The sequence below is a fragment of the Staurois parvus genome, unplaced genomic scaffold (assembly GCF_062004578.1).
Source record: "Staurois parvus isolate SC_StPar_1 unplaced genomic scaffold, SC_StPar_1.0 ptg000115l, whole genome shotgun sequence".
Classification (NCBI taxonomy): Eukaryota; Metazoa; Chordata; class Amphibia; order Anura; family Ranidae; genus Staurois; species Staurois parvus.
In genome coordinates, this window is record NW_028317911.1 from 108,618 (window position 1) to 180,706 (window position 72,089).

The 72,089-nt window shown below is 41.0% G+C and overlaps 1 long non-coding RNA gene and 1 pseudogene across 1 annotated transcript; both read right to left on the reverse strand.

Moving 5' to 3' along the window:
* Positions 1 to 27,720: 27,720 nt before the first annotated feature.
* Positions 27,721 to 33,574, reverse strand: LOC149467318 (uncharacterized). Its single transcript, XR_016311947.1, has 2 exons — positions 33,309 to 33,574; positions 27,721 to 28,006 (listed from the first exon to the last, which is right to left on the reverse strand). It is a non-coding gene; the product is annotated as an uncharacterized LOC149467318 (long non-coding RNA).
* LOC149467319 (uncharacterized) lies at positions 28,147 to 32,253 on the reverse strand (annotated as a pseudogene).
* Positions 33,575 to 72,089: the final 38,515 nt, after the last annotated feature.

Here is a 72,089-nt window from a genome sequence, read left to right on the forward strand (position 1 = left end):
AAACATTACAGGCTGGATCTGATCGGCAGCAAGGACCAGGCATTTGGCAGGAAGGTCCTACAAGCAGGGTGCCCGCCCTAATGTACGTATTTCTATTCTACTCCTCTCAAGTGAGCTGTCCTAGAAGATGACTCGGGAAAACGCAGTTATTTACCTGTTAACTGTATTTCCAGGAATCTTCTAGGACAGCGTAACTCCCCCCCGATTACTGTTTGATCACACGATTATGTGCAGGTATGTTGCGAACCTATGGGGGATATCTTTATTACTGGTTTTCTTCTTTGTTTTTCTCCTAGGCCTTCGGTCATATTCTTATACTGGGGGCCAATGGGAGAGAGGACGCCTATAAAGGGAAAAAAAAAAGGTGGAGCGGGTGTTTCCTGGGAGGAGCCCTATCTCTCAAGTGAGCTGTCCTAGAAGATTCCTGGAAATACAGTTAACAGGTAAATAACTGCGTTTTCTCATGTTTTTGCTTAGTAAAATCATTCTAAGTATTTTGCTTTTATATAATAAACCAGGCAGATATAAAAAAGTATGCTTTAGGTTTGTAAACCTTGAACAGCAGGACTGGGGTAAATAGGGCCAGATGTAAGCCCTAACAATCCATTTCTCTTATTTCTACCTTTCAGTCTGTTAAACTTACCAATAAAAGTGTTATATCTGTTTGATACGTGTAAAAACCAACCTGTTGATGTTGTTAGAAATTTACAGCTGACCTGAGTCCTGTGCACACTTCCTGTGTTATCCCAATGAGGGCCTTCTTGGACCACAAAACTATTAGTCCTCTTTTAGTAAATTCAACACATAGACTAAATGTTCTGTGGTCCAAGATAGTCTTCCTTTAGTAAATTCACCCCATAGACTAAATGTTCTGCGGTCCAAGATAGTCCTCCTTTAGTAAATTCACTCCATAGACGAAATGTTCTGAGGTCATTTAGTCTATGGAGTGAATTTACTAAAGGAGGACTATCTTGGACCTCAGAACATTTAGTCTATGCGTTGAATTTACTAAAGGAGGACTATCTTGGACCGCAGAACATTTAGTCTATGGGATGAATTTACTAAAGGAGGACTATCTTGGACCGCAGAACATTTAGTCTATGGGTTGAATTTACTAAAGGAGGACTATCTTGGACCGCAGAACATTTAGTCTATGGGTTGAATTTACTAAAAGAGGACTATCTTGGACCACCGAACATTTAGTCTATGGGGTGAATTTACTAAAGGATGACTATCTTGGACCGCAGAACATTTAGTCTATGGGGTGAATTTACTTAAGGATGACTATCTTGGACCGCAGAACATTTAGTCTATGGGGTGAATTTACTAAAGGAGGACTATCTTGGACCGCAGAACATTTAGTCAATGGGATGAATTTACTAAAGGAGGACTATCTTGGACCGCAGAACATTTAGTCTATGGGGTGTATTTACTAAAGGAGGACTATCTTGGACCAGAGAACATTTAGTCTATGGGTTGAATTTACTAAAGGAGGACTATCTTGGACCGCAGAACATTTAGTCTATGGGTTGAATTTACTAAAGGAGGACTATCTTGGACCGCAGAACATTTAGTCTATGGGTTGAATTTACTAAAGGAGGACTATCTTGGACCGCAGAACATTTAGTCTATGGGTTGAATTTACTAAAGGAGGACTATCTTGGACCGCAGAACATTTAGTCTATGGGGTGAAATTTCACTTTGTGAAGAATACCCAATCAGGTGCAAGGAAAATAATAATAAAAAATATGTTTGCATATATTTGGATAATAGAGATCAGCAAAGTTTTACCACATGTATTAAGCTCTGGGGGAAATGAGTGTAACTGCTCTTGCAAAGTGCACAGTCTAATTGCTTTTAGTAAATCACTCCCTATATATTGAAGACAATAGAGTAGAGTAGGATAGCAAAAGACAACTGGGTAACGATGACACATTTCTGGCAGATCAACTGATATTTTTCTCTACTTGTAGAGTTTTTGATGGGTAACATCTGGGGATAATTGTATACGTTGCAGTGATGTACAGTATTTTTTTTTATTTTGCCCTGACGTACACTTTAATAAAATTAGAGCATACGGCAGCTGTCTGCCTGTAGAATCTTTACTTCTCAAAACTCTGACCTGTTTAGCTGTTCAGCTTGACTTAATCTTATTAAATACCTCAGGAGCATTTTAGCAAAAATAAACGTCCAGCTTCTTATCTTTGAAGCTGTCAGCTAACAATCTTGGGGCACAATAAAATAGAATAGTAGCCCCTGAGCAATAAAAAAAGAAATAGCAAAAGTGTAATTATGGCCTAGTAAGGTTAACATATAATACTGGAATTACGTTTTTTTAAATTTTTTTTATTTTAACATATCACCTGTTTGGTTGCGTGAGCTTCCTTGATTAAACAAAATGTTTACTTTATATTTGTATTTAATACAATGCTAAATAATTAAAAAAAGATTAATAATGATAAACCAATCTGAAAACTATTCATGCACACATCAACTTGTGGCAGAGATATTATTTTTCTGGGACCCCAAACATCAATTTAGAATTTCAAAACATCTGGTTCCCAATAGAGTCTTGTGGAATTAATGTGATATCTGTGAATCTAGGGACTTGGGAAGCTTATTGTCTGATGTGGTGTGTGAAGTGTGAAATTTAGTTGTTCATTTATGCATATTAGGACGCACACACTTATTTACAATCATCCTTGCATATACACAAGTACATACATTCATACTTGAATTCATAGCCATGTTATGTACATACATGTATTCTGGGCATTTCTTTCTCAGAGAATAGGTGCAGGAACTCACCCCTTTCTCCACCCCCTACAAGCACCATCCTTTGGTTCCACTGCCTACCCACCTACCAGTAGCGCCCCTTTTAGTGAATACAGAACCAAGTATCATTTTGTGGTGTTACGTAATTGGATGGAATTTGCAAATGTTAACATAAAAAGCAGTAAAATAGATCTCCTGCTGCCAACAACAAAAGCACCCTCAGCAATAAAATACCCCCCAGCAACAATAGACCCACTCAAGCAACAATGAACCCCTGCCAGCAACAATAGCTCTCCCAGCACTTAGCAACAACAGACCCCTCCCTCATCAAGAGATTCCCCCTCCCCAGTAACAAAAGATCCCTAAATGCCAGCATCAATAGACACTCCATCACACCTTAGCACCCCTTTCCATTACATACATTTAGTGCTGGAGGTGCTGGAACTTCATTCCCCCGAGTTCTAGCTGAAAAAAAGCCCTGCATGTATTCTATACTTGTATGTAAATACAGTACATTCATACATGAATTCATAAATCTCACACATTAAATGTCCATAGACCGCTTCGCCCATGACCATATAAAACTCAAATGCATAAGCTCACACATTAGGTGACCCGATTTTTAAAATGAAATTGAGGGACACCCTATTGACTATGTCCACTTTTAGGCACACTCACAAAATCGCATCCCTATTTTTAGCCACACCTCAAATCATGCCCCCGTGTGTAACCACACACAAAAAAATTATGCCCCAATCAATGAATAATTAAACAGTAAAAACATTGACAACCCCTGGGATAGAAAACAGAGCAGGTTCTGGAGCATGCATGGCGTGCCGTCTCAAGTGATGGGTATAGGGTATATAGCACACATAATAGTGAGAGGGGGACGATTAAACATAATCTGTGCCTATTCTTTGTATACACTGCAATCATATGCCACCAGGGGCGGACTGATCATTTGGAAACTCAGGCACTGCCCCATGAGATGCCCCTGGTACCTTTTTCATAGGCTTCAGTGGTCCAACAGTGGTGGAAGAAGAAATGCCCCAGCATCAGCGTGCATTGGTGGTGTCACTGGAAGGAAAGAATGCCCCTGTGTCAGTAATGTCAAACAAACAAGTGTCCCTACATATATGTCTATGGGTAAAAACATAAGCAATACAAAGGGTGGGGGCAGCTATTGGCTAGGGACAGGCAGTGCAGAGGGGGTAGTTGGTGGTAGGGACAGAGTACAGATGAAGGTAGTTGATAATGGGGACAGGCAGTACAGAGGAGGCTAGCTGTTGATGGGGACAGGCAGTACAAAGGGGCAGTTGAAGGTGGGGACATACAGTACAGAGGGAGATAGTTGATGTAGTTGATTGTGGGGGGCAGGGAGTGCATAAAAGGCAGTTGAAGGTAGGGACAGGCAGTACAGAAAGGGGCAGTAGATGATGGGAACAGGCAGTACAGACGGATGCAGTTGATGATGACAACAGACAGTACCCTAATATAGTGACTTATATGGGTATATGTTTAAAAATACATGTTCTCTTTAAGGGAGAAAAAGGCTGTCACTTTCTCCTTCACCAATGTGGGCAGTATATAAATAGTAATCCTGTGCACATATATACAAAAAAAGCTGCAAGCAAAAACTGGGAAAAACCACTCTCAAATAATGTAAAAATAAATGGGGGAAGTATGACAATAGACTTAAACAGAAAAGAATCACTCCATTGTGCAGTAGTAACAACAAAAAAGGGAAACATAATATCTATAAGTGTGGACAGGATCGATAAGCTTACAGGTGGGTCACCAACTCAAAAGTAAACAAAAAATAAGAAAAGATAGTGGGTGGTCAAGGGTGACTCACCGGCAGGGGCGGACTGACAACTCATGGGGCCCCCGGGCAAAAGGGGATCATGGGGCCCCTGTGTCCTCGCCCAAACTCAAACCACACCCAAAAAAACCTATGAAAAAGGTACCAGGGGCATCTCATGGGGCCCCCTACTGACCCCGGGCCCTTGTGCAGTGCCCGAGTTTCTAAATGGTCAGTCCGCCCCTGCTCACTGGTGATAAAAATGAACTACAAATGTATAAAACAAAAATATTTATTTACAAAAAAATTGCTCACCTGGCCCTTTCTGTGGTCTGAGCTGGATATGGACAATTATAACTGGAGCTGTTATTTACTTGAGGGTACCTTTTCTCTTACTCTTGTTTTGTTTTTGAAATTATTATTATGTGCTTGGATGTAATTGCATACTTACTCCTGATGTGACATTCTTCTCCTGTCTGGTTCCAAACTGCCTCCCCACATTCTGAACAAGTTGGACAACCTTCTATCCTTGCCTGCCTTCTTTTATATGTTTTGTTTTTGTAAGTATATGCTTACTTCTTTTCCCTCACTCCTTTTTTTTATCTTAAACTCATTCTCCCCCTCCTGTTGGCAAGAATACCTTTTGTTTATGAAGAATTGTGTTTGTATATTTAATCATGCTTGTTTGTAATATTTATCTTTTGAGCTTTTAGAAAAACAAAAACTATCTGTATATACAGTAAGGTCCATATATATTTGGCCGCAGGCACAGTTTTCATTCTTTTGGCTCTGTATGCCACCAGAATAAATGAAATTGAAACAATCCAAATGAATTGGAAGTGCAGACTTTCAGCTTTAATTCAAGGGGTTGAACATAAATATCAAGTACAAATTTTAGGAACTGCAACCATTTTTATATTTTGTTGAGAATCCTTTAGTGGCAATGGCTGCCTGAAGTCTGGAACCCATGGACATTACCAAAGACTGGGTGTCCTCCTTTCTGATGCTTTGCCAGGCTCTAACTGCAGCTGTCTTCAGTTGTTCTTTGTTTATGGGTCTTTCTGCCTTTAGTTTTGCCTTCAGCAAGTGAAATGCATGCTTAATTGGGTTGAGATCAGGTGACTGACTCGGCCATTGCAGAATATTCCACTTCTTTTCCTGCAAAAGCTCCTGGGTTGCTTTTGCAGTGTGTTTTGGATCATTGTCCATCTGTACTGTGAAACACCGTCCAATCAACTCTGCTGCATTTGGCTGAATATGGGCTGATAGAAGATCTCTAAACATTGCAGAATTCATCCGGCTGCTTCTGTCTTCTGTCACTTCATCAATAAACACCAATGACCCAGTGCCATTGGAAGCCATGCATGCCCATGCCATCACACTGCCTCCACCATGTTTTACAGATGACGTTGTGTGCTTTAGATCATGAGCTGTTCCATGCCTTCTCCACACTTTTTTCTTCCGGTCATTCTGGTACAGATTAATCTTAGCTTCATTCGTCCATAGAATGCTTTTCCAGAACTGGTCTGGCTTTTTTAGATGTTTTTTGGCAAAGTCTAACCTGGCTTTTCTACTCTTCAAGCTTTTGAATGGTTTGCACGTTGTGGTGAACCCTCTGTATTTGCTCTCGTGAAGTCTTCTCTTGATTGTAGACTTTGACAGTGATACGCCCACCTCCTGGAGAGTGGCTTTCACTTGTCTGGATGTTGTGAATGGGTTTTTCTTTACCATAGACAGGATCCTGCGATCATCCACCACTGTTGTCTTCCATGGATGTCCATGCCTTTTTATGTTGCTGAGCTCACCAGTACATTTTTCTTTCCTCAGAAAGTACCACACTGTTGATTTGGCCACTCCTAATGTTGCTACTATCTGGATTAGTTTTGTTTCTGAAGGCTTACAACGGCCTGTTTCAGTTGCATGGACAGCTCCTTTGAACACATGATGTAGGTTCACAGCAATAGATTGCAAATGCAAATACCACACTTAGAATCAACTCCAGACCTTTTACCTGCTTAATTGATGAAGAAATAATGAAGGAATAGCCCACACCTGGCAATGAAACAGCTTTTGATTCAATTGTCCAATTACTTTTGGTCTCTTGAAAAAGAGGGGATGGCTACTCTTAAGAGCTGTAATTCCTAAACCCTTCCTCCAATTTGGATGAACATACCCTCAAATTAAACCTGAGAGTGTTCACTTTCAGCCCATATCTATTATATAACCATAGCTTGAATATGTTTTGGTAAATACCTGAAACAATATAAAATTGTGCCTGTGTCCAAATATATATGGACCTAACTGTATACTTTGTTATAGGGGAATATGAGGTCCTAAAGAAGCTGTTCTTTCATTTATATGGACTGTAAACCCACATAGATGGATGTTTTACTAGTTTTTTGTACATAAATATTTTTGTTTTATACATTTGTAGTTCCTTTCATTACCAGTGAGTCACCCTCAATCACCCGCTATCTTTTCTTATTTTTTGTTGTAGTAACAACAACCAACCAATTTATTAAAGATTGAAACCGCTCACATGTCATTATGTACTTAGCTGTGCACTGCAGAGTATCACTTATGCAAAATCCTTGTGAGACTGTTGTAATCTGCATTACTCCAGTGCTGTCAGCAGTCGCTTCTCAGCTCTGCCCAACGCATTGTGTCATGGTATCACAAGACTTCTTAAGGGGATCAGTTTATTAGGTGAGAGCATTGTATGCACAATGGTGGAGCACACAAGTGACACTTGTGGAATGTGCAATGAAACAAAGAAGAGTTTTGATCACTTGTGGATATTTAGCAATTGTGAAATCCTATTAATTAGGACATTTTGAAAGCTTATTTACTATATGGACTTTCATTTTTTTTAAGTGATGGTTTGATTACACTGGCTATTACACATGGTGATTTTAGCACACTGGGTTTTATGTTCTCTGGTTGATTATGCACATAAAGAGTATATGCTATTAATGATATATATCTCTTTGTTTTGTTTTTTTTTTTTACACTTTTTGTTCCTTGTATTATGTATAAAAGATAATAATTTTAATACACTGAGTGTGGGAACACATTATAGTGCCAGAAAGCAGCTTGGCACAGCTATAAATAAGTAGAGGTAGCATGGGAGTATTATTTTTTTAAAAATTCAGGACTATTATTTTGGTCTATTTTTTTTTATTTGGGACTAATCACTATCAATCGCTGAGTGAACTATTGGCGCTTTATAAATACTATATAATAATAATATAATAATATTTAGCAGCTGGGACAGATACACCTGTAAATGTAAGGGTCTCTTTGGGAGAATAGCATTGCACGATCAACCGATAAAACTATATCACATGGGAGACAAACAACAAACACTGCTGTGTTAATGCTAATGTCAGCATGAACCATATGTAATTTGTTTATATCGCTTTAGGCTCCGTTCATACCAATGATTTTTTAGTGCTTTTTTCAGAAATGCACTACAGTCCATTTAACATGTGTTTCCTATGGAACATGTTCATATCTATGCTTTTTTGAGCTGCTACATTTTTGGAAAGGATCAGGGACTTTTTTAAAGGAAAAAGCAGCATTTTTGCTGCAATAGAGTTCATTGGAGAATCTGCTGAAATGCATGGTAGTGAGTGTTTGCAAAATGCAGCAAAAACACATGTAGAAAAACACGAAACAAACTTTGAAAAGCACTGCAAAAGGGGCAAAAAGTAAACTGCATAGGTGTGATCGGAGCCTTAACTTTATTTACACTTTAACCTCCCTGGCGGTATTCCCAAGTGTAGCTCGGGGTAAAGTTTCAATACCACAAGCGATAACCCTGAGCTACACTGGGACTTACCATGTGGCTCTGCTCCACGATCCCTCGATCACTTACCTTGTCCTGCGCTCCCGCGATGTCCCTCCTGCAGTGTCCCCGGCAATGTAATCCGGCGGATGCCGGCATCTGTCATCTGGGTTCTATCCCCTGTGAGCGTCAGGACGTACAGGGGGACGGAACGGCGGGAAATTCAAAAATGACAAAAAGTGACATTTACTAAAATCACTAAAATCACACAGTATAACATTACTGTATCAAACCATTTCACATACATTTTGTCCCGAGTGCTTTGTCCTGTGCCCTGCCTGCATTTTTACTGTTCTTTCTGCCTGGAAACTGAGAAATGTCCATGGCGTCCAAAAAGCATCCCTTTAGGTCAAAAGCGGTTTTAGACCAGCTAGAGAACAGCGATAGTAAATTAGAACTACTTGCAGAATTGAGTGATAATGATTCGTGGGGAAATTCGTCAGATACTGAAAACGATTTTGCGACTTTGCTCAGTGATGTGCGAACTTGGCGCTATATTTCAAATTTCAGTGTTTTTGGTTTGATTATATTATTGAATTAAATTTATTTATTATATTATAATTTTTTATGATTATTTATTAAATTTTAATTTATGATTTCGTGTTTCAAGTTTTATCCTACCTGGGATGTTTACTAGACTCTTGTTCGGACAGATTTCAGTGAGTTATTCCTAAAAATTACAAACCTACAATAAAAAAAATACATATTTCCATGCAAAAAAATGTACCGCTTTGAGCACAGAAATATGGACATAATCAGTCCGCTAGGGAGGTTAATGGGTGTATATCATGCAAGGCTTATTAAAACCAATAGGACTCATTTCACAATATAGACAGATGTAGTCAATTGTCAGCATTGCACTGCACAGTAAATATAGAGCACGTTCACTTAATTATTCATTGGAGTTGATTTGCTAAAGGCAAATAGACTGTGCACTCTGCGGTTGCAGAGTGCACAGTTTCCTTAGTAAATGTAGTGAGGTAAAGATTCACTTTGTAAAGAATATCCAATCAGGTGCAAGGAAAATTTAAAAAAAAAGCATTTTTGCTTGTACGTGATTGGATGAAGGAAATCTGCAGAGCTTTCCTTCATTTACTAAGCGCAAAAATCGAGCGCACATTCTATTTGCCTTTAATAAATCTACCCCATTGCATGCACATTCTAAGGCACCATATTTGTGGTTTTCATTGTAAAACTGGATTAAGGTTTTTTTAGGAAATTACAATTGAATAAAAAGTAGTCGTTTAAAAATCTAGAGGATTTCTAAACTCTTCAGCTTCTAAGATGTAATTCCTGGGATTTCCACATGTTAAAAAAAGCCTTCTGTTAAAAACAAATAAATGTATTTTAATTAACCTTAGCCAATGGAAAATGAGAACAAAATACCCAATATATGCATTTTTGTGCATTTTTTTCAGGCACTGTTATTAAAGTCTATTTGGGCCAAAAAACATTTAACCCTTTTGCTGCCAGAGGCATTTTTGAATAAAATAGTGGTAGTTCCAATTTTTTATGTCACACGATATTATTGCAATGATCTAGGAAATGCAACATTTCAGTAAAAATCACACTAAAGTGAATTTTAGGGCAAGTCAGTACAATACATTACCCACATTTTTGACAAAATATAAAAGATGAGGTTGTGCCAAGTAAATAGATACCCAACATGCCAAACCTCACATTTGTGTGCAACTATGAAATGGGGACAAACCTCAGTGCCCTATATTTTCTATGGAAGATGCTTCAAAACCCCCTATAGGTCATCAGTTTAGCATTACAGAGGAGGTCTGGTGCTCACTATGGTGGGAGTGGCGATACGTGTATGGAACAAATGTCACAGTTTATGAGGAGAGTCATATTATTAACCAATCTATTACTAGTGGGTATTTCCCTCTGGGGATCTTTACCTGTGACCTGTAGAGTGTGGTATGATTTCCTGTGTTTTTGTTTTTAATTTTGTCTTTGTCAATAAAGAAGTGTTTGTGCGCCATTGACCACCTTTTCTTTTTTGAATGATTGTCCACTTCGTTGTTATTTACGTGTATATATATATACAGTCAGGTCCATAAATATTGGGACATGGACACAATTCTAACATTTTTGGCTCTATACACCACCACAATGGATTTGAAATGAAACGAACAAGATGTGCTTTAACTGCAGACTGTCAGCTTTAATTTGAGGGTATTTACATCCAAATCAGGTGAACGGTGTAGGAATGACAACAGTTTGCATATGTGCCTCCCACTTGTTAAGGGACCAAAAGTAATGGGACAGAATAATAACTATAAATCAAACTTTCACTTTTTAATACTTGGTTGCAAATCCTTTGCAGTCAATTACAGCCTGAAGTGTGGAACGCATAGACATCACCAGACGCTGGGTTTCATCCCTGGTGATGCTCTGCCAGGCCTCTACTGCAACTGTCTTCAGTTCCTGCTTGTTCTTGGGGCATTTTCCCTTCAGTTTTGTCTTCAGCATGCTTAATCGGATTCAGGTCAGGTGATTGACTTGGCCATTGCATAACATTCCATTTCTTTCCCTTAAAAAACTCTTTGGTTGCTTTTGCAGTCTGCTTTGGGTCATTGTCCATCTGCACTGTGAAGCGGCGTCCAATGAGTCCTGAAGCATTTGGCTGAATATGAGCAGATAATATTCCCGAAACACTGCACAATTCATCCTGATGCTTTTGTCAGCAGTCACATCATCAATAAATACAAGAGAAGCAGTTCCATTGGCAGCCATACATGCCCACGCCATGACACTACCACCACCATGCTTCACTGATGAGGTGGTATGCTTAGGATCATGAGCAGTTCCTTTCCTTCTCTATACTCTTCTCTTCCCATCACTCTGGTACAAGTTGATCTTGGTCTCTTCTGTCCATAGGATGTTGTTCCAGAACTGTGAAGGCTTTTTTACATGTCGTTTGGCAAACTCTAATCTGGCCTTCCTGTTTTTGAGGCTCACCAATGGTTTCCATCTTGTGGTGCACCCTCTGTATTCACTCTGGTGAAGTCTTCTCTTGATTGGTGACTTTGACACACATACACCTACCTCCTGGAGAGTGTTCTTGATCTGGTCAACTGTTGTGAAGGGTGTTTTCTTCACCAGGGAAAGAATTCTTCGCTCATCCACCACAGTTGTTTTCCGTGGTCTTCCGGGTCTTTTGGTGTTGCTGAGCCCACCGGTGCTTTCCTTCTTTTTAAGAATGTTCCAAACAGTTGTTTTGGCCACGCCTAATGTTTTTGGTATCTCTCTGATGGGTTTGTTTTGTTTTTTCAGCCTAATGATGGCTTGCTTCACTGATAGTGACAGCTCTTTGGATCTCATCTTGAGAGTTGACAGCAACAGATTCCAAATGCAAATAGGCCACTTGAAATGAACTCTGGACCTTTTATCTGCTCATTGTAATTGGGATAATGAGGGAATAACACACACCTGGCCATGGAACAGCTGAGAAGCCAATTGTCCCATTACTTTTGGTCCCTTAACAAGTGGGAGGCACTTATGCAAACTGTAGTAATTTCTACATCGTTTACCTGATTTGGATGTAAATACCCTCAAATTAAAGCTGACAGTCTGCAGTTAAAGCACATCTTGTTCGTTTAATTTCAAATCCACTGTGGTGGTGTATAGAGCCAAAAATGTTAGAATTGTGTCCATGTCCCAATATTTATGGACCTGACTGTATATATATATATATATATATATATATATATATATACACATATAGAGTATCTCACAGATGTGAGTACACCTCTCACATTTTTGTAAATATTTGATTCTATCTTTTCATGTGACAGCACTGAAGAAATGACACTTTGCTACAATGTAAAGTAGTGAATGTACAGCTTGTATAACAGTGTAATATTGCTGTCCCCTCAAAATAACTCAACACACAGCCATTAATGTCTAAATCGCTGGCAACAAAAGTGAGTACACCCCTAAGTGAAAATGTCCAAATTGGGCCCAAAGTGTCAATATTTTGTGAGGCCACCATTATTTTCCAGCACTACCTTAATTCTCTTCGGCATGGAGTTCACCAGAGCTTCACAGGTTGCCACTGGAGTCCTCTTCCGCTCCTCCATGATGACATCACGGAGCTGGTGGATGTTAGAGACCTTGCGCTCCTCCATCTTCCATTTGAGGATGCCCCACAGATGCTCAATAGGATTTAGGTCTGGAGACATGCTTGGCCAGTCCATCACCTGTACCCTCAGCTTCTTTAGCAAGACAGTGGTCATCTTGGAGGTGTGTCTGGGGTCGTTATCATATTGGAATACTGCCCTGCGGCCCAGGGAGGGGATCATGCTCTGCTTCAGTATGTCACAGTACATGTTGGCATTCATGGTTCCCTCAATGAACTGTAGCTCCCCAATGCCGGCAGCACTCATGCAGTCCCAGACCATGACACTCCCACCACCATGCTTGACTGTAGGCAAGACACACTTGTCTTTGTACTCCTCACCTGGTTGCCGCCACACATATTTGACACCATCTGAACCAAATCAGTTTATCTTGGTCTCATCAGACCACAGGACATGGTTCCAGTAATCCATGTCCTTATTATGCCTGTCTTCCACAAACTGTTTGCGGGCTTTCTTGTGCACCATCTTTAGAAGAGACTTCCTTCTGGGACGACAGCCATGCAGACCAATTTGATGCAGTGTGTGGCGTATGGTCTGAGCACTGACAGGCTGACCCCCACCCCTTCAACCTCTGCAGCAATGCTGGCAGCACTCATACGTCTATTTCCCAAAGACAACCTCTGGATATGACGTTGGGCATGTGCACTCAACCTCTTTGGTCGACCATGGCGAGGCCTGTTCTGAGTGGAACCTGTCCTGCTAAACTGCCATATGGTCTTAGCCACCATGCTGCAGCTCAGTTTCAGGGTCTTGGCAATCTTCCTCTAGCCTAGGCCATCTGTATGTAAAGCAATAATTCTTTTTTTCAGATTCTCAGAGAGTTCTTTGCCATGTGATGCCATGTTGAACTTCCAGTGACCAGTATGAGAGAGTGAGAGCGATAACACCAAATTTAACACACCAGCTCCCCATTCACACCTGAGACCTTGTAAAACTAATGAGTCACATGACACTGGGGAGAGAAAATCGTTAATTGGGCCCAATTTGGACATTTTCACTTAGGGGTGTACTCACTTTTGTTGCCAGTGGTTTAGAAATTAATGGCTATGTGTTGAGTTATTTTGAGGGACAGCAAATTTACACTGTTATACAAGCTGTACACTCATTACTTTACATTGTAGCAAAGTGTAATTTCTTCAATGTTAGAAATTCTGAATTCTGAACAAACTCTTGTTTGTTTGTTTGTTTATTTCTTCAATGTTCTCACATGAAAAGATAGAATAAAATATTTACAAAAATGTGAGGGGTGTACTCACTTCCGTGAGATACTGTACATACAAATCCCTCATTCTGCTTGAGTCCATAGCTAGTCATATTTATGTTCAGTTTCTCATAAAAATCGTATGGACCGAGATATCCCGAAGTCCTACAATGTATTAAAGATTTAAAGGTGAGCAAATGTCCTGGCCTATATGGCTATATGGCATTGTACTATAACAACTGGCAGATGTTCTAGCACTCCATCTAGTGGCCATGTACAATTTGGTAAAGAACAGCTCGGACCTCATTCCAAATTTACTGACTGCCAATATTGTAACGATCCCGAAACCCGACTGAGACCATACCTCTTGGGCCAACCATAGGCCTATCGCTGTTATCAACATTGACATGAAAATCCTCACCAAAACCTAATTAACTACCTGAATTCCTTTCTGACCCATCTAATTAAAAAGGACCAGGTGGGCTTCGTCCTACATTGGCAGGCAGGGGATGCCATCAGACGTGTATTACAATTACAGCACTTAGCCCTCTGCCGCTCGATAGATATGCTACTTTTATCAAGGACTATTAATAAAGCTTTTGACACTTTGTCTTGGCCCTACCTTATGTCTGTCCTCCACCACTATGGCTTCGGGCCAATTTTTTTTTACATTGGATAACAGCCTTATATGATTTTCCACAGGCCAAGCTAAAATACTATGGCTTTGAATCTTTACTTTTTCCAATCCGCATGGGAACCCAGCAAGGCTGCCCACTCTATCCACTACTATTTATCTAGGCACTGGAACCATTGGCAGATGTCACCCAGATATCACCGGCCTTGACGTGGCAGGCTCTTCCCACAAAATATTACTGTTTGTTGACGATATACTACTGACCTTAACATCTCCTGGAATCACTTTACTGAACTTGATTTCAGTCGTAGACTCTTTTGCCTCTCTCTAGGGACTTCACGTTAAATCTGCCAAATCCAAAGCTATGTCAGTAACTCTCTCCCCATTCGTTCTAACTAATCTGACTAATCTGAAAAACACATTCCCTTTTCAATGGCTCTCCTCCTTACCATATCTGGGAATTCGACTCACCCCATCCTATGATGGACTTTACCAAGCTAATTTTCCTCTATTAAAAACTCTATTTTCCTTTATTAAAAACAGTGACCGAAATGTTGTCCTCTTGGAATCATTATCCACTATCGTGGTTTGGCAGAATTAATGCAATTCATATGACTTACCTTCCAAAATTACGCTTTTCATGTCTTGCCAGTTCCTGTCCCCCCACACATTTTGCGCATAAACCAACGCAAACTTCTAAAATTAATTTGGGGATCTTCTTGTCCTAGAATCAACAAACAAATCCTATTTGCCCATAAAATCAATGGAGGCCTATCCATTCTTCTCCACCCTGAACAACAACTGTCATCACATTTGTTTACAGCCACCAAATTGACCACAGCAAAAGCATGGAAGACCCTAGTCCTCAGGTTTGAGGCTGACAAACACCGAATGAATTATATTATGATCAATGAAAAATTGACAGCCATGCTATTGGGTACTCATGAAAAGTCCCTCCGGGTTTGGCAGCCTTGGATTGCACAAGCCCAGCCATCTCGGTTTGACAATGCCCTTCTGTCGCTCTAGCGGCCCTGCGCTGTGGACCCCTGGGACCCTCCGCCCCTCCACTCTCTCCCCTTTTCTATTCTAACTTTTTCTGATCTGCTTTTTTTTTATATTTCCATTTTTTGACTCCTGTCATATTAATCTATATGGAAAAACCCTCTTTTTGTGGGATTTTAAAGGCACAGACAAAACCGATGACTTCATAAAAAAATGAAAACTTAATAAACCATACTTAATTTATACAAAATGTTTTAAGGACACATAAGTACAAAATATGGTGGTAATAAGGACATAACTGTTACAATGGATACATAAGTGAGAGTAAATAATGCATGCACTTGACACATTTCGAGACAGACAGTAATCTCTTCTTCAGAAGTGCTTAAAAGACATGACACCTATAATAAATATGTAAGTATTGTCATATCTTCATATATATCTAAGAAAGAATTGCAATCTCAAAAAACATTATTTTTCACTTACATAGTCCCACATAGGGGCAGAGAACATGAAGAAACTGCCAATTGACTCAAACCATGAGTGAAGTAGATGTGGCCATCTACAAGATCCTCCCAAGAATAAAGAGATAAAAATATGAGAGGAGGAAGAAGAAGCAGATGCCACCCACTTGCTTCCAAGAGAGACCCCTTCATGGCCCCAAAGGGGCAGCCATAATGGTTGCCCAATCCCAAATGCTGACTTCTATGGAAATATATGAATAAGCAGTAAAAAACAGCCAAATAATCATGGTGCACAAAAACATGAGAAAAGCCAATGTCACCATTACAAAAACGGGAAAAAAAGGGCTTACTAGGAATGGAAATGTAGCAGCTCTCACTCTTTCCTGTCATATTAATCAGTCGCCTGACATCCGCCAAGCTCAGAAGGTTGCAAACTCAGTGCTTTATTTTACATGATAACATATTATAATATTTTACATGCTGTTCTCCTGTTTATTTGAATATCTGCCTAGTTGAATTGCAGGCACAGCGTGCTACTCACAATTATACACTGGTTTAAACTTCTGTTTTTATATGATGTGACTACTAGCTCTGTTAAAACCCAGGTTACCTGTGTATTTTTCCTTTTTTTATGTATTGCGTATCTATTTGATCTATGATATAATTATCTAACTCCTGACTTTGTGCAACTGAATGATAATGCACAATAAAGACCTTTGTAAAATATAAAAAAGTCTACTGTTTGTTTTGCTTAATCCAAGTAATTCTGTAGAAGATAGTACATGGTTATGATACAACTACGCACAGAACAGTGAATTGTTTGTCTAGCCACAAGCATGATGGTGTAGAAGAAAGTGTTTACGTGCAGTGTTTATTTCTCATTTTTCTGCCTTTTGTTATTTCTCTAGAGTCAATGTTGGCTCATTTCCAGACCCCTTCTAGTACTTCTTTCCTAATAGGATTACTTGGGCACAAATGCATACGTTGCTCGAGCACCATAGAAAGAAATCAATCTTTATTCCTGAAAGCTTGCAGCCAATTCAGCTTAAATTTATAATGGAACCATCTTGACATCTACTGCATTCAGTCTTAAAAAAAATTAGCAATTATTATCACGGTCAAGTACAAGACAGGTGATATTACCTTGTGCTAGGTATACCTTGTTAAAGTACACACTGACAGGATTTAGAGAGTTGGGGGTTCTATTATCTATCATATTATCTACATGTTAGAAAATCAGTCACTCGTTACACAGATGTCTGGCAACTGGGTAGGATCTTCTAATCAGTGAGGAACCTGTTGTCTAATGATCACATACATATGCCAATGGACAAATGCAGATTATCCCAACCATATTGTGTTTAGGTCAGTTTTTATCTGGCTGGAGAGTTGATTTTACTATAATCACGTATCAGGATATATAAGTCTAAAACAGGCATACTTGAGTAGTGCACCCCCTAAGGAGCCTCTGGTGAATTTGGTCCTAATTTTTCCCCTTTTCTGCACTCTTCCACTGGCTCCACAGTACAATCTAGAGGTTTCTTTTTGGGTTTCTCATTGGGAATGATGAATTTGGATAGGGATAGGGAGCAAAATGAAATCTGCAAAATACTCACCATGCCTCTTATCAAATTCCTTGGGCTATCTACTTTCCAAAAAGGAGTCATTTGAGGAGGGAGGGTGTTTGTACTATCCTGGCATTTTAGAGCCTCCGAAACTGTGACAGGTAGTGAAGGAGTGACATGAGGAAACATGCCCTTTGAAAGCCTGAAGGTGGTCATTAGATTTTGGGGGCATGTTATGTGGCTAGTCTGCCAAAAAGTCTCTCACATGTGGTATGCCTATACTCGGGAGAAGTAGCTGAATGTGTTTTGGGGTGTTAGTCCACATATAGCCATGGCATATGTGAGCAATATATCATTTTAGTGACAACTTTGTGTAAAAACAAAAATAAACAAATTGTAATTTTCCAAAAATTTGTGGTAAAATATACAGTCTTTCATGGACTCCACATGCCTCTCAGCAAATACCTTAGGGTGTCTACTTTTCAAAAAGGAGTCATTTGGGGGGGGGGGTGTTCTACTACCCTGTCATTTTAGCACCTCAAGAAATGTGATGGGCAGTCAGGAAGTAAAAGCTGTGTAAATTACAATATATATACCATTGTTTTTTAGGCGCTATAACTTTCACACAGACCAATTAATATACATGTATTGGGATTTTTTTTTACCAAAGACATATAGCAGAATACATTTTAGCTTAAATGTATGACTAATGTTGAGTTTATTAGATTTTTTTTTTAAAACTGAAAATAGAAAATATTTTTTTCTCAAAATTTTCACTCTTTTTTCATCTATATAACAAGATATAAAAAACCCATTGGTGATCAAATACCACCAAAAGAAAGTTCTATTTGTGTGACTAAAAGTACATAAATATTGTTTGGGTACAGTATTTCATGACCACACAATTACCAGTTGAAATAGTGCAATGCCGAATATCAAAAAATGGCCTGGTCGGGTAGGGGGTAAATCTTCCAGAGGGCAAGTGGTTATAGATTGAATTTGTTATGTCTTTGCTCAGTGTTTTGTTGCTATGCTTGATCATGTTTATATGAAAAATTGTAATAAATTCAGCTTGAACACAAAACAAATATCTACATTAGGAATTTTGCCTTCACTTGATGCAAGCATGTTAGTGATGCAATAAGTATTAAACCAAGCAACTAAGATGTTCAAAAGGTGGTTAGTGATATTTTTATTTCAATCTCACTTTGTTTTTTTGGTGCATTGTATTAGCTCACAATGTGTTGTGCATTAATGTGTGTTGCATTAAGGCAGCTTATTCATTAACCAGAAAGGACAAAAATTGACATACAGCATATTTTCCAAAGCAGCACACCACAAGGCTAAGTAATGTTGCAATGCATGTGCAGTGGCGCTGTATTGCCTTATTGCTTTGGGGTCCTGTTCAAAACGCACTTCGACAGCAAAGTGTAAGTGTATCTTCAGTCATTTGCAGGGGACTATTAAAAGATTAGTAGCTTTCTTTGCACATAATTGTTTGTTTAAAGCAAACAATTATTACTTTCCTTAAAGTCTAAGTTCAAATTTTTTGTTTTAAATCAGCACAAGGGACAGTTCTCAGATTTAGTGTGGAATGTCCCTTGTACAGCTGGTTGCTCATTCGGTTGAAATCCCTGGTCTTCTGCCCCCACTTCCCCATACCCCTACAGCCATAATCTTCCGGTGCTGCAGGGGTAAAATGATTGGCTGGACTTCATCAAATGTGCTGACTATGCCCACCCTTTCCACCCACCCTCCTCTATTCATAGAGGCTGTATCGTACGTACCATCAATGAAAAGTGCTCTATGAATGGAGGATAGGCAGATGGATGAAAGGTCAGTCTTCTTTATTCATAGATTGCTTTTTATTTATGGAAGCTATAGTAATGGTTCTTTGAATGGAGGAAGGGAATGGTAAGAGTGGGCATAGTCAGCACTCTCGACAAGTGCCCATGATATGCCTAGCTGATCTTATTACTCTCTCAACACCAGAAGATAATGGCTGTGGGGGCATGGTGGAACAGAGGATTTCTACTAAGATGGATATTTCTGAGACCAGGTCAGAGATCGGGGTAGGTGGAAAAGGCTGCCCCACCACCGGGCACAGGGTACGCTCCCACTTGGGCTTCAGCTTGCTTCCCCCAGTTTGATTGGTGTTCTTTACCAGCATCTGGTTCCCCAGTCACAGTGGGAGTTCTTGCAGAACAGAATCAAAAGCCATCTCTTTGTGCTTGTCCAACACCAACTCTTGGGCTTTTAGCTTTCTAGCTTCTGTATACAAGAGCTGAGTGTCCTGGGTATTCAGCTGTACCGCCCAAACATTAAGAAAAAGGGCATGTGACTACCCCACCAGACCCAGAAAGGAACGTAGTAACAGTTTTGGGGGGTGCCAATCCTGCATGGCCTGTACTTTCCCTGGGTCTGGGAAACACCTCCAGCTTTGACCACATTCCCCAAGTACTGGATTTTTTAAAGTTTAGGCCCATGTTGCACCAAACGGGAGAACACCCGATACAGATGTTTCACATGCTCCTCAAACTCTTGGAGAAGATGATATCATTATCATTGAGGTAAACAAGCACAGTCTCAAAATTGAAATCCCCAAGACATTTTTTGATTAGGTGCTGAAAGGTGCTGGAGGAGTTGCAGAGGCTGAAGGACATATGTTTGAACTCAACCTGCAGGATGTCCTGCTGTCCACAAGGCCTGTTGTTAGAATACATTGTCTTGCAATTCCAGCTGATCCCATTGTCTCCGGAGTGGCCATGCAACAGGGGACAGATTTCTGACAATCCCGTGTGGTAGGCTTCCTGCTGCTTCCTTAAGAAAAATCTTTGCCTCAGTTCCAGCAGCAGTATCTTCTTAAACAAGCACTCCAAGTGTGACATGATCTGTTATAGGGTGACCTGCTCATGTTCAAGGAGCTCCATCACTGCATGGCAGGAATTGACCATTAAGCGTTAATAGCCAAGTACGCCACCAGCCACGTCGGGACCTGGTACAGGCACGAAACACTCTCCAGTCTCTCCTCCCACTCTGCCATAGGAATGTTAGACCCACTGAACTTTGGTCTCAGGGCTAAGACCGATCCTAGCGGAGCAATGCTGGAGCCCAGTCCCCCTTCTGCACCTGCTGCAAGGAACATATTCTGCCGACTGCCACAGGTGTAGGTGGGGTGCAGTGTAGTGTAGTGTAACGGCAATAATTCACACAGTTAGGTGCAATAAAAAACTTGCATTGAAGCAATGCAGCAACAGTTCACAATAGGTCCAATGGGACAGCTACGTAGTTGGGCACATTCACAGTTTTCAATAAGGTGAAGAAGCAGGTCCCAGCTGAACCTTCAATGTCTGTTGCGATGGGAAAGAATGCATATAGCTATGCCATAGCTATGCTTTGGTCCCCTACAAATCTGGTATGCCAGTTACAAGGAGTCCCTTCTAAGTGTTAAGTTTGTAATTTTACAAGGGCAACAAAAATGTCTATTTCTGTGTAACAAGTGGCAATTACTGAAATTCAAGATGTGAAAAGAAGGGTACCCAAGGGCACAGTGCCAGGTCCCTAAAAGGCCAGGATTGTAGGGAAGTTAGAATCAGCAGCTATTTCATCCATTTTGGCCACAGCAACAGAATAGCTGCTAGAATCAGCAGCTAATTAAACCATTTTGGCCACAGCAACAGGCAGGTAGTTATTTGAAAATTATCCAATAGCCTTGGAAAAATTGTGCAAAGTGTACAAATAAGTGCACTTTGTCTGAAAGCGCACTTATTCTTTAAATTGTGCACCACAGCACATATGCAGTACATCTCTGCAATATGTGCACCATTTACCATTATTAATAACACTTCAAGCTGGCAAAGTTGCCCCTGCTTTTCTGAAATCCAATGCATTGTTTTCTGCCCTGTCTGAGTTTTTCCCTGCTAGACTACAGAACACCCTCCCTACCTTTTGTTATGGAGATAGGCAGAGGAGGAAGTGCTCTGTAGTCTATGGGAAGGAGAATTGAGACAGGACTAACAATACTGTTTATGATTTCAGTCTACTACATTTCTCAGCAGTTGCTTTTCTGTGCTTGCTGTATTTGTAAAGTGATAAAATATGAGGAATTATGCATCACAGACCTATACCATATATACACTATATTGCCAAACATATTGGGACATCCCTCCAAATCATTGGATTCAGGTGTTCCAATCACCTCCATAGCCACAGGTGTATAAAATCAAGCACCTAGGCATGCAGACTGCTTCTACAAAAACCTCTGCAATTATTTATTTATTTGATTACAGGTACTTATATAGCGCTGTCAATTTATGCAGCACTATATTGTACATTCATATCAGTCGCTAACCCTCAAGGGGTGTACAATCTAAGGTCCCCAACTTACATTCATACATACACATACTAGGGGCCAATTTAGACAGGAGCCAATTAACCTACCAGCATGTGGTCATGTGGTCTTCAGATTAGTACAACAACAGTGTGTAGAGGGCTTCTTGGAATGGGTTTCCATGGCCCAGCAGCTGCATCCAAGCCTTACATCACCAAGTGCAATGCAAAGTATCAGATGCAGTGGTGTAAAGCACGCTGCCACTGGACTCCAGAGCATTGGAGCCATGTTCTCTGAAGTGACAAATAATGATTCTCTGTCCGGCAATCTGATGGATGTGTTTGGTGGTTGACAAGAGAACAGTACTTGCCTGACTGCATTGTGCCAAGTGTAAAGTTTGGTGGAGGGGGGATTATGGTGTGGGGTTGTTTTTCAGGAGCTGGGCTTGGTCCCCTAGTTCCAGTGAAGGGAACTCTTAAGGCCTCAGCATACCAAGACATTTTGGACAATTTCATGCTCCCAACTTTGTGGGAACAGTTTTTGGATGCTCCCTTCATGATCCAACATGACTGCACACCAGTGCACAGAGCAAGGTCCATAAAGACATGGATGAGTGACTTTTGGATGAAGGAACTAGACTGGCCTGCACAAATCCTGACCTAAACCAGACAGAACACCTTTGGGATGAATTAGAGCGGAGACTGCGAGCCAAACCTTCTCGTCCAACATCAGTGCCTGACCTCACAAATGAGCTGCCATAAGAATGGTCAAACATTCCCATAGACACCCTCCTAAACCTTGTGGGCAGCCTTCCCAGAAGAGTTGAAGCTGTTATAGCTGTAAAGGGTGGGCCAACTCAATATTGAACCCTACGGACTAAGACTGGGATGCCATTAAAGTTCATATGCATGTAAAGACAGGTGTCCCAATACTTTTGGCAATGTAGTGTAATATTAATATACAGTGTGTGTGTATATATATATATATATATATATATATATATAATTTATTATTTATTTATTTATTTTATATTAAGTAAACCTTAACTACATTTCTGAATAGGATAAATGTTATTTGTTTCCTTAAATTAAAGGGCTTCATGAAAAAGTTCCCCATGAAAAGCAAGAAACAGAAAAGATATATTAGGGATCTCCCATGAACAATAGTTTCAGCATTTTTATTTTTTTACCTTTTTCAGGACATTTGAAAGTGGAATTAAACTCCCACTATACACTTGTACTTGTACTCATCATAAAGCTTACCTGTAGGTACAAGGAATATCTCCTAAACATGCACATTTCAGTGTCCCTGCAGCCGATGACACGTGTGTCTAAAGGAATGGCATACCCATGCCATTCCTTCAGAGCTCTGTGCTGCTGCAGAGACTCTCACTCACATGCACAGGAGTAAAATTGCAGCTCGGCCAATCAAGTGGCCAGAGCCTGCAAACCCAGAAGGAAGAGCGGATGAAGATGGAAGCCCTGTCAGCAGTGACAGCTCGCCACTGGAGGGTTTCGTTCTAAGGCAGGGGTGGACTGACAACTCATGGGGCCCCCGGTCAATAGGGGATCATGGGGCCCCTGTGTCCTCTCCCAAACTCAAACCACACCCAAAAAAGCCTATAAAAGGTACCAGGGGCATCTCATGGGGCCCCCTACTGACCCCTGGCCCTCGAGCAGTGCCCGAGTGCTTGAATGGTCAGTCCGCCCCTGTTCTAAGGTAAGTTTTTCATAATGTGCTAATTATGACACATTATGACATTATTTTGCAGGGGTTTCTTTTAACTACCAGTTTAATGTCCAGAAAGGTTGCAAAATGTTGAAAAGGAATATCTCTCCCCCCCCCCCAAAAAAAAATGTTTTTTCGATTTGCAGGAAGATCTAATTGTGACTGGTTCATACATCTCTAACCACAGCACTCTTACCTATAAGTGGCACTCCTCCACTATTTTCAAATGTGTATTCATTGAGAACAAGAAAAGTAAAGAAGAAAAATATGCAGATGGGCTTGGTTTCCTCTTTCAGCCAAGTCAAGATTGCTTCTTTGAACATTTACAGAAAATAAAATAACAAATCATACTTAAAATAAAGCCCATTTTACTTTCAACTCCACAAACTAAAGCATTTCAAAGAAGGATGCCTTTCATATTCAGGTAAATGTATGCAGCATTATGATGATAGTTATTTTCCTGTTGCATCTACATGGATCCTAAAACAGTGATATATTATTTTAATGTATATCCAAAGCCAAAATGTTTACTTTTTGTATTCATTTTTGAGTGCAGGGGTGGGTTAAAACCGCTGCCATTTTTTTATTTTTGTGCCATCTCATTAAGGAGATTTCTGTTCACTTCCTGTCCTATAGACTCAACAGGAACTGAAAAGATCTTTATCCAATGTGGTGGATATCCTACTCTTAGACAGGTGTCACAGAGTTATGTGTCACCCTTAGAAGATTTCCCACTATGCCTGTTCTGGTGGAACCGCAAAACTGTAGATTTATCATCACTATTATTCTGATGACACTGGTGATTTGTAAAACTAAAGAGAGTGAACTACCCTCATGGGACACACACAGCAATAATATTCTGTCATTGGTTCTAACCCATCAACACACTATGCAAAATATATTTAAAAAAAATATTTTTTTTAATACTTTATTCACACTTTAAAACTGTATTAAACACCAAAAAAATGTATTATATGACAGCTTACAAATTTTAGGATGTGGTGGTTACGTTAGTTTTCTTGGTTTCAGCGTTTTTCCTTTATTTTTCACCTGGTGGTCTGGCCAGTAAGTCTGTAATGTTTCCACTTCCCTTAACCTCCGTAGCAGTCTGATTATGTCCATATTTCTGTGCTCAAAGCGGTACATTTTTTTGCATGGAAATATGTATTTTTTTTATTGTAGGCCTGTAATTCTTAGGAATAACTCACTGAAAGCTGTCCGAACAAGAGTCTAGTAAACATCCCAGGTATGTTAAAATTTGAAACACGAAATCATAAATTATAATTTAATAAATAATCATAAAAAACAATAATATAATAATAAATTTAATTCAATAATATAATCAAACCAAAAACACTGAAGTTTGTAATAGAGCGCCAAGTTCGCACATCACTGAGCAAAGTCGCAAAATCGTTTTCAGTGTCTGATGACGAATTTCCCCACGAATCATTATCACTCAATTCTGCAAGTAGTTCTAATTTACTATCGCTGATCTCTAGCTGGTCTAAAACTGATTTTGACCTAAAGGGACGCTTTTTGGACGCCATGGACGTTTCTCAGTTTCCAGGCACAAAAAGAACAGTAAAAATGTAGGCAGGGTACAGGACAAAGCACTCGGGACAAAATGTATGTGAAATGGTTTGATACAGTAATGTTTTACTATGTGATTTTAGTGTATTTAGTGAATGTCACTTTTTGTCATTTTCAAATTTCCCGCCGTTCTGTCCTCGAATGTCCCGACGTCGCAGGGGACGGAACCCAGGAGACAGATGCCGGCATCCGCCGGAGGACAATACAGGGGACACTGCAGGAGGGACATCGTGGGAGCGCAGGACAAGGTAAGAGAAGAACAGATCTTGGAGCAGCGCCGCATGGTAAGCCCGAGTGTAGCTCGGGGTTACCACTTGTGGTAATGAAACTTTACCCCGAGCTACACTCGGAAATACCGCCAGGGAGGCTACCAGACCAAGCTGTCCAGAAAAAAGTGGAAGTTAGAGGGTTGAGACAAATCATTTAACACTGATACAGATGCTTCCAATTGTCAACTTTTGTTCATTCTTATCCAACAAGGAAAACAAGTTGTTTGCTGCAACTGCTTAAAAAGTGTTAGCTGGAGTTCAGCTTTAACCAGTTCAGCTCTTTGGATGTACTACGCATGTCCCAAGAGTGATCCTTAAATCACAAGCTAATGGCTGCAGGTCTTTAGCTGTCTCCCGGGTTGGAAGTCAGTGATGAGGCAGCTGCCGATCACCTTCACATAGCCGCCAGCGTGGTGCCCTCTCCTGCTGATGGCTTCCTCCTCCAGTGGTTCCCTGGCTCTCCCTCTCTAACCAGAGCCCAAAAACACAACTGCCAGCTAAGATAGGGAGAGCGCTGTGAGACCAAAGCAAATCCATGTAAACAATGAAACCTCAGATACACCATTTCCTCGCAAGTACAGACAGAGGACACATCTAACCAAGCCGATCTGTGCTTGGTTAAATGGTGGGAAGGGCAGGGCAGACGTTGGGGTCTATTCAGGGGCGGACTGACAACTTATGGGGCCCCCGGGCAATAGGGGATCATGGGGCCCCTGTGTCATTGCCCACACTCAAAGCACACCCAAAAAAGCCTATAAAAAAGTACCAGGGGCATTTCATGGGGTAGACTGACCATTTGGAAACTCGGGCACTGCCCGAGGGCCCGGGTCAGTAGGGGGCCCATGAGATGCCCCTGGTACCTTTTTCATAGGCTTTTTTGAGTTTGGACAAGGACACAGGGGCCACATGATCCCCTATAGCCCGGGGGTACCATGAGTTGTCAGTCCTCCCCTGTGGGGCACCCTACTGTCCCCAGGCCCTCGGGCAGTGCCCGACTCCCTCAATGATCAGTCCGACTCTGGGTCTATTAGAGACCCCTAATGTCTCCATAAAGAGTACCTGTCACCTACCCAGTGCTAAAAATAACAAAAAAAAATTAAAAAATTGCAGTAGCCCCTGTTGCCCCGCACATCTGCACAAACGCAAGCCCAGGGCGTGCAAGCATGTGTAAACCATGTTCGCACCACACGTGTGACATATCGACACAGATTTCAGAGTGAGAACAATAATCTAGCACAAGAGCTCCCAATTCACTTTAAACTGATGCACTGTAAAGGCTGATAAAACGTCACCTAAGGTGATTTTTGGCACAGTTGTTTTTGGTGATATCGCAGGTGCAAGCAATTTTAGGACATGGAATGTTTCATATCTATTTACTCGATGCAACCTCATCTTTTATATTTTACCAAAAATGGGTATTGTATTGTGTGTTTTTGCACTAAATTCATTTTAGTATATTTTTTCCTGAAAATTTGCATTTAATATACAGTTGTGCAAACATCATATGACATAAAAATTTGCAACTATCACCTTTTCATTCTACAGGGTCTCTGCTTTCAAAAAATGTATCATTTTATGAGGGGTTAAGTAATTTTATTGCCATAAATTAAGATTTTTAGATGCATGCGAAAAATAAAAAAAAAATTGCTCTGTAGACTAACTGGTTAATTTTTTTAATTTCATGTCACTAAAAAAATCATAAAAAAACTATCAATAAAGGCTGTATTACATGCTGTTCATACTCAATCACTATAGGAATTATTTTATGTATTCTGCAAAGAAATTGGCTGATCCTGCTGTTCTCTATCCTCTCATTCTGTCCATGTCCCCAGTGCAGCTAGGCATTTTGTAGAGCAGTGTTGGCAGCTACTGCACATGCTCAGTTTTCAGTGAGTTCCTTTCAGTGAGTTTCTATGCTAAACATTTCCTCTCCATCACATATAAATAGTTCATGAGACTATAGAGACACACATGTGAGCGTATACAAAGTGGTAAATGACAGCACACTCCTTCAAGCCTCCTTCATGCCCACTAACCAGTTAAACACAATGGGGGTGGAATATTACATTTTGATTGATGGAGGCTTTACCTCCATGTTATTCTAAGACACAGACTGAAAGGGCGGGATACAGCCTGTGACTGGCAGAAATCCACCCACCCAAAAAATTATAAAGATTTGACTTCAAATATATATTTGTATGACAGTTTAAAACACTTTATTGATATTTATGTTTACTTTGTATTCCAAAGGCTGTTTTTTTTTTTTTGAAGGACTAGAAGCTTCTCCTGCTTACTTTTCCCTAAAGACAGGCTGGGAAAGGGCTGGGTCATGTGACAGCTGTATATCGATTAGGAAAAAAAGGTGCTTAGATGTTTATTTTATTGCAATAATTACAGTGCCATCATCCACATACAGAAAGATAGGGGATATCGTAAATTAAACAATGTGTTTTTAGTATCACTTTAAGTCCATCTAAATCTGTTAATACTTCCAAAACCAACATCTCCCCAGATTAACAATGCTGTTGTCCAAAAGGTATCTCCATTGCTTGTAAGAGGCTTTAAATAGAAGTATTCCTTATGCTGAGCGGTGGTATTTTTCTCCCTCCTCCTTGTTGGTGTAGTCCTCTCTGCCCCTTTGTGCTGACTCTATATTAACAAGAGGAAGAGTTAGTTAAGCAGCTTGGGAAGCAGGAGTGTTCTGGAATTACCATGTAAGTGAACTTGGACTGCCTTTGAAAATGGAGCTCCTTGTACTGGGGTATCTCACTCCTGGGTAACTGAGATTGTTAGCGTGACACAGCAAACCCCTTCGTGTTCATGTAGAAAGCAGGCTGTAGAAGCCAGGACAGATTTTGCGTAGTTATTCTACACTGTGATATAGAACCATCACAGGATCAGAGAATAATGATGCACCAGAGGCATTATCCCAATATATACTGTATAACCAACAGAAAAAAAACAAGAGCATGTGGGGTTTCTTTTAATGATGCCTACTAGGAACCAAAAAAAATTCATAGAACAACTTTTTTTTTTACAAATAAAGTGTCCTAATTTAAAGTTGCAAAAGGAAAATACTTCCAACAGACAGTTAAAGCTATCAGGTTAATCATTGGAGGTGTGATAATGCACATTTTGTGGACACAGCCACTTCTTCAGGATCTTGGACACCCTGTATGTAACTCCAACATCAAATAAGTTTTACTCTATAACAAGTAAAACGTCCCTCCAAGTCATTAGATTCAGGTGTTCCAATAACCCGCATGGCCACAGGTATATAAAATCAAGCACCTAGGCATGCAGACTCCTTCTACAAACATTTGTGAAAGAATGGGTCGCTCTCAGGAGCTTAGTGAATTCAAGCGTGGTACCATGATAGGTTGCCACCTGTGAAATCCATGAAATTTCCTTTCAAATAAATATTCCACCGTCAACTGTTAATGGTATTATAACAAAGTGGAAGCAACTGGGAACAACAGCAACTCAGCCACAAAGTGGTAAGCCATGTATAACGACAGAGCAGGGTCAGTGTATGCTGAAGTGCACAGTGCGCAGAAGTCGCCAAATGTGTGAAGAGTCAATAGCTAAAGACCTCCAAACTTCATGTGGCCTTCAGATTAGCACATCAACAGTGCTTAGAGAGCTTCATGGAATGGGTTTCCATGGCCAAGCAGCTGCATCCAAGCCTTACATCACCAAGTGCAATGCAAAGTGGCAGTTGCAGTGGTGTAAAGCATGCCGCCACTGGACTCTAGAGCAGTGGAGATGTGTTCTCTGAAGTGGCGAATCACGCTTCTCTGTCTGTGGAGGGGTTATTTTTCAAGGGTTGGGCTTGGTCCCTTAGTTGCAGTGAAAGGAATTCTTAAGGTGTCAGCATACCAAGACATTTTGGACAATTTTATGCTCCCAACTTTGTGGGAACAGTTTGTTGCTTGCCCCTTCCTGTTCCAACATGACAGCGCGCCAGTGCACAGAGCAAGATCCATAAAGACATGAATGAGTCTTGACCTCAACCCGACAGAACACCTTTGGGATGAATTAGAGCAGAGACTGTGAGCTAGGCCTTCTCGTCCACCATCAATGCCTGACCTCACAAATGCGCTTTTGGAAAAACGGTCAAACATTCCCATAGACAAACTCTTAAACCTTGTGGACAGCCTTCCCAGAAGAGTTGAAGCTGTTATAGCTGCAAAGGGTTGGCCAACTCAGTATTGAACCCTACAGACTAAGACTGGGATGCCATTAAAGTTAATGTGCGTGTAAAGGCAGGTGTCCCAATACTTTTGGCAATATAGTGTATATACATATATAAGATATAAACAAAGCATTACCTAATTGTACGACAAAGCGATATATCAGGGAAAAAAAAAAACAACAACAAGAATACCATCACGTAAATGCATAAACATTGCTGTCCATGAACATTACACACAAAATAAACTACTTGTCCCCAATTCCTGTGTGAAAGAATGTGAATGAATGCAGCCCAGCCAGGGAAAAACCACACGCCTTCTGGTCCGTGGGGAGGCTGTAAGCCCCCATTCACACCTGAACGTTTTGTAGCATGAAGCTCGAAGCTCCAAAACGCCCGGGGGGAAAAAAAAGTCAATATTACTCTATGGAGATGGTTCACATTTCCACTCCAAGTCGCCTGAAGCAGAACGCCTGAAGCTCAAAAAAGTTTTGGAGCTACTTTTGTAGCTTCATTTGCGCAGATTGAAGCGTTTCTGGTGCGTTTTTATTCCCATTGAAATACATAAGAACGCGCAAATTACACATTTTTATGAGCTTATGTGCTTTTTGTCATGTGACTAGGAACGTTTTTCTGTGCAAATGAAAAGTTACCTCTCAAAACTAATTTAAAAAATTTTAACAGGAAATCACAAAGCAATCATTTTAACCAATATGGAAGACACAGTGAGTTTATTTTATCCTGAGGGCTTTATCTGCTTAGTCAGAGGATACCCCTGCCTATATGACTCCCAGGACACACAATATAAGAGCCGTGCAACGAAGAGGAGGGCCTGGGAAGATATCAACCACCACATTTTTCCTGACTGGGACGTTTATGCAAGAGATGTTAAAGATGAGAAAAGTAAGTTTGACTATCTGCATTTGTTTAGCAGGCTGCATGCTATGTATCTGTTGTGTTAACTTTGTTTATTCATTAGCATACAGGGCTGCTTGTAGGAGTGTTTGGTGTACACCATACATGCTATGTATCCACCTATTTCAGCCTGTTATTCAGCGTAGTACATCGGACATCTTGTAGGAACGTTTTTACCCCAATTTCATGCTCTTATTCATTCCAAAGGTGTTCTATCAGTTTGAGGTCAGGACTCAAACTGATAAAAGTGTGCAGGCCAGTCAAGTTCCTCCACCTCAAACTTGCTCATCCATGTCCTTGTGGACCTTGCTTTGTGCACTGGTGCCCAGTCATGTTTGACCAGGAAGGGGCCATCCGCAAACTGTTACCAAAAAGTTGGGAGCATGAAATTATCCAAAATGTCTTGGTATGCTGACGCCCTAAGAATTCCCTTCACTGGAACTAAAGGACCAAGCCCAACCCCTGAAAAACAACCCCACAACATAATCCCCCCTCCCCCAAACTTTACACTTGGCACAATGCAGTCAGGTAAGTACCGTTCTCCTGGCAACCGCCAAACCCAGACATGCCCATCAGATTGCCAGGCAGAGGAGCGTGATTCATCACTCCAGAGAACACATCCCCACTGCTCTAGATTCCAGTGGCAGCGTGCTTTAGACCACTGCATCTGACGCTTTGCATTGCACTTGGTGATGTAAGGCTTGGATGCAGCTGCTCAGCCATGGAAACCCATTCCATCAAGCTCTCTATGCACCGTTGCTGTGTTAATCTGAAGGCCACATGAAGTTTGGAGGTCTTTAGCTATTGACTCTGCAGACAGTTGCCAACTTCTGCGCACTGTGCGCTTCAGCATGCGCTGATCCTGCTCTGTCATTTTATGTGGCCTACCACTTTGTGGCTGAGTTGCTTGTACAAATGCAAAGTTAGCTAGATATACAATACATTTTTTATTAAAAAGGAAAATTTGATTATCAAAAAAAGAACACTCACAAATAAATAATATTGCCAGTTTATTATTCAACTCCATATACACAGCAGATAAATGTCTTAACAATAATTCAGGGTTACAACTGAAAACTAATTTTACAGTGAAAATGTAATCGATTACCTCTAGCTGCCATGGAACCTGTCCTGCTGGAGTCATAAAGTAGGATGCAAAATTATCCCTGATATGTACTCCTTGCCTGATTCCCCGACTCCCAGACCACTGGGCTCTTTCCATGTCATGCATAATAGATTCCTCAAAAAGGAAATCATCACGCTGATGAATAAAGTTGTGCAGGGCACATGCGGCTTTAACAGCAGTGATAGCATTTTCCATGTTTAACACAATGGGAGTGTGCAAAAAATGCCACTTATTTGAAAGTATGCTAAAAGCACACTCTACAACCCTGCATGCTCTAGTGAGGTGATAATTAAACACCCTCTTCTGTACAGTTAGGATGTTGCCTGAATAGGGATTTAGCAGATGTTCTCCCAAGGCAAATGCCTCATCTCCCACAAAAACACTTGGAAGATCCGGGCCATTTGTTCTTGGCAGTGGAATTTTTTTAGGAAGGTCAAGCTTGTCTCTACATAGCATCTGTCCAAATAAAGAGTGGCTAAAAATACTGGAGTCAGAGCTGCTGTCATATGACCCGATATCAATGTAGCGAAAACAGTAATTTGCATCAGCCACCAGAAGTAGAACAAATCAAAAATATTTTTTATAATTAAAGTATTTACTTCCACTGCCAACTGGCATGATGGTCTGGATATGTTTGCAATCAATAGCTCCCATACAATTTGAAAAATGTGTGTCCAGAAAACATCAGATATCTGTGACCATTCTTCTGTTGTTGGTTTTTTTATAACAACATCTTTCAATACATCCCATATGACTAAGCATGTGTCATGTACTATGTAGCTTGCCAATCAAAAATGAGTAGTGAAGACTAACCAATGATTGACCTGTTGCTAGGTACCTTAAAAAAAAACAAAAACATTTTTTTCCCTTTACAGTTAAGTACTAAAGACAAAGTGGAAAAGTTTAAGGGATTCCTATGCTCGCCAACTAAGATTGCAACGCGGATTTAGAAGTGGCTCTGCTGCATGCCAACCTGCTGACTACCTGCATGCCAAGGAGTTAGAATTCCTCAAGCCAATTTTGGCTATGGCAAAGAAAACTAGCATCTGCAATCATGCATCCTTACCCAAATATTTGTTTGGGATGACCTAACACAAAATCTCTATTTACAGCACAGAAACAAGCTGAGAGGATTCTGCTTCACAGGAAACGGTAAGAGCAGAGAACAATGACAGCACACCAGCAGAACCCATTGAACCATCCACATCATGATCAGTGACACCTATTCCTGATGAGTCAAAACATTCTGACCCCAACTCCAAGACCACATGCAAATTCACATGCAAGCACACGTGCAACCAGGGGGAGGACAACTGTGCTGGATTTTAACCGGATGTTGGATATTTTGGCCAATATGGTTGACTGGATGGCGGGAAATTGGACAAAAGAGCAGTATTTTTTCCTGGTGTCTAGAGGGGATCATGGGACAAGTTCCCCTTGAATTCAAAGCTGCAATGTGTGCAGATGTCATTAGATACATAAGCATACTCATACCCCCATGTGCCCTAGACACTTTATTCATGCATTCTGAAGGGCCACCACCATCTGGTCCATATGCCTACACACATTCACCATGAAGTACATGTTCATTCACTGCAAAGGACTACTGAGTAAACCCAGCAACTCATCAGAACTATGGAATAAAAAAAATATAAAACATTCTAAGAAAACAGCAACAAAAAGAGAAAAAGTACAAAAGAAATGATTACAATACTTACCTTTTAGCTGACATCCCCATATACTCAAAACATTTTTCCTTGTGTGAACATAGGTCATTGTACAGGACCCAAAACTGACCCCTCTGTTCTCGCTCAGAAATGACAGGATGGTCCCAGTATCTGCGTCTCCTCCTCTTTTTCTCTTCTTCATGAAAAAAATATGAAGTTGCAGCAGCTGTTGCCATGAAGCACATCATTTTGTCATCCATGCTTGCAGAGGACAATACAAGGATGGAATGCTAACGTAAACAGGAAAGAAATGAGATTGACCTAGGAAGAGAAAAAAAAGGTATACATGGCAATAAATAATGTCACAAATGACAATTTTCTCTCTTGGCTAATAAAAAAACGTCAAAAGTTAAAAAAGCCAGAAAACGCCTGAACAAAACGCTCACAAATACACATGAAAACGTGCAACAAAATGCATGAAAAAATGCCCAAAAACGCCCAGATATCAATGGAGCCAAAGGAACACCCACACCTAAAAAAGAACTAAGTATCCTCAAAATAATACCACTAGACTGCAATAAACCGAACAGTGCAAAACACCAGAAATATAAAAAGGCAGAAATGGGTCAGGATTCTCATCTTAAAAACATTCATATACTAAATCCCAAATGATGGAATGTAACATAGAGCCAGGAGCAAGACTAACGTCCTGTGCATATATAGAAAGAACGCTGAACCTAAGACCAGACAAATAGGTGAAAATGTATGCAATATATAATATTTAAAGTAGTTCTAAAGACAGACGTTTTTTACCTTAAAGCATTGCCTGTATTAAGGTAAACAAAACCTTCTGTATTCAGCTTTCTCTGCAGCCTCCTTTATACTTACCTGAGCCCAATCTCGATCCAGCACTTTGCCTGAGAGCAGAGTCTCTCTCGGCCCTTTCACTCCTCAAAGGATCATAGACAGCATTAAGACCCATTGGCTCCTGCTGTTGTCAACCACAGCCAGTGAGGAAGGAGCAGGGGGTGGGGCTGAGCCATACTCTGTGTGTCAATGGACACACAGAGTTTGGCTTGGGAGCAGGGGCGGACTGACAACTCATGGGGCCCCCGGGCAATAGGGGATCATGGGGCCCCTGTGTCCTTGCCCAAACTCAAAAAAGCCTATGAAAAAGGTACCAGGGGCATCTCATGGGGCCCCTTACTAACCCCGGGCCCTTGGGCAGTGCCCCAGTTTCCAAATGGTCAGTCCCCCCTGCTTGGGAGCAAGCCCACACTTCGCAGGTGCCTGGGGGGACCCGTGAAGAGGAAGATCCAAGCTGCAAAAATATGGAACCACAAGTTTAGCAAGTGCTTTGCAAATACTTATGTACAACAATTAGCTTCTGTCATCTTTAAAGCAAACTTCACTCTTAATCAGCATCGATTATGTTTAATCCTTATGCTGCTAGCTTTAGTAAATAGATAGGAAAGTATAGCCTATTTACTTGTTTTAAACAGCTTTTTACATTTCATTAGTTATTTCCTAGTTTCTATGCCTAGGCAAATGATGTCACACGTTCCAGGAGTCTTCAGGAGGGGAAGGGGGAGGTAGTTCTAAGCTCAGCCTATGCCTAAGCTAAGGACAGATGGATTCTAGGAAATAAATGATACATGAATCATCTGGCCTTACTCAAGATACCTACTGCCAGGAATGCCAGGGGGTGTTTTTCTAAATGATTTCTCAGCAAAATAAAGCATGAAGACATGGATAGATGAGTGAGTTTGCTTTGATTATTAAAAATTAATGAATCAGCATTTTTGGTTTGTGGTGCTCAGATGCAGTGCAGTTCCACTTTAACCTAAGGCAAAGTGTGCCATGGACCTGTACTCGTAGAGCTAGTAGGAGGGAATGAGTTACACGCTTCCCCTCCATGAATTGCAAAATAGAGAGGAGCCAAATCTCTGCTCAGCAGCCTAGCTCAGACAACATAACCATAATAGGTGGTAGCAGTCCCCCCTAGCAAGACACAATGACCTCAAATCATTAGAGGGTGCTTTCATGCCCCTCCATTCAGAGTTGAGAAACCCTAAGGCAGAAATTGTGTTAATGGCCACATCACCAGGTTAAAATAAAGGAAGAAAAAAAAGAAAACTAACGCAGCCACAACATCTAAGAAATGGAAAGCTGCAATATATTTTATTTCTGGTCTTGAGTTTGGAAAAAAAATGTAAAGCCATGTTTAAAGTACACTACTTAATACAAGACATTCTGGACTCTGTGTACTACTTCTGTACCAGCACAGGTTATTTTATATTCCGAAAGCTTGGCAGAACTCAGAGCTTTTAGCTTCTATGATTTCCAGACCAGTTTACTTGTGAAGGAACTGGCACAATAGGATATCTGTAAGGTTGCCTTAATAGCTACTATTTGCTTGGCATTTGGTCAGAACTTGGTTTTCTGTGCCAGTTCATTTCTGTGTGCGCTGTCTAAAGCCAGATTCACACCTGACAAATTCACAGTGAATACAAAGATTGACGTTTGTTAAAAAGGAAGTTGTTGCTTCAGAGTGTTACATAAATCATATTACAGGGAAATATGAAACAAGTGTGCTAGTATATATTCTTGTCCCATCTAGGGAACCCCCTGAACTTGTTAAGTGTAAACTACTTGCAGCACACCCCCTCATCTTACAATGCAATACCTCTCAAGAAGTATTACAAGCAAAAAAACTGAATGATGCATTTTAAAGCTAAACTCTGGACACAAAACAAACTTTTTAAAGCATATCTAAAGCCAGAATTAGTTGGTTTTTTTTTGGAAAGTGTATGGAAGGGTTAAACCTACTGGCTGTTTTTTTTGTCTCTTTAGCACAGTGCTCATTTACTTACCATGATCAGATTGAGACACAGGCTCCTTTAACTCCATTTTCCACAACTTGTTGGGTCCTGGACATGCCTGGCAGGATACATTCCTCAGCTTCCCTTCCTCTGCAGCTCAGAAAGGCAAAGTCTGATGAAGTAGAGGTAGCTGAGCAAGTGATCTTCACCAGGTGACAACTCTTCATTCTCAAAACCAGCGTGTGAACAGCCTAAGAGCAGGAACTTTATGCAGAAGACCCTGTTACTTTTAGGAGTCCCCAACCTACCCCCCTTTTGCTACCAGAGTACTCCAGATGCAATTAGGGTGGTCCTTTTGTTATTGGGCCTTGGATTCCTCCAGGTTTTTACCTGTGCTACCAGAGCTACCCTGGATTTCACAGTGAGGAACGTTTTTTATACTGAAGTAGTGCATGTTTGCTGTTTTACATTTTTTGCAATGTATGCATGTTTTTGGTAACCTAAACCTGTTTTCCATCTTTGCTTCAAACTTTACACTTCTAATAGCACTTCGTACTAAAGAATAAGCATCAGATTTAATTAAGTCTACTCCAGCATTGGGATGGTCATCATGCTGCCCAAATAGTCCCTTGATGTAATAGGCTTACACGTTTTGGGGGACATGCATCCTTCCTTATCTGGCTCTGAGCAAGAGGGTGTGCCCCCCAAAACACATACGCCTTTTAAATCAAGGGACTATTTGGGCAGCATGTTGACTGTCCCAATGCTGCAGTGGACTTAATTAGATTTGATGCTTATTCTTCAGCACGATTGCCAGTATGTTTTTGTGCATTTTCTGGTCAATAAAGGATATATTAATGCACTAGGCATTTACACCCTCCTGTGTGTGCCTTTTACTGTACCCAGAAGGACCACCCCACTATAGGTTGCCTTCAGAAATTTAAAGGGGGGTCAGATACCAGACCAGTCTCCCTGCACTAAGAGAGATAGAAGCAGTGACTGGTCTTTATTACAGGAAACCCGTGTACAGAGGCAAATGCAGAAGTTGTTTCATGCTGGATTACTGCACAGATCTTGAAGAAATACACAAATGACACTAAGATTCACTTAAGACTACTAAGATTCAATATTTGTTTAGCCAAGATATTAGCTTTAAATGCTTTACCCCTTTTCTAGCAAAGAAAAGGATGTGTAGTCTTTTTTAGAGTTGGAGGAAGTGGGGGGCCTAACTACTGGGCACAGTATAAAATAGGAAACATGCTTAGGTTTGCATTTCTGCTTTAATAACTTTTTAATGAAAATCTTTAAAGCCTAACTCCAGCAAAATAACGTAACTTGCCCCTATCCCATCCCCACTGATGAACAACTTAGAGCTTATTTTTTCTACAGTGAAAATGGCAAAGTGCACCCCCACCTCATATGTTGTGAATAATTCTGTAGCATAAGTTGCAGGTCTTGTCTCCCCCCCCCTCCTGTCCTGCTGAAGGGTCCAAGGAAGTTGTCTTTTCTGCCTACCACTCAGCCCAGCCATGGAGCCATGGATGCAATTTATCTGCAGCTTATCTGAACATTGCTAACAATAAGTAGGTACTGTTGTACTGCAGTCACATACCAGTGTTGCGAAGACTCCCTAGGGAGCTATTGAATAGTTGGGTCCTCCTGCTGCTCTTAGTGGTGACTGACACTTAACTAGACCCTTTGACTCACCAACACTCCAGCAATGATAAGGTGGGCTTTATTGAAGCAGGACTAAGCCCTGTGAATGAAGTTCTATTTAAACAGTTGCAGCAATAACAAGGTTAACCCAATATAAAACACTGGAACAAACAACATTCAGATAGGATCTGTGGCTGTCATTCCCTCTTATAGCCTGAGAAAAGCATTGCCAAAAAGACTAGTCAGATGACAGTAGAATGGGCTTGCTAACAGAAATTAAATAAACACTGGAGAGGATAATTCTAAAAGAAAAAACCAGGGGAGGCAATAAACAGTATGTGCTATCTTCTGTTCTTAGGCCCCATCTAACCATTGGCCAGTGGAGAGTCAAATGTATAGTCTGCTGGCATTGGGTCCCTTGAATCGTTTCTTTCATGGTTTTCCTGCACATTCTCCCTCTGGACTCATTGCTTTCTGGGGGACGGGGGTTTGGTGCAGCCTGTCCCCTTACTTGTAACTCAGATGTGCAGCGCACATTAATATGTGCAATCCATAATTAACACCACCATCAATTGTCAAATAATGAAAACAAACAAGATAAAAATAAAAACGAATATAAATAAATAAAAATATAAAGTGTCTATTAAAGTGTCCATATGCACTAAGAACAAAATAGTCTTCCACTCCTAGTGAAAATAATGTCTCAGCAAAGGTAAGTATCAATGTTCCGCGTTATATAGGCTACCACAAGTGAATTAAGCGCCCATAAATGGACTTCACACAAGAGGCTCTTACCAGAATGGTGTGACCCTCAGATTATAAATGGTCAAATATGCATTAGGGGTTAATGATCCAGGTCACTGTTACATCTGCCAGCAATCACCATTGAAAAGTGTGCGCACGACCTGTCACCTCTGGGTAGAGGGTGTTGGGTTGGGGTGTGTGCAGCCTGTAAACCAGTGTTCTATGATCCTGTCCTTGCTCTCTTCCCTCCTCTTCTTCTCCCCCTTCTTCACTGTAGGTAAGGTGGCCAGAGAGAGGGAAGGGAGTAGTGGTGCTCGAAGAAAAGGAGAGGGCACCCTCTGGTGGTAGGAGGGTGGTGGTGCATGTTGTTCTAGCTCGCTCTGGGGTTTGGGGACCCCTGATATAAAATACATATCTTAAACTTGCCATAGATAGTTAAAAAAAAACAGCCAGTTCAGCCAAATTTCGATCAATCCGTGGCCATTCCCACTGATCTAATGATTGGCTTCCCCCGAACAGGAATGTTGGATGTTTCATTTCATCAGCGCATGCAGTGCTAATCAGTGTATTCTGACAGTAGAGGAGTCCCTGCTAGCAGAATACAGTAGCACAGAGGGGAGGATTCCTTGTGGATGGGGGGGGGGGGGGAATTGCCCATCTATGTCCAACTTTAGACTCCTGTAGTGGATATAAACAGTCTACACACCACACATTTTTTCCTTCTGTTGACTACAGACCCAAGGCTTTTTGTCCTCCTCTGAACAACACAATACAGGGGGCACTGACACATGACTGTTGCACTTTATATGCTTATTGTGTGTTACATTTAACTGTGCAGACCGTTCTACTTACAGTGGATATAAAATGTCTACACACCCCTGTTAAAATGTCAGATTTCTGTGATGTAAAAAAATTAAACAAAGATAAAACATTTCAAAACTTTTTCCACCTTTAATGTGACCTATAAACTGTACAACTCAATTGAAAAACAAACTGAAATCTTTTAGGGAGGAAGTAAACATAATAAACTAAAATAATGTGGTTGCATAAGTGTGCACACCCTCTTATAACTGGGGGTGTAGCTATGTTCAGAATTAAGCAATCACATTCAAAATCATGTTAAATAGGAGTCCGTACACACCTGCCATCATTTAAAGTGCCTCTGATTAACCCCAAATAAAGTTCAGCTGTTCTAGAAGGTCTTTCCTGACATTTTCCAAGTTGCATCCTACAGCAAAATCCATGGTCTGCAGAGAGCTTGCAAAGCATCAGAGGGATCTCATTGTTAAAAGGTATCAGTCACACAGTGAAGACAGTCATCATCAAGTGGAGAAAATATGGCGCAACAGTGACATTACCAAGAACTGGACATCCTTCCAAAATGGATGAAAAGACAAGAAGAAAACTGGTCTGGGAGGCTGCCAAGAGGCCTACAGCAACATTAAAGGTACTGCAAGAATATGTGGCAAGTACTGGCTGTGGTACATGTGACAACCATCTCCCATATTCTTCATGTGTCTGGGATATGGAGTAGAGTGGCAAGACCAAAGCCTTTTCTTACGATGAAAAACATCCAAGCCTGGCTAAATTTTGCAAAAACACGTCTGAAGTCTCCCAGATGGGAAAATGTGTTATGGTCTGTTGAAACCAAGGTTGAACTTTTTGGCCATAATTCCAAAACATGTTTGCAGCAAAAACAACACTGCACATCACCAAAAGAATACCATACCCATAGTGAAGCATGGTGGTGGCAGCATCATGCTTTGCGGCTGTTTTTCTTCAGCTGTGACTGGGTCCTTGGTCAAGGTAGATCGGATTATGAACAAGTTCCAAATACCAGTTAATATTGGCACAAAACCTTCAGGCTTCTGCTAGAAAGTTGAACATGAAGAGGAACTTCATCTTTCAGCATGACAACAACCCAAAGCCTACATCCAAATAAACAAAGGAATGGCTTCACCAGAAGAAGATTAAAGTTTTGGAAAGGCCTAGCCAGAGCTCACACCTGAATCCAATCGAAAATCTGTGGGGTGATCTGAAGAAGGCTGTGCACAGGAGATGCCCTCGTAATCTAACAGATTTGGAGTGTTTTTGCAAGGAAAAGTGGACACATATTGCCAAGTCAAGATGTGCCATGCTGATAGACTCATACCCAAAAAAACTGAGTGCTATAATAGAATCAAAAGGTGCTTCAACAAAAGATTAGTTTAAGGGTGTGCACACTTATGCAACCATATTATTGTAGTTTTTTATTTTTACTTCCCTCCACCTAAAAGATTTCAATTTGTTCTTCAACTGAGTTGTACAGTTTATAGGTTACTTCAAAGATGTAAAAATTCTAAAATGATTTATCTTTGTCTCATTTTGTTACATCACAGAAACCTGACATTTTAACAGGGGTGTGTAAACTTTCTATATCCACTATAAATGTGGTGTGGTGCTCTTGTTCTCCCTGTACCTTCTAGCCATACAATTCTGTCAGAGGATTTACCCATTCCTTACTCTACTGAGAGCTAAACAAAATGTTGGCTTTAGATAAAATTTAAACAAATAAAGAGACTCACAACTGAAGCTGAAGAGTTTACAGGCAAGAGGAAACAAGTAGAAAATCACAGATTAAATTTAGGAAATAAGTAGGGAAATTACCGTATATTGCTAAAAATGGTGGTGTGTTTACTCTATGCTGCATTTCTCACTAAATCGCATATGTAGGTTTGAATATGACTGATTTGTCAGGTCAGAAAGAAATGTATTATCCCCTTAAGAGGTAAAAGTGGTCATAATTGCCCAGGGGAGGTTTTGTTCTGGCGTCCTCTGGGACTAAATTGCCGAGGTATGTAAGAGGTTGAATTCAATGGAAACGTGTCTTTTTCTAACCTAGTTAGCTGTATAAGGTAAGGTATCTTTTAGTGTACCTATATATAGGTACACTAAAAGAATTGTTCAACTTTCAGAGAGTAAAAATAGAACAATCCTAACACTGCATATGTGTCAAAAGAAAAAAAAGCACCATGTGAAAAAAAAAAAAATCGAAAAAAAAGTCAAATCCACAGCATCATTGTTTCTCTTCTTCTTCAGAGTTCTCTTCTTCATTGAAATGGATGTGAAATCTGTGAACTTATTGGCAGACTTTTTTGTACGTTGTACAATCTAAGTTTTAGAGCTGATAACGTTCTGCCAACCCGATGAACACATAGTTAAAATCTCAGATCTATAAATGTGCGGCCTCTAAACTAGTTCCTCCCTCTGCCTGCTCTCGAGTGAATATATAGAATTGTCCTATTTCTTGCTCTTAGATCTATAACAGGAAGTTCTAATCTTTGGTTTCCTGCCTCCCGAAGCTTGTGTCCCATTCAGGCTCCTTGCAAAATATTTTCCCTTTTACCTTCATCTGATATATTTTTGTGAAGCCTTCAAGAAAAACATCTTGGCAAAACTATTCAAGGCAACCCCTATAAAAGCATTTTTTAACATACTAAAAAAAAAATATAAGGGACACATTATGTAAAAGAGTTATAGTAATGTTACTGAGGAACTTGCATCCGTTTGTAAATAGCTACTTCTGGTTTCTGGAGTTTCCAAAGTTTGACATCAAATTTGTAATCTCTGGGAACAGACCTTAACTGTTAGCAAATTACGCAGGCTATAGCACTGACTCTTGCAGCTTGTGTGAAATGAATTCCATAAATATAGTGGTTACTCTTTCAGTACTTTTTTTTTTCTAATTCAATGCATCTCTTATCCCCAGCTGAAACAAACAAACTCTCTGTTATAAAACACAAATTTGTCATTAGCATGTTTCAGCACATATACAATGCCAAAGAAAGGACCATGTTTGACAATCACTATGAACTGCTAGTGCATGGTTGTGCCCAATGAATGGTTGGTGAAAAGAACACTCTTTAAAGGATAAGTTCACCTTTAGGACAAAAATAATAAATGCACATTTTTTGCAGGTAAAAAAATATGCATTTATTATTTTTGTCCAATGGAGCCTGTAAAGAATTGCACCAGTGATCAGTAGATTGGTGATGCCATGCAGGTCTTTTGCAGACCTGTCAGAATATTTGCTTGCCATGCGGGATGTATGAGCAAGCAGATATTATAACAGAAAGCTTCAATGAATTATCCACGGTGCTCCAATAGCACTGTGGTAGCACATTGAAAACTACAAGCCCACAGCCGCTAAGGCTGGCAGGACTTGCAGGCACTCATTCACAGAACTCTGTGAATGAGTGACACGGCCGCACTGTTTTCAAAACTTTTCCCAGTACTATCTGTCAGAGAGAAGGGGGGGGGGGGGGCAGATGCGGCTGTGGCTATGGGAACATGTTACATGTTCCACCCTAAAAACAGGTGGAACATGTAACATGTTCCAAAGGTGAACTTAGCCTTTAAACAATGCAACAACAGATAAATCACGCATAGAATAGAATTCATGGTCCTACTAGTCTTTCGATATATGCCAAATATTACTCTAAATATGACTCTGTCTGCTAAAGTCCTTACACTGATAGAGCATTGAAATGTAACAGGGATATCGATTATTTGGTAGCTTCTAGTTAATTCAGACCATTCCAGGTGCACTGCATGTTAGCAGATTGATATGTCAGAGATGGAAAATTGCCCTTCTAGGCTTCAATCAGGCCTGTTGAATAGAGTGCATTCTCGGATTTAGTAGCAGGTGATTTTTAGGGATGAGCCTAAGGTTTGCAAAACTAACAGTTACAGCTATGACTTGCAAAGGCATGATGGAACTTGTAGTTCTGCAACTGCCTTGAGAGCCACAGTTTGCCCACCCCTGGTTTAAACAAATGATGGAACATTCACGCGTTCAGTGGGAGCCAGACATCTTGCATTATAGTGGAATTACCATATTACTACCGCCATTATAAATAGCAGAATCTCAATGTGAATGGTTGTTAAGGACACTGGTTGGGGCTGCTGAGTCTTTAACAACAAGTGATATCACTGGCCTTATTCACTTACATGGCCAGGAATGCCCTTCAGGTCTAGTATGCAAGAGGTCTGCATTCCATGCATTCGTCCCTGGGTCACACTGCCCTAAAAGCTCATACTGTAAGGTACCTATTATAAGGTATAGTCCAAAGTGCAGCTTTGGCCTTCCGTGAATGAATGAACTTCAAGTCCCGACAGCCTTAGCAGCCTTAGTTTTTGATGAACTACCACAGCGCCGTGGAGCAGAGTTCATTAAAGCTTCCTGTCAGAGTATCTGTTGCTCGTACATCCTGTACGGCAAACAGATATTCCAACAGGTCTGCAAAAGACCTGCATGGCATCAGCTATCTACTCATTGCTGGTTCTATGCTTTCCAGGCTCCTGTAGACAAAAATAATAAATGCATATTTTTTTACCTGCAAAAAAAAATGTGCATTCATTATTTTTTTCTAAAACGTGAACTTATCCTTTAAGCTGATTGGATTGTGGAGAGCACTAGGAGCAGAGGTACTATGCAAAGTGTATGGTACAAGACTCAGGCTCCCCAGTGGCAGAGCTAACAAAGTCGCAGACCAAAGGCAGAAGGACCCAAGCTCAATCTCAGACACATGACACATACTACTTGGTGCACCATCCAGCCACATCAGTTGTCAGGTTCTCATAAAGTTTGACAACCTGCTAGCTGTAGTGTCAATGGAGCACCTGTCCCTTGCAGCTAAATGCCACATCTTCAAGGCTCAGAGTGCATGGGGCTTTAAGCTGATATGTGATAGGGGGTTCTTACATATCTTTGTATTACTACAAAATTCTGATATTTCTAAATTAATACTAACCCACTGCAAGCAGGCCTTTGCTGTGATCTTTGAGAATTGATTATCTTACAGTGCAAGCAGCTAGAGAGGTCGGGAATGACTTGTTTTAAATTTTCTTTTAGGAGTTATGCACAAGAATGATTATTAGTCTCAAAATCCCCAAGCGTAAAATCCCAGGTGCATTGGGGAGCCACAAGTGCTGCCTACAGCGTAGATTCAAAGTCAATCACGATGAACAGTGACCGCTGTCGAAGGCTCCCGACGAATGACATTTCCACTGGGCCCCCCAAATAAACTAAGGGCTAGGGCCACCCAGTGACATCACTGGATGGCCCCACCCCTTATGACATCATCGACTGGGCCCCCCCAAATAAACTAAGGGCTAGGGCCACCCAGTGACATCACTGGATGGCCCCACCCCTTATGACATCATCGACTGGGGCATACTTGGTTGATTTCATCACAAGGGGGCAGGGTTCCCTTGTCACGGCCATTTATTTTAGCAATTTTTTAATATCTGCAATTCTTTTTCTTAACAGTCCAAACCCGACGCTAAATTAACACAAGGTTTCACTACTAAAATACCACATCACTTCATAAAATAGTGCATGTGGGCATTTTGGTAGCATTTTTTAAATTTAAAAAATATTTTTGAAAAACAATGTCTGGTATATTACTGCATACTTGGATGCGGTAAGAAAGCACTTTGTGAATGGAGCCCATTTTCAAGTATGTACCTAGGCAGGACATAGAAAATGACAAGACATTGATATCAATATATGCTGGTAAACCTTAACCACTTAAGCCCCAGAAGGTTTTCCCCCCTTCCTGACCAGGAATTTTGCTCACACATGCCATAAATATGTGGAATAACACCCAAAAACACATTCTTCTACTACTTCTGAGTATGGAGATACCACATGTGAGAGTCTTTTTGGCAGCCTAGGCACATATAGGCTCCCAAAATCCAATGACTACCTTTAGGCTTTCAAAGGACATACTTCCTTATGTCACTTCCTCACTACCTATCGCAATTTCGGAGGCACCGAAATGCCAGGATAGTACAAACACCCCCCTCCCCCCCAAATGACCCCTTTTTGGAAAGTAAACACCCCAACTTTAGAGTTATACTGCTCTAGAATTTCTGCCCTCGACCTGATGGTTTGGGTGATACCTCACATGCATAGTGCAATCTCTGTTTACATACTGACACGGATCAACGCTTGTGTTTGCCTTTGCTCATGAACACGGGGGGAGGGTCTCTTTCATTTTTTTAATCACTTTTATTGTGATCACAGGGAATGTAAATATCCTCTGTGATAGCTACTACATTGATCCTCACTGTCTTCCAGGTCTCGTGCTGTGTGGCTTCCCTGCAGCATAGTGAACACAGGTTATGCTCAATTGTTATGAATGTCATTCAGAGAATGCTTTGAATTTTTTCAGATTTTTCTTCTAATACAATAATGTAGAGAGGTGTGTCAGTGACTTCACAACCCCCTGTATTCACTAGGACCCAGAAGACAGAGAGGATTAGTATAGTAGCAGCGGCTACTACAGTGATTATCCACTTACACAGTGATTGCCCAGTATACTTACAGTATTTTGGTCCAAGCTGCACCATTGTAACTATGCAAAAAGTGACCTTATATTCAGCATTAAAGTGGTTGTAAAGGCTCAACACTTTTTACATTCATGCATTCTATGCATGAAGATAAAAAACCTTCTTTACGCTTCCTGTTCCTATCCCCATGTCCAGGTTGCGTTCCCTTCAAAAATCCTTCATCTGGCAAGGCAGAGCTCACTAAATTGCCCAAATTGTCCTTCTCTCTCTCCTTGATCTAGGAGAGGCTTGGGGGCCCCAGACATTGTGTTGTATTACTTTTCTACCCACCTTAGTGCCCTTGTATTGTGGTCCTCTCAGCGCCCCCCTAATAAATGGGCCGAGATCGAATGGCTACAATTATGTCCAGTGCATCCTTGTTCCCTACTCTGGTCTCAGTCCAATGTTGAAAGCACCTCTCACAGACACCTCCTACTTGGTCCCCTGCATTTCACGATCTCTATATGGTGGAGGTGTAGGGTTAAATTCGCTCTGTTTTCTCAGTGTTCTCCCTGACCAATGTTATATTCAATCCCAGTCTCCCACATGGTTTGGCTTTGGCTCGTGTGAATTTATGGGCTGAGGCCAATTTATTTCAGTTGCATCACCTGGTCTATCCAGTGACTCGTAAGCTAAAAGCTGCCCATTTACCTTCTCACCAATATTATGTTTATCTACAGATACGCCATTTTTTCTCCACCAAAGCTCCATCATTAACTCTTCAGAAACCTACCCTCATTGAATGCATCTGTATTCAAGGTCCGCATCAGCGGGGCATAATTTCCTCTACTTATAAGCTCCTTCTAGATGCCTGCCCCCTTTCTATTGATATACACCTTTATATGCGCAAATGGTCAAGGATCCTCCAATGTGATATTGCTTTGGATCAATGGAGTAGGATTTGGGAGGCTGCCTCCAGATCTTCTATGTGTGTAGTGTATAAGGAAAATACTTACAAAATACTGATGGTTTGGTATAGGACCCATGAGGTTCTCCATGCTCACAATCGGGGTGTTACTTCTGCCTGCTGTCGATGTGATGAGGACACTGGCACTCACTTTCACATTTTTTTGGACTTGCCAGCGCATTGTACCTTTTTGGAGAGAGGTCTTTAATCTTTTCAAGCATCTTTTACAGGCTCCTATTTCATTTAAGCCCATTTATTTTTTGCTGGGTCTACCTTTTTCAGGCCTCTCTAAATTTGCCAGGAAACTATCCTCCCATGTTTTAACAGCGGCCAGGAGAGCCATTCCCATGCATTGGCTTTCTACAACATCTCCTACATGGTTGAAACTGATGAAAGTTGGAAAGATGAAAGATGGAATACCTCACTGCTTTGCATGCTAATTCTATCCCCATCTTTGAGGAAGTGGGATCTTTGTATTTCTGATTTTCCTACTCCACTGTCTGATATTGATGGCTAATTTTTTGCTATGTATTGACATTATATGTACCTACAGTATATGTCTCTCATCGATGAGCCTATTTCTTGGTTTCCTTTCTTTTTTGATTTGTGCATTTCTGTTCCTTGTAAATCATTTTGAAAATCAATAAAAAAAGTAAATTATAAAAAAAAACCTTCTCTGTGCAGCAGCCCCCCCCCAGCCCCCCTATTACTAAACTAAGCCCCTTCTTGATCCAGCAATTCACACTGGAGTCTCAGCTGTCCTGGGACTCCCTCTCCTAATTGGCTGAGACAGCAGTCGGAGCCATTAGCTCCAGCTGCTGTCAATCACAGCCAGTGAGCTAATGAGAAGAGAGAGGGGGCGGGCCGAGCTTTGGCTCCGTGTGTGAATGGACACACAGAGCAGCGGGTTCCCCCATAGCAAGCTGCTTGCTATGGGGGCACCCGACAGGAGGGAGGGGCCAGGAAAGTCTGTGGGAGAGCCGAGAAAAGGAGGATCCGGGCTGAGCTGTCCAAAACCACTGCACACAACAGGTAAGTATAGACATGTTTGTTATTTTTAGAAAAAAAAAAAATAAGCTTTTAGAATCACTTTAAGGCTGTGAATGTAACATATCTAGATTATGTGAAATAATGTACATTGATATTATTGTTCCTAATTGCCTGGTACCGATTACTAGGTGGTGGACACATTGACAGCTGTGGGGATGAAACTGGATCTCATATGACTAGCACAAAGACGACTTATTTTTAGAGCTCTTATTCATCAAGTCACTAGGACTCAGAATTGAGTTGATGGCAAACAATAATAATAATAATAATAAATATAAGCTGAAGGTAAGCAAATTTGGGTAGAATGTATGTACACTGGTAAAGAACTGGTTAAAAGAAACACATGCAAAGTTGTTAGCGGTGATATCGGGTAGCACAGTGGCTAAATGGTTAGCACTTCAGCCTGTCAGTACTAGGGTCCCTGGTTCAAATCCCAACCACGGCACCACCTGCCTGGAGTTTGCATGTTCTCCCTGTGCCTGCGTGGGTTCTCTCTGGGTACTCTGGTTTCCTCCCACACTCCAAAGACATGCTGGTAGGTTAATTGGCTCCTGTCTAAATTGGCCCTAATATGTGTATGTACAAATGTGAGTTAGGAACCTTAGATTGTACACCCCTTGAGGGTTAGGGACTGATGTGAATGTACAATATATATGTAAAGCACTGCATAAATTGACGGCGCTATATAAGTACCTGAAATAAATATCCAAATGATCAGAAGTGGACTGGTTGATCCCTTTATTAGTGATCTGGCTAAGGCAATTGCAGGTAATGTTGCCATTTCTACTGATGATATACTGTAAAACTATGGAAATATTGAAGCCCATACAGTTTGCAGAGCCTGTTTATGCATCCAGAGCAGCATGGAACTGCATGCACGCAGACCAAGCTAGTTAATTGAGATGCAGCAATTGTACAGACTCGTCTGCACATTCAGGTTTGACAGGTGTGGAAGGACAGGTGCACAGCCATAAACGCTGTGTCGTCAGTGCTCGATGCCATGCAGCCATCCCTGCACATGTGTCAAAATCATGGGTCATGCGTCTGTACAGCTGCTGTATTTCCATTGACTAATTTTGGTTGCCTCTTCTCAGCCCCATACTGCTTCAGAGGCATTAAAAAATAGATGTACTGGTTTCTGCACCCATGTGAATTGGCCCTTAAAAATAGACAAAATGAGTTTAGAAAACTTGACAACATGACCAAGTTTTTTAAGATCATTTTTGGGTAAGTTCATTGCTTGTTGTTTTTTTCTTTACATTTTTACCTTTTTCACTGTTTTCGAATCCTTTAGTCATAACTAAATCAAGAAAATATGTAGAAAACCACTGTACATTCCCCTTAAAAATAGATTAAAATGAAAGCAAACCTGTATGTTCTGTCTCTCCAATCTAAGCATTGAAAGTGTGATCTCTGTAACTTACAGTTGTGATGAGATAGATAACTCCAATCTCAGTTGAATACCACAGTCAGTGACTCAATCGGATGACATGTAGATCTTGTGAAGTTTATTCCATAAACTGAGAGAATCTTACAACAATGAACATCTGATAGGTCAAAAGATCATAATGCGACCTGCTTCATGACATGAGGCTAGAAGCTGCAATGCATTTCTGGGAAAAGGGGTGGGCTATCTGTACAGCATTAACTAAACCAGAGGAAAAGGAGGAGCGGAGACAAAATACATAGAACACTTAAAGGCATATGATAGTCATGTGAAACGTGACACTGTATTTGCCTACACTGGGCAAAGTAATAGGTTGTTTTACGTGAGGCATTATTAGCAGCTTTTACCTACATTCCTTGTGCTTCCCCAGCCTTCTGATCTGTCACGAAAGCTTGGAAAAATACTGGTTCATCTTGGGTACAAGGGAGCCAGGACTGAGCACTGTCACATGAGAGCAAAGGTAGCCTGCAAAAACTGTGTGAGATATAACTTCCTCCAAATGTCTAAAATTATTCAGGATTTCAGGGCTAACTGGCAGCACATCATAGCAGTAGGGGAGTTCAGCAAAGGTAAGTCCCTTTAAACTCCCCCAAAGTACAAAGAGCCTGTGGGGTGCCCCCTCTCCCCCAACTGCTGTTCAACCACACTGCTTTCAAGAAGATGAATAATTAATGAGTTTGGATTGACAGTGATTATGTATGCAGGGAAGGAGTGGGGGCATGTCAAACAGATATTTTAACATGCTCATATGTGACTTCCTATTGACTCCTATTGCCACACTGGATCTGAGCTGGATGTATACAGCAGAGGGGACAAGCGTAACAGACCCCATGCATGAGCTAACATGAACACCCACAAATCAGGATACTGACAAGGGAGCAGCTGACAATCAGAAACAGGAGAGAGAGATTTCCTTTAGAATCACACAGCATTTATTTACACAAATATCACAATAGCAGCAGGAAAGATTCAATGAGTACAGGTGATGTGCACAATGAAAACATTTGTTTCTTTTTCAGATTAATTTGTTAAGTCAATCATTTCATTTTCTCATTTTCATTATGTTAGAATTATTTGTTTTCGGAATTTGTTTTGTATATATTTGTTATTGTTTTATACATTCGCTGTTCCAAATTGATTCGGATTTTCACAAGTTATTTCAGAAAATTCATATTCATTCATATGTCACTATGCTATTCTGGATGCTTCAAACATTAAGGCTCAGTTCACACTGCTTTGATCCCAAAGTTGTGTGGCTTCCAGCGTGACTTTACATTGCAACTTGCTTGTGACTTGATGCAACTTGCTTGAGACTTCCATGCAACTTTCATGCAACTTTGATGTTTTGCAGCTTAGCTTTGGCCAATCATAGCAATACAGAGTGTGACACATATTAGGCCTCATGTACACATGAACTCACCTAGTCATTAAACTCTCCTGGCAGCAGAAAAATGCTAAACGTGGCAAAAATGCGTGTAAACGCGGTACAGTGTTTAGCGCTTGGACGTTTATTCATTTGATAGGCCAGAGTATTTTCCATTGACATGGATAAATGCTCAAGTGCTAAACATGGCTAGCGTTTAGCCACATTTACACGCAGTTTTGCTGCATTTAGCGGTTTTGGGCCAAACCGTTTTTCTCCTGAACGCGATTATTCTGCGTTCAGAAGAGGAATGTTTAACTGCCCATAAACTCTGCTGCTCCTAAACTCTAGTAAAAGCCTATGTGTACATGTGGCTTTTATTGAGTTGAGTTCAGGGCTTTGGCAAAAAAAAGCCAAAAGCCAAAGCCAAAAGCTCCTAAACTGACGTTTAGGAGTAACAGTGTACATGAGGCCTTACAAAATCCTCTGAATTTATTTCAGATTAATTTAAATTTGTTACTCTTGTGATTTGGAATAATAACAAAAATTTTGTCCAAATTGCAATTCGGAATGAAATGAATGTAACAGGTGAGGTTCAGCTTCATGGCAGTGCAGGGTTTGCATCAAACCCTGCCTCTTCACAGTTTGTGTACTGGACAAACTATTTGGTCCATTCAACCACCTGAATCTCCTACTGGAAGCAGGAAAAGAAATCTTTAATTTAACCTCCCTAGCGGTCTGATTATTTCCGATTTTTGGTGCTGAAAGCGGTACCATTATTTTTCATGGAAATATGTAGTTTTTTTATTGTAGGCTGTAATTTTTAGGAATAAATCACTGAAATCTGTCCGAACAAGAGTCTATTAAACATCCCAGGTATGATAAAATTTGAAACACGAAATCATAAATTATAATTTAATAAATAATCATAAAAAATAATAATATAATAATACATTTAATTCAATAATATAATCAAACCAAAAACACTGAAATTTGACACTTTTTGGACACCATGGACTTTTCTCAATTTCCAGGCAGAAAGAACAGACAAAATGCAGGCAGGGCACAGGACAAAACACTAGGGGCAAAATGTATGTGAAATGGGTTGAAACAGCAATGTTTTGCTATGTAAAATTTTCAAATTTCCCTCCGCCGCCGGTGGCGCCCGTACGTCCTGACGTCACAGGGACCGGAACACAGAAGCTGGATGCCGGCATCGGCCGGTCGGAGATGGCCGGGGACGCTGCAGGGGACACATCGCGGGAGCGAAGGACAAGGTAAGCACTGCAGGGACTCCCTATGCAGCGACGCATGGTAAGCCCGAGTGTAGCTCGGGGTTACCACTTTTGGTACAGACATTTTACCCCGAGCTACACTCGGGAATACCGCTAGGGAGGTTAAAGCGCGTATTACTACTGCCAATAAATTACAACTTCCCACTATGCAGGCCATGAGCATCATTGGTTACTAAGACACTAGTAGTTGCACAGCATCATTGGTTGCTATGATGCAGTCAGTAATCAGTGTCCTAGCAACTACTATCCTACTTCCTGCCAGTATGTACAGTGAGGAACAGAAGTATTTGAACACCCTGCGATTTTGCAAGTTCTCCCACTTAGAAATCATGGAGCGGTCTGAAATTCACATTGTAGGTGCATTCCTACTCTGAGAGACAGAATTAAAAAAAAAATTCAGGAAATCACATTGTATGATTTTTAAAGAATTTATTTGTCTTGCACTGCTGCACATAACTATTTGAACACCTAAGAAACAGCAAGAATTCTGGCGCTCAAAGACCTGTTACTGTGCCTTCAAAAAGGCCACCTCTACTCCACTCATTAATCTAACTTAGTAGCACCTGTCTGAGCTCTTTAAAGACACCTGTCCACCCCACAGTCAGTCAGATGCCAACTACTACCATGGGCAAGACCAAAGAGCTGTCAAAAGACACCAGAGACAAAATTGTGGACCTCCACAGGGCTGGAAAGGGCTATGGGGCAATTGCCAAGCAGCTTGGTGAAAATAGATCAACTGTTGGAGCAATTGTTAGAAAATGGAAGAGGCTAAAGACGACTGTCAATCTCCCTTGGACTGGGGCTCCATGCAAGATCTCACCTCGTGGGGTATCACTGATGATAAGAAAGGTGAGGAATCAGCCCAGAACTACAAGGGAGGAGCTGGTCAATGACCTGAAGAGAGCTGGGACAACAGTTTCAAAGGTCACTGTCGGTAGAAAACTACGGCGTCATGGTTTCAAATCATGCATTGCACGGAAGGTTCCCCTCCTCAAGTCATCACATGTCCAGGCCGTCTGAAGTTTGCCAATGACCATCTGGATGATCTAGAGGAGGCATGGGAGAAAGTCATGTGGTCAGATGAGACCAAAGTAGAACTTTTTGGTCTAAACTTCACTCGTCGTGTTTGGAGGAAAAAGAAGGATGAGTTGCATCACAAGAACACCATCCCTACTGTGAAGCATGGGGGTGGTAACATCATGATTTGGGGGTGCTTTTCTGCGAAGGGGACAGGATGACTGCACTGTATTAAGGAGAGGATGAATGGGGCCATTTATTGTGAGATTTTGAGCAACAACCTCCTTCCCTCAGTCAGAGCATTGAAGATGGGTCATGGGTGGGTCTTCCAACATGACAACGACCCGAAGCACACAGCCAGGATAACCAAGGAGTGGTTCCGTAGGAAGCATATCAAGGTTCTGGAGTGGCCTAGCTAGTCTCCAGACCTAAATCCAATAGAACATCTTTGGAGGGAGGTGAAACTCCGTGTTGCTCAGCGACAGCCCCGAAACCTGACAGATCCAGAGGAGATCTGTGTGGAGGAGTGGGCCAAATTCCATGTTGCAGTGTGTGCAAACCTGGTCAAGAACTACAGGAAACGTTTGACCTCTGTAATTGCAAACAAAGGCTTCTGTACCAAATATTAACACTGATTTTCTCAGGTGTTCAAATACTTCTGTTCAGCAGTGCAAGACAAATAAATTCTTTAACAATCATACAATGTGATTTCCTGAATTTTTTTTTAAATTCTGTCTCTCAGAGTGAGAATGCACCTACAATGTGAATTTCAGACCCCTCCATGATTTCTAAGTGGGAGAACTTGCAAAATCGCAGGGTGTTCAAATACTTCTGTTCCTCACTGTAAATAAGGTGGCAAGCATCCGAAGTGACTTTACTTTTTCTCATTGAGGATTAGTTCACACTATGATTTGCTGTGTGATTCACCTGCGTTTGGGGTGCAGTGCGATTTCATCCCAGAAATCACACTGGATAGCACATAAAGTAGTGCATGCACTACTTTATGAGCTGCACAGCAGCCTGCTTTCATGGTACTACTGTACTGTACCAAACACGATGCGTTTGTGACCTGCATTTGGGGTGTTTAAGTTAACACTGACACCCACTGCAGATTGCAAGTACAGTGTGTTTTGAATGCAGAGTCCACCTTCAAAATCATTACCAGGGATGTTATGCTTTTCCTTACCAACCCGTTAGTTTCACTGCCTAATTTATGCACTGTATTGAATGACTTTGCTATAGTGTCGGGTCTTACTGTAAATTTTACTAAATCAGTGGTTATGCCTGTCAATGTTCCTGATTCCCTAAGTGCATATCTCCGTAGTTCTTTTCCATTTCGTTGGGCCACGAATCGGATTTCCTATTTAGGTATCAACCTTACTCCCAGATACTCAGATATGTTTGCTGCTAACTACCAACCATGTGTGTCGCGCCTCTCCACTCTACTGAAAATTTGGCATGGCTACCTTATCTCCTTCTTAGGCAGAGTCACGGCAGTCAAAATGAATATTCTGCCTAAACTACTTTATCTATTTAGAGCACTCCCAGTCCCTGTCTCGAAAACATTTCTGGATCGCTTTCAGCGGATGATTAACAATTTTATTTGGCGTCCACGTTTTACCTCATTGGTTTTGTACCTGTCACAACGGACAGGGGGCCTGGGTCTTCCCAATTTTTGGCTCTATTACCTTTCAGCGCATTTCGCACAATTATCACAGTGGGCGACTGTTAACTCCCAGATCCCGTGGATTAGATTTGAATCTCAATCTATACGCCCATTTTATTTACCGGGTATTTTATGGTCCAAAATCCCTCCTCGATCGTTAACTTTTTCTAACTCTATTGTGGCCCATTCATTGACACTTTGGTCTCGATATAAACTTAAATTAAATCTGGTCTCTTTTGTTTCCCCAGGTGTATTGTTTTTTGGAGACCCTAACTTTAGTACAGCATTTTCTTCTCCTCAAACATTTCGTTGGTGGTACGATAGATCCTTTATTAGATTGTCGGATTTTCAAAGAGGATCTTATATCACCTTTGATATGCTACGCATACTTTTTGATGTTCTGCTTCGTGAATATCATCGTTATCGACAGATTAGACATTTTTTTAACTCAAATTTTGGCCTTATACCTTCATCTCCGATTTTGTTCTTTGAACGTATAAGCTGTGACTCTCCCAGGGGCAAGGGTCTTATCTCTGATTTATATCACCAATTCCTGGTTAGTTTCTCTCTTGCACCTCCTTTATATAGACAAAAAGGGGAAGCGGATAGTGGTATTACTTTTTCGGATGAGAATTGGGATTCCATGGTGGATAATATATGTAAGTGCTCTAGATCCCTTTCTGTCCGTGAGACTGCACTCAAGGTATTAACCAGATGGTATTATATCCCGTCAAGGCTACATGTTTTGTACCCACAAACATCCCCCTTATGTTTTCGGGGCTGCGGCCTTACCGGTACTTTGGTACATACGTTTTGGGCTTGCCCAACTTTATCTTTGGTGGGGCACAGGATATCTGAGTTGGTAACTTCACTGGTGGGTGCTCCGGTACGTCTGACGATACAGTCTTGGCTGTTGGTAGCTTGTATCCCGGGGGTTCCTGATAATGTTATAAGGTTGATACATACTATTTGTATTTCTACTTTGTGTGCTATCGCCCTACATTGGAAATCTATCACTGTACCATTGGCCTCAGTTTTACATAGAGTAGATGCTGTGATGCTCATGGAGCGAATTCATTATACCTTATTGGACAAGATTCACTTGTTCGATAGAAAATGGGAATCATGGAAGGTTCATAAACATTTACTACATGAATAGTGGCATTACATTTGAAGGTTGATTGACGTGTACTGTTGACAGATTTATCATTCAACCTACTTTTTCATTTATATTTCTCATGTACTTAAAATCAATTCTCTTTTTCCTTCTCTTCTTCTTTACCCTTTCTACATGATTGTGCCTTTCTGAATTGTACAATTCAACTGTACCTTGTTAATACTGTACACATTGTTTGAAGCTGTACTGTTATTCTTCAGTCTACTCCTTGAAAAAATAAAATCGTTTGTAAACAAAAAAGAAAAATCATTACCAGGGCCTTATACATGGTGGAGGTCTGGTATGGCTTTAAAAGAGAACAAATAAAAAAACAAACAAAAAAAATGGAGTAGGATCTCCCCCACAAATCAGGGCCCTCAATCCCCTCATGTTTTGCATTGTATTGGTATTGTTCTGTCACATATTCTGTCCCCCTTTGTAATGTACAGCGCTGAGCGAACTATTGGCGCTTTATAAATACTGTATAATAATAATAATATAGCGCCAACAGTTTGCTCAGCGCTGAACATTACAATAGGGGACAATACATGAGACAGTACAAATATTTGGTCAATGCGTCACCCAGGATAATCTGCCTCTGTGTTTGCATCCAGCTGTCAGCTGGGGAAATGTAATTTATGGCGATGACAATGGATTTACATCACGGAGGGTTTTTCTTTTAACCACTTGCCTACCAGGCACTTATACCCCCTTCCTTACCAGGCCAATTTTCAGCTTTCAGCGCTGCTGCACTTTGATTGACAATTGCGCGGTACCCATATGAAATTTTGATCATTTTTTTCTCACAAATAGAGCTTTCTTTTGGTGGTATTTAATCGCCACTGGGCGCTTTACTTTTTGCGCTATAAATTAAAAAAAGTGCAAAAAATTTGAAAAAAAAAAAAAGTTTGTTTCTTTTATAAAATTTTTCAAACAGGTATTCTTTCTCCTTCACTGATTTGCGTTGATGAGGCGGCACTGATGGGCACTGATAGGCGGTGCTGATGGGCACTGATAGGCAGCACTAAAGGGCACTGATTGGCAGTACTAATGAGGTGGCACGGATAGGTGGCACTGATAGACAGCACTAATTAGGGGTCACGGATAGGCGGCACTGATATGTGGCACTGATAGGTGACACTGATGATGGGTACTGATAGACGGCACTGACTGGCATCACTTCTGGGCACTGACTGGCGGCACTGACTGGCACAACCCCTGGGCACTGGCTGGTGGCACTGACTGGCAGCACTGCTGGGCTGCACTGGTGGGTGGCACTGGTGGGCAGCACTGGTGGGTGGGCACAGGTGGGTGGCACTGGTGGGCACAGGTGGGTGGCACTGGTGGGCACAGGTGGGTGGCACTGCTGGGCACATGTAGGTGGCACTTCTGGGCACAGGTAGGTGGCACTGCAGAGTGGCACAGGTGGGTGCACTGCTGGGCACAGGTGGGGGCACTGCTGGGCACAGGTGGGGGCACTGCTGGGAACGGGTGGGCGGGGCTAGTGGGCGCACTGCTGGGCGGAACTTGCGGGTGTCACTGCTGGGCACCGATCATCAGGGCACTGATTATCAGTGCCCTGATGATCGGTGCCGATCCCCGCTCTGACAACTGCCGGTTCTCGGCAGTACTTTCCTCACGATCTGACAGCGTGAGGAAAGTGCAGCCGAGAACCGGCACTTGCATTTCCCTGTGATCAGCGTGTCATTGGACACCGCTGATCACGTGGTAAAAGGCCGGTGGGATCGGCCTTTCACCACATCACGTGATCAGCTGTGTCCGTAGGACACAGCGATCACGGAGATCGCCGGGTGCGCGCCCCCTGGGGCGCGCAGGAGAGCGCGTTCTGGGAGGACGTCATATGACGTCCACTCAGAACTGGCCGGCCGCGGTGAAGCCGTCATTCGGCTATGCGCGGTCGGCAAGAGGTTAAATTAAGGACTTGTTCAGTTGTCAGTGTGTTTATGTCCCGTTTTAAATTTTTTTTTGTGAATGAGTAACCAGAGATGCTTATTTTAAAAGGGGAATACAATATCTGAAAATCCCCTCGCCCCCCATAGACCCCCACAACCACCAGGCCAGGGTTGTGGAGAAGAGGTCTTTGTGCCAAGTGGCTATTTTTTGGGTGTTTTCTAATGGGGTCCCTCCCTGACAATGCCCAGCTCTCCAAGACCTTTGTTTGAAAATTGCTTGACTTTTACGCCTTGAAAAGGGTGAAATGGATTTTAAAGCCCCATTTTCTTCTTCTGTTCACTTCTTTCTTATGGTAATGCTTTATGCGTTAATTTCACTGTCTGTGTGACATGGACACTTCCTATTGGATGGCCGCTGGCAGGGTCCTCTCAGGAGAAAGAAGAGGACCAATGTTATCACAGGGGATGGTAGGGGACCTTTGGTCCTATGTTCCATCACAGTGCTGGATTAGCAGTCTCCTACAATGGAACCAGCAGCAGCAAGGGACCTGGATAGAGGACATGAATATTGCTGGCTTCACAAGATAAGAGGGCAAAAAAGACTATCATAATAGGTCAGATGTGGATGGGAGGGAGGGGTGGTAAAAATTCAGATGTATCCCATTCTTGAGGGTTTAAGATTTGTCTCCGATTGACTTCAATGAGGTTTGCATTAAAGTTTTTGATTTCCGGATTTCAGATGAATTAGCTGAACAGCCCTTCAACTCAAATCAAAGCAAGTGTTCTCATCACTACTCATGAGACTTCTTTAATGCTTTTGAGGCTGCCCTCTGTAAAGCAGAATGGGAAAAGTAGACCTTGCAGTAAAATGAAGTAAAGATTCCCCCCATTCCTGTAAATATCTTTGCATGATAGTAGTTTAAAAAATGTATCTGTAAAGAGAAAAGTTAGATAATATACTCACCTTACGCAGGGTGTGATGTCGCTATACTTCCAGCAAGATTCCTGGAACTATGAGTATTCTAAATCTTGCTAGAAGACACTAAAGTCCATTGCAGGAACAACACAAGAGTTGAGATCCTCATTGCCTCAAGAATCTAGCCCAGAGTAGCATAACATCATAAGGGGAAGATGGAATTAAGGTAAGTAATAAGGAAAACTTTTGCCTTACAGCTACATTTTTTTGACTATTATTGTACAGCAGGGCATCCACATTAATGATGATACAGTACAGTATTTAATGATTTTATACTGTATATACAGTTGCAAGAAAAAGTATGTGAACCCCTTGGGATTACGTGGAGTTTTGCATGAATTGGGCAAAAAATGTGCTCTGAACGTCATCTAAATTGCAACAATAGAAGAACACAGTCTGCTGAACATAATACTACACAAACATTAGATGCTGCCATGGTTTAATTGCACATAACATGTAAACATTCACAGTGCAGGGAGGAAAAAGTATGTGAACCTTTGGACTTAATAACTGGTTGGCCCTCCTTTGGCAGCAATAACCTCAACCAAACGTTTCCTGTAGTTGCAGATCAGACCTACACAACGATCTGGAGTAATTTTGGACCACTCCTCTTCACAAAACTGTTTCAGTGTAGCAATATTCTTGGGATGTCTGGTGTGAATCGCTCTCTTAAGGTCATGCCACAGCATTTCAATTGGGTTGAGGTCAGGACTCTGACTGGGCCACTCCAGAAGGCGTATTCTGTGCTGTTTCAGCCATTGTTTTGTTGAATTACTTGTATGCTTTGGGTCATTGTCCTGTTGCATCACCCATCCTCTGCGGAGCTTCAGTTGGCAGACAGATGGTCATACGTTTTCCTGAAAAATGTCTTGATAAACTCTGGAATTCATTTTCCCATCAATGACAACAATCCGTCCAGGCCCTGAGGCAGCAAAGCAGCCCCAAACCATGATGCTCCCTCCGCCATGTTTTACAGTGGGGATGAGGTTTTGATGTTAGTGTGCTGTGCCTTTTTTTCTCCACACATAGTGTTGTGTGTTCTTCCCAAACAACTCAATCTTGGTTTCATCTGTCCACAGTATATTTTGCCAGTAGTGCTGTGGAACATCCAGGTGCTCTTTTGCAAACTTCAAACATGCAGCAATAGTCTTTTTGGACAGCAATAGCTTCCTCCGTGGTGTCCTCCCATGTACTCCATTCTTGTTTAATGTTTTCCTTATTGTAGATGTGTCAACAAAAATGTTAGCATGTGCCAGAGATTTCTGTAGGTCTTAAGCTGACACTCTGGGATTCTTCTTTACCTCATGCAGCATTCTGCACTGTGCTCTTGCAGTCATTTTTACAGGACGACCACGGCTAGGGAGAGTAGCAACAGTGTTAAACTTTCTCCATTTGTAGACCGTCTGTCTTACCGTGGACGCATGAACATCAAGGCTTTTGGAGATAATTTTGTAACCCTTTCCAGCTTCATGCAAGTCAACAATTCTTGATCGTAGGTCTTCTGAGAGCTCTTTTCTGCGAGGCATGGTTCACATCAGACAGTGCTTCTTGAAACCAGTAACCCAAAACAGGTGTGTGTTTTTTAAGGGCAGGACAGCTGTCAGCAACACATCCAATATCATCACACTGATTGGAGTCAAGGTTGGCTCACTCCTGGGTCCTATTAGCTCTGGGAGAAGTCATTAAGCTAGGGCCTCACATACTTTTTCCTCTCTGCACTGTGATTGTTATGTGCAATTAAACCATGGCAACATCTAATGTTTGTGTAGTATTATGTTCAGCAGACGGTGTTCTTCTATTGTTGTGACTTACAGTTGCAAGAAAAAGTATGCAAACCCCTTGGGATTACGTGGAGTTTTGCATGAATTGGGCATAAAATGTGCTCTGAACGTCATCTAAGTCACAACAATAGAAGAACACAGTCTGCTAAACATAATACTACACAAACATTAGATGTTGCCATGGTTTAATTGCACATAACATGTAAACATTCACAGTGCAGGGAGGAAAAAGTATGTGAACCTTTGGACTTAATAACTGGTTGACCCTCCTTTGGCAGCAATAACCTTAAACAAACGTTTCCTGTAGTTGCAGATCAGACCTGCACAATGATCTGGAGTAATTTTGGACCACTCCTCTTCACAAAACTGTTTCAGTGTAGCAATATTCTTGGGATGTCTGGTGTGAATCGCTCTCTTAAGGTCATGCCACAGCATTTCAATTGGGTTGAGGTCAGGATTCTGACTGGGCCACTCCAGAAGGCGTATTCTGTGCTGTTGCAGCCATTGTTTTGTTGAATTACTTGTATGCTTTGGGTCATTGTCCTGTTGCATCACCCATCCTCTGCGGAGCTTCAGTTGGCGGAGAGATGGTCGTACGTTTTCCTGCAAAATGTCTTGATAAACTCTGGAATTCATTTTCCCATCAATGACAACAATCCGTCCAGGCCCTGAGGCAGCAAAGCAGCCTCAAACCATGATGCTCCCTCCGCCATGTTTTACAGTGGGGATGAGGTTTTGATGTTGGTGTGCTGTGCCTTTTTTTCTCCACACATAGTGTTGTGTGTTCTTCCCAAACAACTCAATCTTGGTTTCATCTGTCCACAGTATATTTTGCCAGTAGTGCTGTGGAACATCCAGGTGCTCTTTTGCAAACTTCAAACGTGCTGCAATATTCTTTTTGGACAGCAATGGATTCCTCCGTGGTGTCCTCCCATGTACTCCATTCTTGTTTAATGTTTTCCTTATTGTAGATGTGTCAACAAAAATGTTAGCATGTGCCAGAGATTTCTGTAGGTCTTTAGCTGACACTCTGGGATTCTTTTTTACCTCATGCAGCATTCTGCGCTGTGCTCTTGCAGTCATTTTTACAGGACGACCATGCCTAGGGAGAGTAGCAACAGTGCTAAACTTTCTCCATTTGTAGACAGTCTGACGTACCATGGACACATGAACATCAAGGCTTTTGGAGATACTTTTGTAACCCTTTCCAGCTTCATGCAAGTCAACAATTCTTGATCGTAGGTCTTCTGAGAGCTCTTTTCTGCGAGGCATGGTTCACATCAGACAGTGCTTCTTGAAATCCAGTAAACCCAAAACAGGTGTGTGTTTTTTAAGGGCAGGACAGCTGTCAGCAACACATCCAATATCATCACACTGATTGGAGTCAAGGTTGGCTCACTCCTGGCTCCAATTAGCTCTGGGAGAAGTCATTAAGCTAGAGCCTCACATACTTTTTTCCTCCCTGCACTGTGAATGTTTACATGTTATGTGCAATTAAACCATGGCAACATCTAATGTTTGTGTAGTATTATGTTCAGCAGACTGTGTTCTTCTATTGTTGTGACTTAGATGACGTTCAGAGCACATTTTATGCCCAATTCATGCAAGACTCCACGTAATCCCAAGGGGTTCACATACTTTTTCTTGCAACTGTAGATGACGTTCAGAGCACATTTTATGCCCAATTCATGCAAAACTCCACGTAATCCCAAGGGGTTCACATACTTTTTCTTGCAACTGTAGTGTATAGTATATGTGTATAATTTTGTTTCAAATTCTAAATTAGCCTTAGTTGCTTTCCAAACAGCCAGCTTTTCTGGTCTCCTTTGACAACATCTTCAATAAAGGATCAGTCAGCAAATGGCAAGAGCTGCATTAAATGGTGATCTGGAAAAATGAAGCAAACAGAGAGAATCTTAAGCCATATCCTGACCTTGAAAAGTATATATATGAGGAGAGGTAGAAGTAAGACAGTCCAATAGAGCAATGAGTTATTTGCATGCACATTGCTTGTAATGATGTCGCTACACTATTATCACTGTGGCTATTCCCAGTGTGTGTTGCTGGCTCAGGGGATTTGTCTACGTCTAAAACTAATGGACATTTCCTTCTCTTGTCTTGCAGCTCAGCAGAAAGCTGCAGAGAAAAGGATAAATCAGGCCATGATGAGAGAGGTACATCCTCGGGGCGCCCAATTTATGCCAAGCCTTGGAAAGGCTGGAACGGCTAATTAACTGGTACCACTTTGAGGAAGACTGTTCAAGGACAGAACAAAAATAAGAGACCTTTGTCCCTGCCATGTAGCGATAATAATGATTGAAATAAAACAGGTCTTTAACCATCCGAGTCTGTAGATTCAAGTACAACAGTCAAAACAGCATGGTGTGTGTTTTACCCAATATAAGGAAAAACAGGCAATGGTACAATCTCTAGCACCAAATGCTGCCATATACATGGCTGATGGTTTGATTCTTATCAGCAGTTCTTTTGTTTATCTGATGTACAATATACAATATATTGAAACTGTTTACATATTATCTATTTGAGATGGAAAGTATCATAGACTCATAATTTAATTTTGGTAAAAAGCGGCTTTTGAAAAAAAATAGTAAAGGGGTGTGCGGGAGTTTTAATGCACTACAGAAATAAATAGAATATTGCCATGTTACTAAAGCCACAGTCAACTAATGGAGGTTATGAATAAGTGCTAAAGTGCAAAGCTCGTCAACCTTGCCTTTTTCCCCACTGTATGGTGCACTGCCTTGGATTTTTATATGTTAATAAAGAAGATTATGTGTGGGGTGTGGTCATCCAGGATGTCTCTTCTAACACAGTCAACTAATGTTACCAAATTTATGTAAAATCGCAAAAGTGATTTTCATGCTATTAGTGTCAGTTCAAAACCAGTGAGGCTATTTTAAAATATACACTGCTCAAAAAAATTAAAGGAACACTTTTTAATCAGTATAGCATTAATTCAATTAAACTCCGGGGATATTGATCTGGTCAGTTAGGTAGCAGAGGGGGTTGCTAATCAGTTGCAGCTGCTTTGGAGTTAATGAAATTAGGAACAGGTGCGTTAGATGGGCAACAATGAAATGACCCCAAAACAGGAATGGTTTTGCAGGTGGAGGCCACTGACATTTTTTTCTCTACTCATCTTTACTGACTGTTTTTCACTAGCTTTGCATTTGGCTAGGGTCAGTGTCACTGCTGGTAGCTTCAGGCGATATCTGGACCCTATAGAGGTTGCACAGGCAGTCCAACTGCTCCTGGATGGCACATCAATACGTGACATTGACAGAAGGTTTGCTTTGTCTCCCAGCACAGTCTCAAGAGCATGGAGGATATTCCAGGAGATGGGCAGTTACTCTAGGAGAGCTGGACAGGGCTGTAGAAGGTCTTTATCCCATCAGCAGGACCGGTTTCTGCTCCTTTGTGCAAGGAGGAACAGGATGAGCTCTGCCAGAGCCCTACAAAATGACCTTCAGCAAGCCACTGGTGTGAATGTCTCTAACTAAACATCAGAATCAGACTTCATGAGGGTGGCTTGAGGGCCCAGCGTCCTCTAGTGGTCCCTGTGCTCACTGCCTGGCACCATAAAGCTCGATTGGCACTTGCCATTAAACATCGGAATTGGTAGGTAAGCCACTGGCGCCCTGTGCTTTTCACAGATGAGAGCAGGTTCACCCTGAACACATGTGACAGACGTGAAAGGGAAAAGGTGTGGAGAAGCGGTGGAGAACGTTATGCTGCCTGTAACATCGTTCCACACGACTGTTTTGGTGGTGGGTCAGTGATGGTCTGGTGAGGCACATACAGTACACGAAGGGACACACAGACCTCTACAGGCTAGACAATGGCACCCTGACTGCCATTAGGTATCAGGATATCAGGATGAAATCTCTGGACCAATTGTCAGACCCTACACTGGTGCAGTGGGTCCTGGGTTCCTCCTGGTGCATGACAATGCCCGCCTCATGTGGCGAGAGTATGCAGACAGTTCCTGCAGGATGAAGGAATTGATGCCATTGAATGGCCCCCACCTTCGCCTGACCAAAATCCAATAGAACACCTCTGGGATATCATGTGTCAGTCCATCCAACACCGTCAGGTTGCACTTTAGACTGTCCAGGAGCTTAGTGATGCCCCGGTCCAGATCTTGGAGGAAATACCCCAGGACACCATCCGGCATCTCATTAGGGGCATGCCCAGACGTTGTCAGGCATACATACAAGCACGTGGGGGCCATACAAACTACTGAGTACCATTTTGAGTTGCTGCAATTAAATTTCAGCAAAATGGACAAGCCGACTGCATCATTTTTTCACTTTTTCTGGGGTGTCTTTGAATTTAGTCCTCTGTAGGTTGATAATTTTCATTTCCATCAAATGATGGGGCAACCTTATGTTCCTAACACATTACCCAGTCCATATCAGTATAGATATCCAGCATGATATTTTTCCCCATTGAGATCTGATGTGTTTTCAAAGTGTTACTTTAATTTTTTTGAGCAGTGTATTTAGTTCAGAGCTGGTCTTAAATTCAGACAAAAGATGATACTGCCCAAATCAAGGAGACTATCTGAAAATTATTTTTTTTTTTTTTATAATAGCAAGTCTTTACAGAAAATAAAGCAACGAGTATCTCATTGGATTATAACAGTAGTTTAAAGAAACAGCCAATGTGTTTTGGGGATTCCTTAATCAAGGCTAAAAAGCATTAAAGTGTTACTAAACCCAGGACCTTGCATTCACTATATCTGGTCTCCCACAGTACACAGAAGGTGGAAATGCAATTATTTTACTAAATATACACTTCTAAATACCTTTTTTTATCAGCAGTTAGAGCAGTCTTGTGACTTCTATCAGTGTTCAGCAGAGAACTGGTTAAAGCTTGTAGGAGGGGTATTCTTTCTGTTCTAGGAGGATGCAGAACCCCTGACCTCTGTCTGGATTGTGCTTATTGGCCCTGTGCTGATCACATGCACTCTCCCAAGAAAAAACATATTGTGTATTGAGTATATTGAGTATCAGATAAGTCAGGATCAAACAGCAATTTTACACAATGCAGAGGAAAAACCCCTTATGTTCCACAGTGAGTATAACAAGCATGCTTTACTGCATATACAGACTGATTTTACTGTTGTGGGTTTAGTACAACTTTCAAGTGTTACTAAACCCAGGACCCTGCATTCACTATATCTGGTCTCTCATAGTACACAGAAGATGGAAATACAATTATATTAGTAAATATAAACTGCTAAATACCTTTTCTCATCAGCAGTTAGAGCAGTCCTGTGACTTCTATCAGTGTCCAGCAGAGCACCGGTTAAAGCTTTTAAGAGTTTTCATTCTGCTCTGACTGTATGAGGCTGCATAACCTCTGAACCTCTGTCTGGACCGTGCTGATTGGCCCTGTGCCAATCACATGCACCCTCCCAAAGGAATAAAAAACTCTCTAGCAATACACACTACAATGAGTGTGTATTGCTAGGGCTCTGTACTCAGTAGATGGATTGAGGACAGTAGAAGAAGAGGAGGATCAGAGAAGTCAGGATCAAAGTCTTTTTACACAATGTGGAGGATTACCTCCTTAGGTTCCACAGTGAGTATAACAAGCATGCTTTACTACTTATACCAGTGGTTCTCAACCTTTCTAATGCCGCGACCCTTTAATACAGTTCCTCATGTTGTGGTGACCCCCAACCATAAAATTATTTTCGTTGCTACTTCATAACTGTAATTTTGCAGTTGGAGGAGTAGTGCCACATCATTGGTGTCAGTGAGAGGAGTAGTGCCACATCACTGATGTCAGTGGGAGGAATAGTGTCCCATCGTTGGTATCAGTGGGAGGAATAGTGCCCCATCATTGGTGTCAGTGTGGGAGGAATAGTGCCCCATCATTGGTGTCAGTGGGGGGGGGGGAATAGTGCCCCATCATTGATACTAGTGTGAGGGGAAATTGTGCCCCATCATTGGTGTCAGTGGGGGGGGATAGTTCCCCATCGTTGGTGTCAGTGGGGGGAGGAATAGTGCCCCATCATTGGTGTCAGTGGGGGGAGGAACACCAATGATGGGGCACTATTCCTCCCACTGACACCAATGATACTTACCTTGCTGACTCCTGCTCCAGCCTGGGCTTGCTCCCTCCCTCCCCCATCTACAGCCAGCATACCTGGCTGCAGCAGCACCATCTGCACGCTACAGACACTTACCTGTCAGCTGTCTTCCTTCTCCGGCCACTCCCTCGCTCGATCTTCTTTGATCTTTGATCTGCTGCTCGGCTCCTCCTCTCCAAGCTCCACCTCCTCGCCGGTGGTTGGCCGCCTGTGTGCCTCTCCTGAGCTACAGTTCCGGCGGCCAATCACTGGCGAGGAGGCGGAGCTGTTGAGTGATCCCGGGGATGTGGCCATATGACAGGGGCGGCATGTCATCCCGCACACACATCGCGGTCCAGGGAAATGTGGACGTATCTGCATGTGGGCGGACCCGCCTGGAGACTGATAGAGGAGCAGTGTCTCGGTTCCTAAGACCATTGGAAATATGTGTTTTCCGATGGTCTTAGGAGACCCCTGTGAAAGGGTTGTTCGACTCCCAAAGGGGTCGCGACTCACAGGTTGAGAACCACTGACTTATACAGACTGATTTTACTGTTGTGAGTTTAACATCTACATTAACACTGAGAACCTGATATGTAGTTCACATGATAAAACTGCATATGTAAATTAAAACCTTGTAAAGACTATTACACATACTTATGTTAAAATATGTACATAGAATCTGTATTTGAAAGCTTCTCTAGAAAGTCTCCTATATTCACCCAGCTATAATCAAACTCCCAAACCCCTAATCCATTACAGCCTTCTGTTGGGTTAATGGAATAATGTGAGCAAATGAGTGCATAAAATGCCATATACATCAGCTTGTAGAGCATAATATAAGATGCATAATGTACCGTAATTGTTTCATAAACCCCTACAAAGTTTTTTCCATAAGAATATGCAGTGCTATACAAATAACTAATAGCTTTTAGATGGGAACCAGTATCTAAGTTGCATTGATGAGTATCTAAAAAGTCCTCTTTATTTTTGTCTCATCACACAGAGATATTTGTATCAGGACTAAGTTAAGATTTCCAGCCATGGCCAGCACTATTCAATATAAAAGCAACTTCATAACCACCTATGAAAAAATACTAATGCCCAAATTGAATAGTCTACATGAGTCTAAGAAGCCTACAATTTCTGATCCTAAAAACAAAACCTTAAAATAATTTTTAAAAGGAGGTGGAATCATAATTTAAAAGAAATCAGATTATGTAAAAGACAATCAGATCCTACAAAATTCTTTTCAGAAGAGTTGAACATACTCTGTAATAAAAGGCTTTGCAAACAATTTTTTTACAAAAAAAAAAAGAATTGCTTAGTATAAGGAATCCTATAATATCATATTTTACCATCTACCAAAAACATAAATCAATATCCAAGCCCCAGAAAGACTAGTCCTATCTGGGATCATTTAATACACTGTTACAGTTTATTGGCCAATGTTTACAGAAATTAGTCAGGGATATTAAATCTTAAAGACACAACCTGCAGCACGCCCACACTCCAAAAACATGCTGGTAGGTTAATTGGCTTCTTTCCAAAATATCCTCAGTATGTGCATGTATGCATGAGGTAGGGACTAGACACATGCAGAAAGAAACATTAATTTTGTTTCTATTCCTTATTGAAATAATGGTGTTTAGTTAAATTCTTTATTATCTTATTCTTTTGTTTTCTAGTCTATTGTACTCTTTTCTATTCTATTCGAATCTATTCTATTAAAATTGATTCTATTTGAAATTCAAGTTTCAGAAGAAGGTTATATTCTGTTGTATTCTATTTTATTCTATTGTTTTCTCTATTTTATTATTTTCTTTTCTATTTTATTATTTTTTATTCTAATCTATTATATTTTTTTCTATTCTATTCTATTCTTTTATATTTTATTCTCATATTTTCTATTCTATTCTATTATTTTCTATTCTATTATTTTATTTACTATTCTGTTCTTTTCTATTCTACTCTGTTCTGTTTTACTCTATTCTTTTCTACGCTATTATTTTATTTTCTATTATATTCCTTTATTTTCTATTCTATTGTTTTTAATTCAATTTCATTATCGCATTCAATTTAAAATTCGATTTGAATTTCGGAAGAAACTTAATTTTGTTCATTTGGATTTGTTCAAATTTATTACTATTGTAATTCGGTAATTTTGTTTCGGAATGAAACAAAATGCACATGCCTAGTAGGGACCTTAAATTTAGAATATTTGAAATATCTTGCGAGCCAGAAAGCAGACAAAAACTCCTTATTTATACACTTTAAAGTAGGATCGCAAAACCTCTAGCACATAACTACCAATGTGGCAAAACGCGAAATAAAAATATATAGTGTTGCGCTCCCAAACCTCCAATCAATATATTATTATTTAAATCACTAAATCTCTATTATAAAGAACACAATAATTAAGAATGATGTGTGTAATTGATCATAAATTCTAATACTCATATACTTAGAATTAATTCAGATAAACCATGTGTATAAATCAAACAAATATCAAATAATAAAAAATATATATAAAAAAATATATAAAAAAAAAAAAAAAAAAAAATGGATAATAAATATAAAAAATAAAAAATATAAAAATAAAAAAAGTGGAAATAATGTCCCAAAAAGTGACTTTGTGCTGAAAAATCTTCAATCTATAATGATTATAAATCGGTGACTGCTTGTGAATCCTCCCTCAAGTGAAGATGTGCGCTCACCTCATAGGAAGCCTGCAATTAGGCTATATAAGCTTGCGGTTCTCCTCCTTTGGAACCTACTGGTTTAGAACTCCTGCTTTAAGATATCCGTGGTATACGACATATGCTATGGGGTGAACCTCCTCTCCAGAGGGTGCAATTCCTTTATATATTCATCTCCTTGCAGTTCTCCACATACAAAAAAGATCTCGACATGGTGCTTTATCTTTTATAAAGATTGACTTTATTTGCTTAGGGTATGGCACTCACATGTAATGTGTACGGATAGTGGTAGCACAAATACGATCCAAAACTACCGCTGACTGTCGGAGCTGTGTACCCGTGGTCCGGCAAACGAACTGACTTCCTCCGAGTGACGTTACAGTCCCACCCCTATAAAAGTCAATCTTTATAAAAGATAAAGCACCATGTCGAGATCTTTTTTGTATGTGGAGAACTGCAAGGAGATGAATATATAAAGGAATTGCACCCTCTGGAGAGGAGGTTCACCCCATAGCATATGTCGTATACCACGGATATCTTAAAGCAGGAGTTCTAAACCAGTAGGTTCCAAAGGAGGAGAACCGCAAGCTTATATAGCCTAATTGCAGGCTTCCTATGAGGTGAGCGCACATCTTCACTTGAGGGAGGATTCACAAGCAGTCACCGATTTATAATCATTATAGATTGAAGATTTTTCAGCACAAAGTCACTTTTTGGGACATTATTTCCACTTTTTTTATTTTTATATTTTTTATATTTATTATCCATTTTTTATTTTTTTATATATTTTTTTATATATATTTTTTATTATTTGATATTTGTTTGATTTATACACATGGTTTATCTGAATTAATTCTAAGTATATGAGTATTAGAATTTATGATCAATTACACACATCATTCTTAATTATTGTGTTCTTTATAATAGAGATTTAGTGATTTAAATAATAATATATTGATAGGGACCTTAAATTGTAAGCTCCTTGAGGACAGAGGAGAATGTAGAATATGTAAAGTGCTGTGTAAATTTTTGGCGTTGTATAAATACCTGAAATGAAAAAAACGGATCTGATATCCAACCTTAAATACATCACCTGGGCTACAGATTATTGCAAGCTAACACCAAAAGTGTCATCTTTATAATCAAACTTTCAAATGAATAAAGGAAGTTATCCACTGCATCCTCAAACAGTGCTACAACTTCTCTTTTAAAAACACTGTTTGTCTACTTTGGGTGGGGGCCCATGGAACCCAGCTCACTTTGGAGAGGTGTGGAGACCCCTGTCTCAGCTCTCCATATTCCACTTATGTGTAAATCACCATGTGCCTGTTAGGGGTACAGGGTGATCTGTCCTAATATTGTGTGGGCTGTGTCTCAGACCGATCATTCCTTTGTGAGTGGGCAAACATTCAAAATCAGCAGGGGGTCAAATACTTATTTCCTTCACTGTAGGTGGGGTGGGGGTTGTTGATTGTTTAATGTTATGTGGCTGCATCCCACTGTTCTATTGTTTGTCTGGCTTGGGAGAAAACTATTATGGGATGTATGTGTTTATGTGTATTAGCTTAGTGGGGGGGGGGGGGTGTCTCCAGCAGCCCTCCCACCTGATGGGACAGTCTGCTGGTGTGAAGTTTGAATACCTGTGTTTCTCTTGTTACTAAATGTAGATTGCCCTGCCCTGTGTCATTATGCAGGGAGGGGGGATTGTCCCCTGAGTGTATATATCTTGTATCTGTGTTCAAATAAAGTAGTTTACCTCTGGTTTGCTTCAAATCTGGTATCGTCTGGATCTTGGGGTAACAATAGCTAGATTCACTGGTCTCATGTTCCAGAGCCTGAGAAGCAGCTTCTTGACGGAGATACCCAGTCGTGGGTGTCTGGGGCCCATTACATCTACAAACCAACAAACAGCTATGGGAACTTGTTTCACTCCCAGTTATGCAATTTTATATATGTGGGCCTTTTAAGCATGAGCGTACAGTATACTTTTGAACAACCTTTTCCATACACATGTCAAATTCTATATATATTACATGGATGACTTAATTTTTATCTAGATTAGTGATATATTGAAGATTTCACATTTTGAGCAATACCTTATTGATAACATAGTGAAAATGTACTAAAACTGGAGAGTTCAAAATCTGGCACAGCTCTGCATAGAAACCAATCAGATTCCAGGTTGATTTGTCAAAGCTTAACTGAACAAGCTGAAGTTAGAAGCTGAGTGGCTGCCATGCACAGCTGCACCAGATTCTGAGTGCTCCAGTTTTAGTAAATCCCCCCCATAGGGTCTAACATTCAAGAGCAAGCCACACCCCTCTATGATCAACTACATACGTGTCACCATAATGGCAATGGTACATAAACATTAAGGACTTACTCTAGAATTTAAATGTTGCCATCATAGACTGACTGAAAAACATATGCTTCAGACAATTCGAAAAGAAGGAACTGTTCTCTGGTTACAGATTTCAAATTTCTATAGACATTAAAGCTTTAACATTCTTAAAGTGATACTAAGGTCTTTTTTTTTTTAAAATAACAAACATGCCATCATTACCTGCTCTGTGTAATGGTTTTGCACAGAGCAGCCGTCCCTCCTGTAGGGTGCCCCCACAGCAAGCAACTTGCTATAGGGGCACTCAAGCAGGCACGCTCCTAAGCCACGGCTCTGCGTATCCATTCACACACCGAATAAACAAGAGACATTCTTAAGCTGGCCAACTGCGTCAAAAAAATCCATCTATGGCCAGTCCTACTCTGCTCTGCCTATGCAAATGCTACTGTGGGCACAATGCTAACATAGGGGAAAAGACACAATGGGGGAGAGCTGGCCTACTTTAATGCAGTTGGCCAGCTTAAC